Source organism: Brachypodium distachyon, chromosome 2 (genome assembly GCF_000005505.3).
Source record: "Brachypodium distachyon strain Bd21 chromosome 2, Brachypodium_distachyon_v3.0, whole genome shotgun sequence".
Classification (NCBI taxonomy): domain Eukaryota; kingdom Viridiplantae; phylum Streptophyta; class Magnoliopsida; order Poales; family Poaceae; genus Brachypodium; species Brachypodium distachyon.
The window spans coordinates 47,420,039-47,481,219 of NC_016132.3; the positions used below are offsets into that span (position 1 = coordinate 47,420,039).

The 61,181-nt window shown below is 43.5% G+C and overlaps 7 protein-coding genes, 1 long non-coding RNA gene and 1 other non-coding gene across 16 annotated transcripts; 5 read left to right on the forward strand and 4 right to left on the reverse strand.

Annotated features, from left to right (window-relative positions):
* Nucleotides 1-783: 783 nt before the first annotated feature.
* LOC100827676 (putative clathrin assembly protein At2g01600) lies at nucleotides 784-9,407 on the forward strand. 2 transcript variants are annotated; one of them, XM_014898020.2, is made up of 15 exons: nucleotides 784-1,018; nucleotides 1,191-1,260; nucleotides 1,442-1,539; nucleotides 2,716-2,854; nucleotides 4,635-4,762; nucleotides 4,909-5,001; nucleotides 5,121-5,171; nucleotides 5,722-5,787; nucleotides 5,880-5,945; nucleotides 6,060-6,140; nucleotides 6,221-6,298; nucleotides 6,857-7,030; nucleotides 7,105-7,180; nucleotides 7,264-7,391; nucleotides 8,727-9,407. In XM_014898020.2, the coding sequence occupies exons 1-15, from the start codon at nucleotides 929-931 to the stop codon at nucleotides 9,087-9,089; spliced, it is 1,701 nt and encodes a 566-aa protein (XP_014753506.1). In that variant the 5' UTR covers nucleotides 784-928; the 3' UTR covers nucleotides 9,090-9,407. The 2 variants fall into 2 exon arrangements, with proteins under 2 accessions (XP_014753506.1, XP_003569612.1); XM_003569564.4 differs by having other exon boundaries at nucleotides 785-1,018; nucleotides 6,854-7,030.
* Nucleotides 9,408-11,274: 1,867 nt separating this feature from the next.
* LOC100828194 (phosphoethanolamine N-methyltransferase 1) lies at nucleotides 11,275-16,272 on the forward strand. Of its 2 annotated transcripts, XM_003569566.4 has the most exons (12): nucleotides 11,275-11,563; nucleotides 11,722-11,855; nucleotides 13,186-13,323; nucleotides 13,415-13,552; nucleotides 13,781-13,924; nucleotides 14,224-14,334; nucleotides 14,463-14,604; nucleotides 14,699-14,979; nucleotides 15,252-15,413; nucleotides 15,498-15,551; nucleotides 15,661-15,735; nucleotides 15,846-16,272. In XM_003569566.4, the coding sequence occupies exons 1-12, from the start codon at nucleotides 11,530-11,532 to the stop codon at nucleotides 15,939-15,941; spliced, it is 1,509 nt and encodes a 502-aa protein (XP_003569614.1). In that variant the 5' UTR covers nucleotides 11,275-11,529; the 3' UTR covers nucleotides 15,942-16,272. The 2 variants fall into 2 exon arrangements, with proteins under 2 accessions (XP_003569614.1, XP_024315940.1); XM_024460172.1 differs by lacking the exons at nucleotides 11,275-11,563; nucleotides 11,722-11,855 and adding an exon at nucleotides 12,363-12,515.
* Nucleotides 16,273-17,447: 1,175 nt separating this feature from the next.
* LOC100841428 lies at nucleotides 17,448-22,845 on the forward strand. Of its 3 annotated transcripts, none has more exons than XM_003566974.4 (11): nucleotides 17,448-18,036; nucleotides 18,142-18,258; nucleotides 18,377-18,477; nucleotides 19,097-19,168; nucleotides 19,247-19,328; nucleotides 19,418-19,498; nucleotides 20,396-20,437; nucleotides 21,001-21,039; nucleotides 21,225-21,290; nucleotides 21,386-21,535; nucleotides 22,247-22,845. In XM_003566974.4, exons 1-11 carry the CDS (start codon nucleotides 17,734-17,736, stop codon nucleotides 22,421-22,423), a joined length of 1,230 nt encoding a protein of 409 aa, XP_003567022.2. In that variant the 5' UTR covers nucleotides 17,448-17,733; the 3' UTR covers nucleotides 22,424-22,845. The 3 variants fall into 3 exon arrangements, with proteins under 3 accessions (XP_003567022.2, XP_024315941.1, XP_010232180.1); XM_010233878.3 differs by having other exon boundaries at nucleotides 17,458-18,036; nucleotides 21,001-21,033; XM_024460173.1 differs by lacking the exon at nucleotides 21,001-21,039 and having other exon boundaries at nucleotides 17,449-18,036.
* A 249-nt stretch (nucleotides 22,846-23,094) lies between these two features.
* On the reverse strand, nucleotides 23,095-35,043 carry LOC100828695. The gene is made up of 19 exons (XM_003569568.4): nucleotides 34,670-35,043; nucleotides 34,543-34,585; nucleotides 34,107-34,421; nucleotides 33,696-33,825; nucleotides 33,172-33,339; nucleotides 32,484-32,713; nucleotides 32,239-32,246; nucleotides 31,849-32,148; nucleotides 25,790-25,814; nucleotides 25,585-25,700; nucleotides 25,411-25,497; nucleotides 24,869-24,985; nucleotides 24,683-24,771; nucleotides 24,498-24,549; nucleotides 24,296-24,391; nucleotides 24,163-24,207; nucleotides 23,701-23,790; nucleotides 23,555-23,626; nucleotides 23,095-23,429 (listed from the first exon to the last, which is right to left on the reverse strand). The coding sequence occupies exons 1-19, from the start codon at nucleotides 34,997-34,999 to the stop codon at nucleotides 23,301-23,303; spliced, it is 2,442 nt and encodes an 813-aa protein (XP_003569616.2). The 5' UTR covers nucleotides 35,000-35,043; the 3' UTR covers nucleotides 23,095-23,300.
* Nucleotides 35,044-38,076: 3,033 nt separating this feature from the next.
* Nucleotides 38,077-46,799, forward strand: LOC100841731 (ABC transporter B family member 9). 3 transcript variants are annotated; one of them, XM_010233882.3, is made up of 12 exons: nucleotides 38,077-38,446; nucleotides 40,774-40,828; nucleotides 41,344-41,519; nucleotides 41,621-41,842; nucleotides 41,925-42,163; nucleotides 42,611-43,136; nucleotides 43,224-43,497; nucleotides 43,609-44,230; nucleotides 44,315-44,543; nucleotides 44,697-44,805; nucleotides 44,922-44,963; nucleotides 45,036-45,136. In XM_010233882.3, exons 1-11 carry the CDS (start codon nucleotides 38,204-38,206, stop codon nucleotides 44,930-44,932), a joined length of 2,706 nt encoding a protein of 901 aa, XP_010232184.1. In that variant the 5' UTR covers nucleotides 38,077-38,203; the 3' UTR covers nucleotides 44,933-44,963; nucleotides 45,036-45,136. The 3 variants fall into 3 exon arrangements, with proteins under 3 accessions (XP_010232184.1, XP_024315935.1, XP_010232183.1); XM_010233881.3 differs by adding an exon at nucleotides 45,897-46,789 and having other exon boundaries at nucleotides 38,080-38,446; nucleotides 44,697-44,963; nucleotides 45,036-45,299; XM_024460167.1 differs by adding an exon at nucleotides 45,897-46,799 and having other exon boundaries at nucleotides 38,079-38,446; nucleotides 44,697-45,299.
* LOC104582843 lies at nucleotides 39,545-47,117 on the reverse strand. Its single transcript, XR_730880.3, has 2 exons — nucleotides 46,915-47,117; nucleotides 39,545-39,942 (listed from the first exon to the last, which is right to left on the reverse strand). It is a non-coding gene; the product is annotated as an uncharacterized LOC104582843 (long non-coding RNA).
* A 519-nt stretch (nucleotides 47,118-47,636) lies between these two features.
* Nucleotides 47,637-56,590, reverse strand: LOC100842033 (ABC transporter B family member 4). 2 transcript variants are annotated; one of them, XM_024460171.1, is made up of 11 exons: nucleotides 56,482-56,590; nucleotides 55,708-55,899; nucleotides 55,258-55,479; nucleotides 54,283-54,521; nucleotides 51,009-51,534; nucleotides 50,661-50,934; nucleotides 49,922-50,555; nucleotides 49,603-49,831; nucleotides 49,234-49,500; nucleotides 48,847-49,110; nucleotides 47,637-48,572 (listed from the first exon to the last, which is right to left on the reverse strand). In XM_024460171.1, the coding sequence occupies exons 1-11, from the start codon at nucleotides 56,494-56,496 to the stop codon at nucleotides 47,928-47,930; spliced, it is 3,507 nt and encodes a 1,168-aa protein (XP_024315939.1). In that variant the 5' UTR covers nucleotides 56,497-56,590; the 3' UTR covers nucleotides 47,637-47,927. The 2 variants fall into 2 exon arrangements, with proteins under 2 accessions (XP_024315939.1, XP_024315938.1); XM_024460170.1 differs by having other exon boundaries at nucleotides 49,603-50,555.
* On the forward strand, nucleotides 54,778-55,085 carry MIR7759 (microRNA MIR7759). Its single transcript, NR_127048.1, has one exon. It is a non-coding gene; the product is annotated as a microRNA MIR7759 (primary transcript).
* LOC112271134 (ABC transporter B family member 21-like) lies at nucleotides 56,496-57,198 on the reverse strand. The gene has a single exon (XM_024460175.1). It carries the CDS (start codon nucleotides 56,960-56,962, stop codon nucleotides 56,633-56,635), a length of 330 nt encoding a protein of 109 aa, XP_024315943.1. The 5' UTR covers nucleotides 56,963-57,198; the 3' UTR covers nucleotides 56,496-56,632.
* Between the last annotated feature and the right edge of the window lie 3,983 nt (nucleotides 57,199-61,181).

The following is a 61,181-nucleotide window of genomic DNA, read 5'->3' on the forward strand; positions in this document are numbered from 1 at the left end:
CACGAAACATGTACACTCTTCATTAGGTTTACAAGGTCATCCTCTGAATCTTAAAATCCGGAGACAAGAACTCTTTCCTATGCCTCTCTCTTAATTGTGTCGGCACCTTTCTCTTGGTTTCCACTTTGATATTAATTCATTTGTATGGATTGAGCTATCTTATAGCTTTCCACTTGAGTTAGTGTGGCTTGGTGGAACTGCACTTTTCACTATGGGTCTTGTAAACCTGAATGGAGAGTCTACAATTGAATTTGTCTTTTTTTAAAAGTTTTCAGTGTTATATCTTTTTTGTGAAAGGAAAACAATTTTTTCAATCAACAAGAGGCTAAAGGGAATTAATTTAATGTACTCCCTCCGTCTAACAAAAAATGTCTCAAGTTTGTCAAAAATTGGATGTACCTAGACAAACTCTAGACAAACTTAGAATATAAAAATGCATTCAAATTTAATCAAAATTGAGACATCATTTGTTGGGCGGAGGAAGTAAAAGATTTAAAAGACAAAGAATTTTAATTTATTTTGCGTGTGCAGAGACAAGACTTATCGGTATTTGTACATCTAGGTTGTAATCGGTGTATTTTTTTAAAAACACAAGATTTAACCGGCCAATGAAAATACAAGACTGAAAATCAACTTGGTTTCAGAAACGAAACAAAAACACAAACAAAACAAAAACGGGCTCAGAAATTTCCGCTGCCGAGGTGGCGTGAAAAGTGAAAAACGCGCCCTTGTCAGGCTAGGCGGCAGCTCAAGGAAGCCGCTATTTATTGGCCGTTTCCGTGCATCGCGAAAATTGACGCATCAACACAGGAGGAACAACAACCAGTCCAATCGAATCAGATTACCGGTGGGAAAACCAAAACAAAAGGGAGAAAAAAATAGAAATCCAGTCGAGGCGGCAGCCGACGACGAGCAACGGGGAGCGGAAATGTCGGCGCTGCCGAGCTGGCGCAGGGCGTACGGCGCGCTCAAGGACACCACCACCGTCGGCCTCGCCAACCTCAACTCCGATTTCAAGGTCCGCGTCGAGTTTCCCCCTACTGTTTCCGCCACCAGCATTTTGTCGGTGCTAAGCTGGTTCGATTCTCCCGATTTCCTAACCGCCAGAGGCGAGGACTTCAGTTGTGCTCACGCGGTTTGGATCTGTGTTTCATGCTCCATCGTGATTTATTCTGGCTTGTGGTTTTTAGGATCTGGATGTGGCTATCGTGAAGGCCACTAACCACGTGGAGTGCCCGCCCAAGGATCGCCACCTGCGCAGTACGTTGATGGTTCTCGCACCCTGAGTTCTTACATTTTTCGGTTTATTTTTTGGCTTAATCTAGTGTCTGCTGGACTGAGGCGTCGGATGGTGGAGAAGGAGGGGAGGGACATGCGTGTCGCGGTATTTTCTCATCTTCGGTTGAATTTGATGCTTGACCGGTTGGTGGTGGAATTGCAGAGATTGTGGCGGCTGCATCCATCTCCAGGCCCCGAGCGGACGTCGCCTACTGCATCCATGCGCTTGCCCGCCGCCTCACTAAGACCCGTAATTGGATCGTAAGCACTGTCTGCCTGTGAAGAATTTTTCCATTCATTTGCTGTGTTTGATGCTTTATGGGTTACTGCGATTACTTTTCTTGTGGATTTCGTACTGTTGCCACAGTAGTTGAAATCTTGTGCAGTATTCCCTATAAATGTAACCAGCAATCACAAACCAGCATGTCGAACTGCTGCCTTGTGGTAGTGTAGTTAGTGTACACTGACTTGGTCATCTAGGAAACCAGAAATATGTTTAGTTTCAGATCAATGCATCACTTGTTTGCATTTGGCATTGGGGATAGCATCCTATTATTCCTTATGGCCTACTGCATCCATGCGCCCAGGATTGCTTCTTGTGATCTGAGTGCATCAGTGTGGCCAAGGGCTGTAGTACAATTTGGTCTTTACGACTCTAAATAATACTACTATGGTTTTAAATATCAGAGAGGGAATTATTTCGAGAGAACTAGCCGATTGGTCTTAATTTGTTTCAGTTTCTTTTTTCTCTCCAAATTCAATAGACATTGTCAATTTCCCATGACAAAAAGGGTAGCAGATAATTAGATGCCAAAACTATTTGTGCCATCAGTAGCGAAAAAAGGGGATTTCCTCTAAAGAATAATGGGGATCATGTATTTGCACTGATGTCTGTGAAAATCAATCCTGGTCGCTGGAGTCTTCATTGCAGTACCATTGGCCAATGAAATTTGCTAACATGTGTGTGCGTGTGTGCATACTACATAGCATTTGTTTTGACAGCTGCATACTAGATGACTTTTTTTTGCGAATAGCATACTAGATAACTTAATTAGCTTGTACCTTCGAGTTGTCAGTTGAAACCTACAATTGCTTAAGAAATTTCCTGTCCTGGTTTCTGTATTTTCTGTGGTTAGTTTTGTTGATGTAGCATCTATTGTTCCTTAATCTGGTGATGTCGTAGTCTCATATAAGTGCTACCTTGCAATATATCGTATTTTCTAATTTAATTGGTGAATTTAAAAAATTTGGACTGAAATTTGCTAACATGGTTCCTGGTATTTTTTTTGCAACTAATTCAGCAAACATAACCTCAAAGACATTTTGAGTTCTCGATTGTTATTCCGGCGATAATTGCAAAGTTCTAATTCTTTTCAGAAGTGATTATCTATCAACTTAGGGGCAAACTAATTTAGCATGTGTTCATGCACTATGTAGGTTGCACTGAAGACACTTGTAGTGATCCATCGACTCCTCCGGGATGGTGATCCTATTTTCCGTGATGAACTTCTTAATTTTACACAAAGGGTGCAGATTTTGCAGTTATCTAACTTCAAGGATGACTCGAGTCCTATAGGTCAGTATTTCTGTTTCTCTATTTGCATGATGACAGTTAGAAGAATGGGTTTGTGTTGCCGTGAGAATAATCCTCACCAGCCTGCCTCATATTTATATTCACCTCTTGGTTAGATATGGATTACAAGAGATTTACAAGGGATAACAACAAGGTTGTTGTGTTGCCGGATAAGCTACAGTAACAACCATCCGGCAACATCTACACAAGCTAACCTAACTTAGTTAGGATCTTCATCAGTTAACATTCCCCCTCAATGTCAACCGGCGACAAGGTTGAGATTGTGCCTAAGTTGTTCCAACATCTGCTTGGTGACGGGTTTGGTAAACGCGTCTGCAACCTGATCAGCCGAGGAGACAAACCGGACTTCTAGAGCTCCCATGGCAACCTTCTCTCTGACAAAATGAAAATCCACTTCAATATGCTTTGTGCGAGCGTGGAAGACTGGATTGGCCGTGAGATAAGTTGCACCCAGGTTTTCACACCACAGAACAGGAGCTCGAGGCTGTGGCACACGCAATTCCTTCAGGAGGGACTGTACCCATACTGCTTCAGCTGTTCCATTTGCCAACGCCTTGTACTTAGCCTCAGTCGAAGAGCATCATGGCCAAACTTGGAGCAGACCTGGCACTTGAGGTTGCTCCGTCCTTTGCCGTTGCCGCGGTTGCGTGACTGCTGCTGGCCACGGTTCTGGCCCCCTCCTTGACCACCGCGTCCGCCGCGGTTGGAGTCGTGCCCACGGGTGACGGAGTTGGCGGAGGAGGGATGGATGTCGGAGGCGGCGTTCTGCTGCTCCAAGCGAAGCTCGGCGCTGAGGAAGTGAGTGTAGAAGCTCCCGAGGGTAACAGCCTCGTCTTTGGTGGTGATGGATGTCACCAGCGGCTCATACTCCGATCCAAGACCGGCCAGCATGTAGCCGAGAGTCTCCTCGTCGGAGAGGGCTTGCCAATGGACGCCATCGCATCGGCTAAGCCCTTCATCTTGGTGAAATACTCCGATGCAGTCATGTCCTTCTTCTTCAGGTTGGAGAGCTGGTGGCGCAGCTACATGACGCGGGCGCGGTTTTGAGACGCAAAGGACTCGTGCAGGGCCAGCCACAAGGATCGTGCGGTGGTGAGCTGCGTCATCTGGCCGAGGATGTCCTCGGTCATGGATGCAAGGAGGGCGATCATGACCAGCTGATCTTGCTGGTACCAGCGCAAGTAGGCCGGATTGGCGACCTCACGGGCGTTGTCGCCCTATCCCTCGAGGATGGTCGCGGCGGGCGCGGCAAGAGTGCCGTCAACATACCCGAAGAGCTGCTGTGCTCTAAGTACTGGGACGGCTTGAGTTTTCCACAGGAGGAAATTGTCACGAGTAAGGCGGATGGTGATGAGATTGGTGATGGAGGTGATTGAGACAGAAGGAGGATTGGCAATGGGGGCAGCGGGCTGGTTGATGATGGCGGCGGCGGCTTCAGCCATAGCTGCGATTGGATCTAGGCTCTGATACCAAGTTAAAAGAATGGGTTTGTGTTGCCGTGAGAATAATCCTCACCAGCCTGCCTCATATTTATATTCACCTCTTGGTTAGATAAGGATTACAAGAGATTTACAAGGGATAACAACAAGGTTGTTGTGTTGCCGGATAAGCTACAGTAACAAACATCCGGCAACATCTACACAAGCTAACCTAACTTAGTTAGGATCTTCATCAGTTAACAATGACCTCATGCCTTGTTCACTTGAACAACGTTCTTTTGTTCTGCAGCCTAAATTTCCTTTTCTAAATGGCCTTGTATCAGCTTGGGACTACTCTTCTTGGGTTCGCACATATGGTTTATTTTTGGAGGAAAGACTGCAATGCTTCAGGGTCTTGAAGTATGATGCCGAAGCTGAGCGTTTGTCCAAGCAAGGTCAGGAGGCTGAAAAGGTTTGAACATTTACATTCTCATTTGGTAATAGAAATCAGCCTTTTGGGTTATAACTAAAGTGGCAAAGTTATAATTTTTCAATTATTGTCTGTTGAGTATCTTGCTGGTGCTGCTTCAACTTGTCATCAGACTACTTTGGTTTCAGGGGCATAGTCGAACCAGAGAATTAGATTCTCAGGACTTGCTAGAGCAGCTGCCAGCACTGCAGCAGCTACTATATCGACTTACTGGATGTCGGGTGATTCTCTTTTATGCCCAGCATAAACTAGTCTGGAATTGGGATTAGTGGAAAACATGAATATCCAATTTTCTACTTTTATGGACACACCATGACATCCCTTTTCTTTTCTTATGCAGCCAGAAGGAGCTGCAAGTAGCAATTATTTGGTGCAATATGCTCTAGCTCTTGTAAGCTCAATTTTTAATGCTACCTTTTTAGCTAAGCTGAAATTAATATTTTATTTTCCAATACAGCTCTTCTTTTGTGCACCTTTTTGGCTGCATTGGCACTTAATAGTTTGTTCGGTCGGAGAATATTGTTCTACTGGTAGTGTTATAAATCAAGCAGTTATTTCCTTGTACAGACCACTTTATTTTCTGAATAAATGGTGCATTGTATGCGGTTATGTAACATGTTCTATTTCTTCGCTAAGACTTTATTGTTTGTTATTCCTGGTAACATTACTGTCAGCTAGTGATTCCTCACTGAAGCATTTTCACCCAAATTTCCAGCATCTCATCTTGTGTAGAAGGATATGATTTTGTTCCTTTTACAGAATGTAATGTACATTTCATGTTTGTACCTTACCTAATTAAATTAAATAAGAAAACGAAATGGCTCTAGTCTTACCTGAAATAACATTCTGGTCGAATAAGCAATAAAAATGGCTTCTATATTTTCTCGAAAACATCCCTAATTGGCTAATAGTTAATTTGAGTGGACCCTCGTTTCCTACAGGTTCTTAAAGAAAGCTTCAAAATTTATTGCGCGATAAATGATGGAATCATCAACCTCGTTGATAAGGTAAATTGATTTTCTAAGTGATTGCACTGTTTGTCTTGTTGTGATGAGTTATGGTCATCATTTTCATATTTGTTTGCTGAATAACTATGTAGTTTTTCGAGATGCCAAGACACGAAGCACTTAAAGCCCTTGAAATTTATAGGAGGGCTGGACAGCAGGTAACTCAACATGCTGATAGGATGGAATTTATCTTAGATTGTAGGCGATCAAGATGATAGCGATTTTCTGTGGTTATGTGGTATTCTTACTGAGCAACTTCTTTGATGCTTCAGGCTGGAATCCTATCCGACTTCTACGAAAGTTGCCGGGGACTAGAACTCGCAAGAAATTTCCAGTTTCCCACTTTGAGGGAGGTGTGGATTCGTTTTTATCAGTAAGCTCCTTTGTGTACTATCAGATAAATAACTCCACTAAACTTTGACTTTTTTTTCAGCCACCACAAACATTCCTATCAACCATGGAGGACTATGTGAAGGAGGCTCCACGTATGGTTCCAGTTAATGAGCCCCTGGTTAGTATTGGCATAAAATCACCTGCTGATATTTCTGTAGAATTCTGTATGCACCTTTACATGATTATTCTGTGAAGTAACAGCCTTGATAATGGTGTTTGTGCAATCCTTTATCTGCTATCTTGGTCTCACCGGAAATAATGTAACTTTGCTCAACACAAATTGATTTGAACAGATGATAAGTTAACAATATAAATTTCACTTCGTACTTAAACAATCTGCTACTAGAAAAATGAATGTCACTTTTTTGCATGAAACATGTAGCCTTGTTTGAAAGAAATATTTAGACTCCCAAATTTGATTCCATGTTGGCTCTAACATTTTATAGGCACCGAGAAAAATAGATCTAGCTGTCATATAAACAGGTATTTGTGAATTGAAGGCTGCATTTACCATCCAAGCACTACTGTTAGCAGGGTGAATAAGTCAGCCTGTTTACTTAAGTTTTGTAGCGGCATTATGTCACCATTATGAAATAATCACATGTTGATTTTGTGTCACTTAAGCAATCTATTGATTGCTAGAATTCATTCTTAGTAATTGTTATTTCATCAGGAGTTCCCTGAGAGGCTTCTTCTGACATACAAACCGGAAGAATTGGAAGAAGTTCCTGAGCCTGTAACTGCTCAGGAGGAAATACGGCAAACGGAAGAGCCTGCTCCAGTGCCATCTTCTACTGAAGTAGCTTCACCTCCTCCCGACACCAGGGTTGCAGATACTGGTGACTTACTGGTAAGCAGAACAAATCATTTACTAAATTTTACATTAATCCTTTTCTAACAACCTAATGCCATGTCTGCTCCTAGGGATTAAGTGATCCAAATCCTAGTGTATCAGCAATAGAGGCAAACAATGCTTTGGCCTTGGCTATTATTCCGACAGGTATTTAGTCAGTGGTCAATTCATAGTGATGTCATGAAACTGATAGCAAGTAATCCTGACGATTATCTCCATATGTACAACAGGTGCTAATACTTCAACAAGTACCACAACTACGATTCAAGATATAGGATTTGATCCATCAGGATGGGAACTTGCTCTTGTTACTGCATCAAGCAGCAACACAAATCCACTGCCTGTGGATAGTAATTTGGTTGGTGTCTTTACTCTTTCTCCACGTACATTTATCTTCCTGCTTGTTGGCTCCACTTTCTAATCTGGATCTGGAAACTCCTATGCTGCCGCCACTAATTTCTTGCAAGCTTGTCACGGTTTTGTTCTGCGTAGGGTTGTAAAAGTGTAGGCATAGCCCCTAATGGCCTAATATACTCAGTTTCTGGGATCCTGCAAGTTCGTCACAATTTTGGGCTGATAGGGTTCTAGCCATTGCTGCAAAACACACTTGGTGTCTGACATAGAATCAGCAGTGCCTCTTTTATTTGTTGCTGAAAATATGGAGCAGTGACTACCTAAATACCTATTATATCAAAATGCATTCACATGGAAGAAAAATGCAAAGTTGAAAGTATAACTCATAGATATTCCTTCATGTTTACCTAATGGCCCTCATGGAATCTCGGGCAACTCTGTAAGATTGGTGTCTCATGGTTCGAAGTTGGTTTAACTCATTCTAAGAGTGTTCAGGGTCACAACTTTGGGCACATGAGTTTCTCAACCTCTGAACCTGTGGAGGTGTAGCTAGCGTACTCATTTTATTTTGCTAGCTGAAACACTTACCTGCGACCTGGGGACTTCTAGAACCTTGCAAACGGCCTAATTTGCATCCACCATAAAAATCTAAAGGTCCAAATTCATCTCTGGAATAGGACTATAAAATGCTCTTTATCTCAAAGTCCAGGGACAAAGAGGATGTGTTTCCCTTGCAGTCTGTGGATTTTGCTTCTGATGAGTCACAGCACATGAGTTGATTATTGGCAAGCACCTCTTTTAGAACCCTTATAATTTCTGTTGGCTGCTTCACATGCCATGCCATGTTTTATTGTTAACATTCAATCCACAAGCATCTAGAAACAAAATGCCATGTCTTGTCACTGTGGTGCGTTTGGATGCTTCGAAACTACTGCTTCTTCAGTGGTGCCTCCCCGGTAGTTGGTTCTCTCGTCGAGGATATCCTTAATGAGGCTAGTTTGTGGGACAGCGCTGGAGCTCGCGCTCTTCGTGGGCTCCTGCTGCACGCTTGCCCCCCCTGATCCCGCCCCTCGGCTTGCCCCTGTATAGTTTTTGTCTCTCTTCTTCTTTTCTCTTCTTCTTTTCTTTGCTTCTTGCACCTCTCCTTCTTAATGGAAAAGAAAAACATGTCGCTCGGCTTGTTCGAGAAAAAAGGTTTTGCAGCTAGATGACCTGGAAAACATTTTGCATTGAGTATATTCTTCTCTTTTCAAAATTATAGTGTGTTCTTTAATTATCTCTATGTGTGTCCACTTTCCAGCTGATTGTCAAAGTTTGTTGCTCTTATTTCTGTGTGCAGGGCGGTGGATTCGACAAGCTCATACTGGACAGCTTGTATGACGAAGGAACCTATAGGCAGAATCAGCAACAGCAGCCATATGGTTCAGCACCTGCACATCACAATCCCTTCATGGCGAGTGATCCTTTCACGGTGTCGAATCAAGTAGCTCCCCCACCGTCAGTTCAAATGGCCCAGCAGCCCCAGCAGATGGCCATGATGATAGAAGCGAATCCCTTTGGACCACCATTGCAGCCACAGCAAACGGGCATGGCACCCCTGCCCACAGCAAACCCCTTCATGGATGCTGGCTTCGGCCCTTTCCCGACAGCGAGTGGAAATGGAATGCAAGCCAACCCGTTTGGAACCGCCCAACTTCTGTAGTTCCACACTTACACACCTTACGGCCATAGTTACATACTTGCATACGAGTTGCGTAATGCAATCTGTAGAGTTACATATTGGTGTTGAGAAGTTCCCATTTCCGCGCGTCACCAATGTTAATGCCATCTTTTCCCCTGGCCTGTCTTAGGCTTTGGCCGCTTGGCCCTTGTTTAGCTCACGCTTGTATTCAATTTGGTGTATATTGTTTTTTTCACCATTTAGGATTGCCATTGGAAACCCTCTTTTGTAAAGAAATTTGTTATTGCTGATGTAGCACCACATGCCAATAAAAAGGATAATACTCTACTTGTGAGGAAACACGGAGTTCGCACAGAGTTCTTGTTCTCCACTCTCCAGCGACCAGAGGGACTACCAGAAGTGTTTGTTTTCTGTAAACCATCCAAAAACAGTGGTGCACTTCGGAGCACATCAGAAGACGTGCCGTCGAAAAGGACATGAACCCTCCAGTATCGTCACTTCTGCAGTGACGTGGTGATATTTGGACGCTGTCGATGGAACATCGGATCGTCGTGGCAAGAATCCACTTATCTACCTGGTCTAGCTCTCAGTTTGGATCTCAAAACTTTTTTTTACTTTTGTTAACCTAACTAATCTAAATGTCAGCTTTACAACTGCCACAAGGGGGTCACTGACAGTGATAGGATGCACATATGAACTTCGTTAGTTGGGTCGCTTGGTGGCGACGGGTGAGAACGAAAATTGACAGCCAGCACAGACCACTACGTGGTGTATACTTCTCAATATGTTGCCACGTATCATTCACCCGAAAGTGTTTGGAAAACGTAAAAGATTTAAAAAAATAAACTTACAGCTCGTTTGGCAACCAAAAATTCATTTCATTTGATCAAAATGAAATGAAATCTAATTTTTAATAAGATTTCATTTGGTTGAATTTGAATTTCGGGTTGGAAATCATGTTTGTCTATCACATGGAATTGAAAAGTGAGAGACAATTCTAGAGAAATGATGGCTTTTAGAGAAGAATTGAGGCTAGTTATAATGTGATTTCATGAAATTTGAGATTGAATTCATGTGTCTAATTCCGTGCCAACAAAACAAGTTGTTTTTTGGAATTCAAAATGAATTCTACAATTCTATGTCCAAATGATGGGTGCCAAACGAGTTGTTAGCAATTTTTGTTTTCGAACTTTGACTTCATGGTGCTTTGGGACAGCACTGGCACATCTTCACGCCGTGTGTCACTCCTTTCATCTCATAGTCGAGTTGCACAGAAAGGGCTCTTCGTATGTTTCGTCGTCGATGAAGTGATAAGCTCACTAAAGAAAAAGAGTTCGCAATATTCAAGGTTGAACGTAAGTCAAAATAGAGTTTATCATTTATTTTTTAGAATACATCCAAGCGGATGTATCATATATTGAAGAAGAAGGCTGCAGAGCAATTACACCGTCAAGAGACGTGGATACAAAACGATGCATTTTCAGTGTGAACTGATGCATTTTCAGTGGATACAAAATAGAGTTTATCATGAGCTCGCCACATTTGGGTGAGTTCAGGGTGAACTGATGCATTTTCAGTTCATTATCTGATTGATGTTGAGGAAGGTACACCCTTTTCTGATCAATCATATTCATTTTCTCCACAAAGAAAAAGTACTTCACGATGTTAGAGAAATTATATATTGAAACGAAGATAATGCCTTGACGAGAAACGGAGCAGGGAGTACTCTAATCATAGCAACAGATAAAAAATATCCGGTATTTTTTCTTCTTCTAATTCACCGCAACGCAACCCAATTACCCAAGTACCCAACTTATCCTAGGCCACGCAGTCCGTGTGATTTCATCCAGTCGTTCCCGAGATCTCAACTGAGCGCTTCAAGGGTCTCCGGGAAGATGCAACCTTCACTGTAGCGTTCACCAACTCCATCAGCCATCAGCTCTGATCCAGCGTCCAGTTGGTTCAAAAAAAAAAGAAAAAAAAACCTCGATCGCCAGTCCAGAGCCCTGAGGGAGGACGCCAGGCAGCGCGCCGTACACGTATCGTCCAATCAGGCTACAGATCTCACCTCAGACAAAACGACAAAATAAACAAATCATTATAATTAAAGATTTCCGATCCAGGATCCACGCGCCGGAGCCGCAGATCTCACGGTACAACTGTTCCCCCCTTGTGATCCCCCTCCCTCCCGCCCGCCTATAAATCCCGTTCTATCATCGCCCTCTTCTACCTCCATCGCGACCACAGTTCTCACCCTCTGCAGTCATCTGTTCATCCTCCTCCACCACCTCGACGTGATCCCGTCGTGGATGCAGCCGCGTGGGAGATCGTTCAACCGCCGTTCCCGCAGCTTCTCCCGCGCCCGCCTCGCCGTCGAGGGATCTTAATCTCGCTCTCGTAACAAATCCCCCGCTTTAAAATCACACCGAACATCTCGTCGCTAACGAGCACGCGAGCAAAGATGGACGCCGCCGCCGCCGGAATCGCTGTCAATGGTAAGCAGCGGGAACTGGAGCGGCCCTGATCTGTTTCCTACTTGCCTGTCTCTGTTCTCGTTTGATTGGGGACAACGGTCGAGCACATGGCGTGCGCGGATCCCCTGTTCGCGGGAGTGGAGTGAATGATGTGTGGTGCTTTTGCCTGTGTGTTGCAGGGGGGCTGGAGAAGCTGGAGGAGGAGAGGGAGGCGCAGAAGAAATACTGGGAGGAGCACTCCAGGGACCTCACCGTCGAGGCCATGATGCTCGACTCCCACGCCGCCGATCTCGACAAGGAGGAGCGCCCCGAGGTGATAACACCATGCCATCGCTTCATTTTATTTCCTGCTGATTTGTGATAATCGTGAAGTACTTTCTGCTGATATGTGATCATTTCGTTTCTTCTGTCCACCTGCCTGGATCTGGGCGGCATGTGTTTGATTTACTGTTTGTGGCCCCCGACTCCCAAATATAATGTTGGCGATCTCTAGAAGAGCCGCGTGTTGTATAGTTGTTGATGCCTTATGATGCAGCGCATATTTTGGGAGCAATCTGGCAGACATTTTGTGGCGTTCAACAGAACTGTGCCGATTGTTGATGCTGACACTTTACCCTTTTTGTGTAACTAAGTCCTGGTTTGGCTCAACAAAACTTAGCGTCCACTTGATAATGTAGATGACGCCAAAACCTTGAACTTCTATATACTTGCATGATAGCGAATTTCCTAAACACATACTAGTGCCAATATTGGCCTCACCTCTTACTGAAAATATCTAGATACTTGTCTCCCTTTTCTCAGGCCAGACAAAATACGCTCCCACGTACTCTTTCCAACCATCAAATCCTCATACGCAAGTCACTAAAGTTGCACATCTTCAAAGAGTTCAATTTAATGTGAACCATTATTATCAGTACCATCATTTTTCTGAGATGGTGTGGTCTAGTTTGGCTTAACAGACTTCCATAGAGAGGTTAGTTGTTAAATACCGTGTCCTTAATTTGCTCAATAAATGTAGTGTTACTGAACACTGTAATTTATTTTGTACTCCCTCCGATCCATAATAAGTGACACTTATTATGGATCGGAGTGAGTAATACTTTGGAATAAATATAGTTTGACAACAAAAGTACCGACTTCAACATTTTTATGAGAATATGTTACGCAATTCTGAAATATTACCCTGGTCAGGCAATTGGGATTGTGCCTGCTTGTGACAGGCGTCACCATAATTCTCTTTCCTGGTCCTATCTGTGATAGATTCTGCATTGTGGAGTCTGGACTGTCAGGTTGCCTGATATGACATTAGTTATTTACCTTGAATAACAGGGATTCATATGAAGTTAATTTGATTTTTATAGGAAACATAAATTTCTAGTATAGTATTTCTTTCTTTGAAGAGTTCCATTTGGTTCTATAGAAAAGTCAACATTCATTTTATCCTTAATTGTAAATCATCTTGTATTTTACTTTGACAACAATATGACTTCAGGTAACATTTATGCCACATCTTGCTATATGCAGTGAGTACTAGCATAGGCTGTAGTCCCCAAGACACAATTTCTTGCAAATTAGAAGTTTATAACATGTTTGCCTGGAATTGTGGTGTTATTTTCTCATATACTTCTGCCGTTCTTTTGCAGATACTGTCTTTACTTCCTTCCTATGAAGGAAAATCAGTACTAGAGCTTGGTGCTGGAATAGGTCGCTTTACTGGAGAACTGGCTAAGACAGCTGGCCATGTTCTTGCAATGGATTTCATTGAAAGTGTGATTAAGAAGGTTTAGAATATATGTAACTACTTCTGATTTGATGATTATGTTGGGTACCTGAAATGCAATGGCCTTATTATATATATATTTTTCCTTGTAGAATGAAAGCATAAATGGTCATTACAAAAATGCATCCTTCATGTGTGCTGATGTTACATCTCCGGACCTAGTGATTGAAGATAACTCCATTGATCTCATATTTTCAAACTGGTTACTGATGTATCTTTCAGACGAGGAGGTAAGAAGATGCATTTGTGACCCTGGATATTTGTCTCAATCCTTGATTAAATAAAAAAAATCTAGGTCTGTAGTATCCTTTATTGTCCAGATTTTTAGTTAACCTTGGGTTTTGAAAAATCTGAACTCGCCACTTCCTGTGCACACAAGCTAATTTGTTATTGGCATTTGTTAAACTTGAATTTGTTTTTTATCTGTGACTATTTCTAACATTTACCCCTTGCTGTAGGTTGAGAAGCTAGTTAAAAGAATGGTAAAATGGTTAAAAGTTGGTGGCTATATCTTCTTTAGGGAATCCTGTTTCCATCAATCTGGAGACTCTAAAAGGAAAGTGAATCCGACACATTATCGTGAACCAAGATTTTATACTAAGGTGACACCACCAACTCCCCTACGTCTACCGCCCCTTCTATCATTTCATGTCAGTTTGGACACTCTGTTTTCTGCTTTATTGGAACTTCAAATGTTACCTACTTTACTGTAGTATAAACTATTGGGTCTATTATTGATACCATAGTACAAACTAGTGTCATTTGGGAAATACTTGTTTGCACCTAGATCCAGGTGCACCCCACTATTTTGTATCAATTTTATGTAGGATTGATCGCCCCACTGTTTTCTTTGCCTAGCAGCTTTTGCCCCATTATAAGCTAACATTTGATTTACAACTAGGTGTTTAAAGAGGATCATGCCATTGACCAAAGTGGGAGTTCGTCTGAACTTTCTCTACTTACTTGCAAGTGTGTTGGAGCTTATGTGAAAAACAAGAAGAATCAAAACCAGGTATTTCTCGGTTCTTGTACCATTTACATGCATATGCACTTTCCATGGGTTCTTGTACCCTTTACATACACATGCACTTTCCATGATCAAGTGGACTGAGTGATGAATGTGACTCTGCACATTTTTAGATATGTTGGCTATGGCAAAAGATTGAATCAACAGAAGATCGGGGATTTCAAAGATTTTTGGATAATGTGCAGTACAAAACCAGTGCAATATTACGCTATGAGCGTGTTTTTGGGGAAGGTTTTGTGAGCACTGGAGGAATTGGTAAGTGCACACATATCCTTCATTCATTATGAAACCTGTAATATTCTACTTTGCAATGTACCCTGACAACAGCTTATTTATCACCATTCACTAGAGACTACAAAAGAATTCGTGGATTTGCTGGATCTTAAACCTGGGCAGAAGGTGCTTGATGTTGGATGTGGAATCGGGGGTGGTGATTTTTATATGGCTGAAAATTATGATGTTCATGTTGTTGGTATTGATCTTTCCATAAACATGGTTTCATTTGCACTTGAGAATTCTATTGGGCGCAAGTGTGCAGTTGAGTTCGAAGTTGCTGATTGCACCACGAAGACATACCCAGACAAAACGTTTGATGTCATCTACAGCCGTGACACTATCCTTCACATACAAGTAGGTTTTTGTACATATTATCTATGCTCATTTGGAAGTCTAATTCCTTCGTAGTTCATTGAATTGCACTCCCAACGGTAAATAAATCATGCTAAATTTTGCATCTCCAGTTGGAGACAGAGTCTCTTGGCATTGGCAAGCCCTCACTATTGCTTTTACATATAAAACTATAAATTATTAAGGCGAAAATAGTGTTCCACCATCTACATGTCACTCTTTTATTTGATGCCAGAATAACAGTTTTATGACTAGTGATGCTTTTGCTTTTGCAGGATAAACCCTCTTTGTTTAGAAGTTTCTTCAAATGGCTAAAACCTGGGGGTAAGGTCCTAATCAGTGATTACTGTAGGAGTCCTGGGAAGCCATCTGAAGAGTTTGCAGCATACATTGAGCAGAGGGGTTACGACCTTCATGATGTACAGGCATATGGACAGGTGCTTCTTAGCCTCACCTGTATGCTAATACTGTTTCTGTTAGAAAAATGTTGATCTCCGTTAACTTCTTTTCATGATATTCAGATGCTCAAGAATGCTGGTTTCCATGATGTCATCGCTGATGACCGCACTGATCAGGTTATTCCATCACTTGGTTTGCAACTTTGCAGGCTCATATTTTGTTCCACAAAGATGTAGAAAGCAGTTTCTCGGATACTAATCAGTGGTAAATAAATTTGTATTTCAGTTCCTGACAGTTTTACAGAGGGAGCTAGGCGAAGTAGAAAAGAATAAAGATGATTTCCTGGCTGACTTCGGCCAGGTGATTCAACGTAGCCCTTGATAGACCCAAGCATGAACAGGCAGCTAAGCCTCCATTTATTCCGATGCTTCTGACAAGCATATCTAATCCTTAGTTGCTTTTTTTTCCAGGAGGACTATGACGATATTGTGAATGGATGGAACGCGAAACTTGAGAGGTGCTCTGCTGGTGAGCAGAGGTGGGGGCTGTTCATCGCCACCAAGTGAGGAGCCCAGATGCCTGGGACTTGCAAATAAAGTGGCCTCATTTTATGCGGCCTTTTCCTTGATTTTGGTATTGCGTTTGATATTTTGAACTCAGTGCGGTATTACTACCTATCCTATTTGGTCATTCGTGGATACTGGCTTTCCTTAGTTGTTTGATTATGCGTGATGTACTGATATACCACCTATGTTTGAAGTCTAAATAAGCTGAGCTCTCGGCAACCCACCTATATCTGTGATTCGTGCGGGCGCGCACCTATTCTTTTCTTATACTGTACAGTCTGTACTAAATAATTTACGACTTGCCCGGGAAAATAGCTGTTTTAGATGCCAAGCTATGTGCATTTGAGAATTCGGCTTGATTAGTTTGTTGTGGTTGAAGAGCTGCGGTCGGTTTCTCGATGTTCCCGACGTCTGGTTTGAGTTGGAAGGAGATAGTTTTCCGTAATGCAGTTGTCCAAAACATTGTCCCTCGGCCAGCGCGGCAAACCAACAAGAGGAAGCATTCCCGTCTGAAACTTGTCGGCTACCCACCGATGTTCTACCAAAGCTTCCTTCCGTTCCCTGCATATCGCATCCACGATCAATCGCATGAGGAACGTCGCATCTGTTCACACCCTTCCGTGAGACCGTGACATGCTCCTATCTCGGTCTCGCATCGCAATTCGCAAGCCAACCTGTGTCGTTCAGCCTAACAAATCTGCCCGCGGAGAAGCCCGGCCGGGGGAGCACGGACCGACGCAGTCACGCAGCCAAGAGTGGAGCTCGACGACCAACGACAGGTGCCTCAGGCAGGCAGGACGCGGGAGCGCGGCGGCGGCGCGGCAGGGGAGGCAAAACGTGTGGGGCACTGCGGCCTGCGGGGAATGACAGCAGAGACCACGTAAGTACGTAACCCAAACTCTGGATGCTGCCCTGTGTGTGGGCGTGTGCGGTAGCATCACTGATTCATTGGCATGTGCCGCGGTGCCGGCCTTGCCAGGCAAAACCTACAGTGCATCGGTTAAACAGTTGTGCTAATCTCAAGCCTGCCTGCGCGTGTCGCTCACATAGGCGTTACTACTAGACGACGGTTTCGTCGCTGCAAGTATCGCGCCTGCTACTAGTCTTGTTTACCCCGCATGGCTGCTGCATCATTTGTCGTCTTGTTTGACCTGTAAACATAGGATTTGAAGGCGAGAGCATGGTGGTAACTTTTTTTTCGACGCGGCCACACGATGCCGCTTGCGTGTGCTTTTCACAGATCATTTTTACCGTAGCATCCAGAAAGCCAGATGCCTCGCAACAATAGAAAAATGGAAAATGAGATGATCTGAAATTCCAAAGGGATTCAGCAAGTCCTAGGATTCACACGCCACCAAATCTCTGATACCAAGGAAATCCTACGAGGCTACGAGTTCCCCCCTAATTAAACATTCTCGGGCTCTCAGAAGCAAATCGCAAACCCGAAACAGCCGGGAGATCCCGGATCCCACAGGTACTACCGGACCACCGCCACGCCGCAGACCGCAGATAGCCACCAACACCTGGCCTGGCCTCTCTGCCGTCACTCCACCCGAGCCCATCCAATCCCCCGCCGCGCGCGTCCGGCACAGCCGTAACGCGCGTCACAAGACCCAAAAGATCGCACCAGAAGCTTCAACACGGAAAAACAGGCCAAAAGTAACACGGCGCCACCGCTACGCAATCACCGTCCATTCTCCGGTACCGTACTCCTCCACCCTGCCCCGACCCAGCGGCCGCGGCCACGCGAGGGAGGCCACGCTGCTCCTCTTTAATTCCCTTCCGCTTTTAAATGCCGCCGCGGCCCACGCCGGTGCCAATCCCGCGCACGCGCCCACCCCCGCTGATGGCGGCTTCGGCGAAGAGGCCGTCCGCGTCGGCGCTGGCAGCCCTTCTGGCCGCCCGCCGCGGGCGCGCGCGCCTCGTCGCGCCGCTCTGCTTCTTCTTGCTCCTCCTGTTGGTGTTCCTCCGCACCCACCCCTCCGCGGCGCCGCCCACCTCGCTGCCGCCCTCCGCGGGGCCTGGGAAGGTGGCCTTCCTCTTCCTCGCCCGCGCCGGCCTGCCGCTCGATTTCCTGTGGGACGCCTTCTTCCGCGTAAGCACCAACCCGGCAACCCGATGCCTCGGATTCGTCCCTTACGTTTGGGCTCGGGTTTTCTATTCGATTGCGTTCTGATCGTCGGGTGTTGTGTTTCGGCAGAACGGCGACGAGGGGAAGTTCTCGGTGTACGTGCACTCGTCCCCGGGCTTCGTCTTCGACCGCACCACCACCGGATCGCCCTACTTCTACGGGCGTCAACTCGCCAAGAGCGTAAAGGTTGGGCCCCTTTGCAACAGCATTGTCTATTGACCTTAGGCGTGTGGGTACCGATACGGCTGCGGTCGTGGAGTCCTGGTTCCCATTTCAGTTGGGGAATTATGGTTATGTCCTGCAGGTGGATTGGGGCGAACCAACAATGGTCGAGGCGGAGAAGATGTTGTTCGCCGCTGCGCTTGAGGATCCAGCGAACCAGCGATTCGTTTTACTCTCTGATAGGTATGTTGCATTTCCCACACACGCGTGTTATGTGTATGTGTACGGGTTGTCATCTGAGGCAATCTGTGTACTGATCTTGTTCCGTTCTTCGTGTGCATAATTTAATTTTATGGGGGTGATTCATGATGAAACCTGCAACTGTAATTGTGGACTACCGATCAGTTTAATAACTGAATGTTTAGTGATGGCAACTTACATGTGAACTCTAGTGAAACCAGTAGATCTACTCATCACGCCCTCATGTGAAGCGACTGGATTCTGGTTTCCCGCTGTGGTGCTTATACAGAGTACCACTATAGGAAGAATATCCTTTTCTTTTACTCCGGAAGTTCCAAGTGATGGCAGGAAAATTATTCCAATAGTGGAGCCGTTCTGTGATTTCTTGTTTCTCTGGTTTCACTCGTGGGTGCTTCTACAAGGGAATAATCACTTCTTGACTTATTTAATGCAATATGATGCATACATACGAGAGGTTGGCACTGATATTTTAATTTATTGCGTAGTATGCATGTCTCCGTACTGAGTTTCGGTTTGCTTCCTTTATTGGTATAATAATCATTTCTTCACTTAAAGTTCAGTTTCTATAGTAATTTTGACATTTCTTCTTTTTATGCTTCAGTTGTGGTCCTCTGTACAATTTCAGCCACACATATACTTACTTGATGGCTTCACCTAAAAGTGTTGTAGACAGGTAATGGGAAAATACTATATGTAACTTTGTAACTCTCAAACTTTGTATTTTCTTAAATTTTGTTAATTTGTCTTCCAGTTTCACCGACAAGGCAGACATGCGATATAATCCAAGCATGTCACCCGTCATTCCAAAGGATAAATGGAGGAAAGGATCCCAGGTTCTTGTGGTTTCATGTTTTTCCTTTTCTTATAGTTTTTTCGTACTTATTAAGAGCTTAACTCTTAGTTCCTCTGCCTTCTCATTCAGTGGGTAATGTTAATCAGAAAGCACGCCGAAGTTGTTGTTGGCGACAAGCATGTCTTCCAATTATTCAGAAAGCATTGTAAGGTAGTTGTTCCGGACTGGTGATGCTGATATTGGAATTTCTGCTTACCTTCATTTGCCCCTTTTGAATCCCCTTGACCTTCTTTAAGAAAAGTACTTGTTATTTGGTACTCCCTCTGATCCTAAATTCTTGACTCAAATATGCCCAAATATGGATGTATCTATTCTTAAAAAGCGTCTAGATACATGTAATATTTCGACAACAATTTAGGATCGGAGGGAGTAGCTTTTAGATGTGTCTGTTTGAGTTTATATTTGTTGCTAGATTCTTGAATGCTTTAGCTTACAACTGATTTAACAAATAGTGTAAGCAATGGCCAATATGTCTCCTTTTATTACATTTTGAAAGCCTGCTCTTTCCATACCTATATGATCATGTGTGCTAAAATGACTAAATTGGGAGAATATATCCCATGATATTGTCAAACACTTAAGGTTCAGGAATGCTCTAGCATGCCATTCTTTACATCCTTATGTAAGTGCCAGGCAAGAAACAGCATACTTTCAGTTGTAAACACTTTACTGATCTGGACATTTGCTTTTATCACATCTATCCAGACTGCATGTCTTGTTCAGTATTTGCATTTTGTCATCAACAATGCTTTTAGTGTGTACAATCCAGTTAATCAGCATCCTCATTTCGACAGTTACATGGTTTCCCATCATCATAATATTGATAAAAAATGATTATGAATCTGTTAAGTATTTACCAGACACCCATCACACGAGGTTGTGAAAATACTATGCAAATGGATTCACACTAGCTTGTGCAGAATCATATCAGTTATTCCTATTTATATATTTTTCACTAAGAGATCTCTTGTATTAATATAGCCTACTAATACTTTATACTTTTCTACACATGACAATGATTGTATTGGTTTCACCTAACAATTGCAGATGGTAGTGACCAAGGCTTTGCTTGGGCGCAGGCTTAATGCTGTAAGTCTTTATTTTAGTTCAGATTCCTATAAAGTTTACTTCACTATCTCCAGTTGTAGTTTTAGGCAAACATATTTGTCTTCAGTAGCTGTTGTTTTGTGCTTCCTAGGCAACTATTTCAGAGCTAACATCATAAAACATTAAATGCTTCAATTTTTTCCATTTATACATGAACTGCCCCAGTTTTTCTCTCTAATAGAACTTCGAAGGCATTGTCATCTTGTTCTACATAATATTAGCTATAATTGTTCCTTTTTTGTATGGTAGGTAGAAATCAACATACTACTTTGGTTTGTTGTACTACTATCCTATGAACAATTAAGTCTTTTTATATATCACAAATATTTTTCTGAAAATAATTTGGCATGTCTAAATTTTATACAAAGTGAATGCTCCCTTTGTTTCCCTGGACCATCAACCATTAAATAGGCCATTCTATTTTCATTCCCTGCTCAGCAATGATTTGCCATTCGCCCAATAATAATATTGATCCCTGAAATTGAATTATCTTTACGTGCATCTCTGATTATTATTCTTATGGTGTCACATTTTTTTCTTCTCAGAGACGATTAGGATTTGTATTTCGGCGAAAGCAGGTAGCGGTAAAGATTCAGTTGTCACATTATCTTCATGCATTCTCATGCATGTATTCAGATGGAAGTTTATATAGATTGTCAGACTTCTGTATATGATTCCATGAAAAATGATTCCATCTAGTTGTCGCTGACAAGCACATAGACTATGTTCTCTTATTTTCAATAAATCTTTTTCGTGTTGAACCTTGCAGAAAGGTGCTGACGAAAAGGAGCATGATTGTATTCCGGATGAACACTATGTGCAGACATTATTTTCCGTAAGGCTTGGTATTATATAGATTTAGAATTTTGAACTTACATAATTATTCCTCACATCAATTCAAAATGATTGCCTCATTCTTTCAAATCGTAGATCAAAGGACTTGAAAATGAACTTGAAAGAAGAACTTTAACCTATACATCATGGAACCAGTCATCTTTGGATCCAAAAGATAAGACGACTTGGCATCCGATGACATTTGAGTATGACACAGCAAGTCCTGAGCATATCAATGCTATAAAGGTAATCTCTAAATATTTTGGTTTGAGTGTCTTATCCTTCATCTCTGTGTGAAACTGTGAATGCTAAGGGACTTAAAATTAAAGAATGATTTATGTGCCCTGTCGTCCTTTTTCCTCCAAATTTGCTCGGCTAATAGCAAGTTCTAGTTCTATTCTAGAAATTCTGGTCTTTCAAGAAGCGAGTCAGTGGGATCTTCAGAACAACAATCCAGTCTCCATTTTTTCAGAACAAATAAATTTTTTGCTAAGTATGTTTGTTTGCATGGTATAGTTTGTACACAATTAGTTACTTGCAGTCTTTGTGGCGTGGAGTAGTTTTCCTTGCGTATAATTCAGTTGTAGATGGGTTACTATTTTTGAAGATACACATTGTAGACGGGTTACTATTTTTGAAGATACGCATCGTGTTCTATAGTGAAGGAACGGTTGTATGACAACAGACGGTAGTATCATTCAGTTAATATCATGTCACTCAAAGGCCTCCAGACCTGTGTAGATTGGAGCTGTGGCTGCAGCAGCAGTCTTTTCTTTGTTTGTTTGTTTTGGTTCTTTGGTTATAGCGTACCATAGGTTTTTGCTTGTTTTTGTTTCTTTGTTCAGTTGCCGTTGTATCTTCCCCACCTTCTTGGCATGCCTTTTCTAATACAAAATTACACATTTATATGTGTATTTGAGAAAAAGAACTTACAGTTTGTTGCGAATAATTTTGCAGAGTATCGACCATGTCAACTATGAGGTGGAACACAGGACTGAGTGGTGCCAATGTAATGGTACATCCGTTCCGTGTTTTTTATTTGCCAGAAAGTTCTCTTACAGCGCAGCGATGCATATATTGGAGGATGGTGCAATTGGTCTACTAAAATCTGCTCAACTATTGGTTAACTTTTAACAAAAGGAAAACAACTTCACATTTTTCGTGTGGCCGGGTACAGTTCGTAGTTTGTAGACAGTGCCAGCCTCGTTGGTTGCAGCAGCATTTGCAGCTGAAGCTACTGAACGATGAAGTAGTATCTTAGTGTATCTACAAATTAGGTTGTGTATAAATCGTTGGGGCAGAGTAGGTTATTGTAGAGAGCTTCATTGTTGAAGTTTGGTCACTGTATCAGAGATTCAGAATGCAATATCCAACTGACAGATCAGTGTCGGCTACTCCATCAAAATAATGAAGCATGCACGACTCTTCTGGTAGTGATGTTACTATCAGAGTAGGAAAGCTGTAACAGTTACTTTATCCTATATGTACACATTGAATAGCAGAAAAGAATCACAGTTTTTTATCCAACTCTTTCACATTGTTGGGATATGATAAAAGTTTTATACGGGCTGTCATAGATTCTTGAGTAAAATATCATGGATCCTTACTTTTGGACATTTGTTATCACAAAATCACAGCTTCTAACTTTTTTTATTACTTAACCACAACTATTATGCTGATCCGTTTTGCATGCTAACCGCGGTTCTGACTGGTGAGACCCACACGTCAGCTCTGCCCAGTCCGGTTCTACCCAGTTCGACTCGACCTACCGAGTAGACACCTCCTACTTCTTATACGATGGCGCATATGAAAAGAAGTTGTTACATATAAGCTCTTAGCCATTGGATACAAACAAGAAACAAATATTTTCACATGGTACCAGTCATCTTGCCTGAGACAGTCTTCTTTGTTTATGGACACATGTTCCTCAGAGGTTAAGCACAGAAGTAAACTTCCCCAAGTCCATAACCAGGGACAAAGAAGCCATAACTCTTTCTACGCAAGAATATCACTACTTTCTCCTTCTGTAGATCTTGTGCAGAAAGGATTTCAATACTGCTTGTAGTGCTTCATTTGGCTGTGTGTCAATGTCTGATATCATCTTTTCATAAATCTCCGTTTCATACTCAGAAAACACGCTCTGGATGCGAAGACAAAAAGGCATGTCATGCATACTCGCATGGTAAAAGAGTGCAATAGCTACAAAAGAAATAGGCAGGTCATGGTCAGGGTGAGTGTCTTTCTGCTTATCGAGTAAAGAGGTACCTCGAGATTGAGCTCTTTATACAGATCCTTCACTTTTGCGACACAAGCAGCATCTGATTTCCCATAATTCTCCTGTTCATAACATACAAGCAATAAGATGATGTAGTCTCACTATATTACAGAGCATTTCAGTTCATGTGCCTTACAAATAAGATGTCCTTTCGCTTCTCATCGATGCGCTCGAGTGCTTGAACAAATAGCCAAGAGCACTTGAAATCTTCGATGTCAGTTCCGATCTGTGACAGATGACTTCAGGAATCGAAATGCAAAGATTGTCTTTTGATAGTTTTAGGGCCTCTTTGATTCAAAAGGATTTTCATATGAATTTGGGAGGATTTAAATCCTTAGAATATTTTCCTATATGGGTTGTTTGATTTGTAGGATTGAATTCCATGGGAAATTTTCCTAAGGATTCCATTGCACTACATTTCATAGGAAAGTTTCCATCCAGTCCAACCTCTTTTTAATATTCCTTTGTTTTTTCTATGCTCAATCAGACAAACTTTGGTCAACCATAATCCTGTAGGATTCAAATGGACATGACATAGCAATCCTATGATTTTCCTATCCTGCGAATCAAAAAAGGCCTTTAGAGAAAATGAACTTACCTTGCCCATAACTTCTGGATCACCAAAACAGTCGAGATAATCATCCTGAAAGGAAAATCTATAGCAATTAAGACCAACTGTGGAAAAATAGATACGTATAAGAGTAAGATAAAAAGTATTGTGCATAATATACCTGAATTTGGAAATAAACACCCATTTCAACTAGGATGTGCTTCACTTTAACATAGTCACCCAAACTCCAACCAGACAATAGCAGCGCACAAGCGACCTTGTAACAGGATAAAAGAACTTCGTTGCTGGTAAATCCGAACTAATCACAAAACAATAGCCTGAGTGCTGCCAAAACATGTAAAATGGACATGTATTTTTTATACCGGCAAATAGAATGAATAGTAAGCTGTTTTGTATTCTACAATGCGTTGGTAACTGCAGAAAAATAAATAAAACATCCCCCATTAGCAGGAAAATAAAAAAAGTAAAGTACAGTGACAAATTATTAGTTCTCAGGGTATTAAGCATGCATGATATAACAAGGGAAGTTCATAGTCAGGTGGCATACACTTCCAAAGTATACTTGCTCAGATCTTCCCGCCCTTCATTTGTTGTAATTAGGTCTAACAACTCGCCTGAAGTTGTCTTAAACTCGATCTAGATGAGCAGTAAAAAAGTTATTCTCTGTAACAAAAGGGAATATAAAACGAGTCTTACTTTAATTTTGGATGTAATCACGTTCAATTTTTTTTACCTCGTTGAATAAGTCTAGAAGGTCAACATAGTAAGTTTTTCCGTAAAAATAACGCTTAAAGATCTGTGAAATTTGGCTGCGAAGGACAAGTCCATCATTTATAGCAAAGAGGCCAACCTGCATCACAAGATAAACTGTAAAAAATCGTCGATGTCAACCAACGGACCAGAACCAAATAATATCAATCTCTTCTGGTAAAACGAATAGTAATATTAACCTGTCTATTTAAAAAAGGGAAATAATCAATTCACTAGCATGATGGTATATGCTATCTAGCTAGTGACATACCTCCCCTTTGATGTTGGAATTAAGAGTCAAGAAGAGAAACATATCATATTTAACAAGTCTATTTTTTAAGAGATTAAACAAGACTATTTACTCGACTGTTTCTTTAGCTGAAGCACCAACACTAAGATTTCCTTTTTGTTTTCTTTTCGAGAAATCGGGCAGGATCACTGCCAATTCATTAAGAAGGACAACAGCAATATTTGTAACAATTAAACAGCTAAAAATGTAGAAGAGGAAAGAGTTGGTTGACAAACCTTTGGAAGTCTATACCAACAAGGCTTTCCTCGCCTAGTTCGAGAATTGTCCATAATATCATCAAGAACTAGAAAATAAGCCTGGAGCTGCACAATACTCAAAAGAACAATCCAAAAATACAGTTACACATTGTAACATGGTATCATAATACTCAAATCACGGAAGCACCGTACCCATTCAATGCCCCAGCCAAGGATACAGGCAAGGAACACTTCCTCCTCACTCGGTTCAGATCCAGCTTTCAACAATTTATAGCTCTCAATAACAGCCAAGCCACGGTTAAACTTTCCTGTACATGAGTAGATCTGAATATATGATTTGACAGCCGAAAATGGAGTGACAGGATCCATTGTCTCAAAATGCAAAATATCTGCTCACCACCAAGCACATTGTAGTCCAACATCTGATCAGAGAAAAGGTTGAAGAAATTTTTACAAGACATGTATGACTAACTGTAATTAACCAACAAGAAAATTCTCTTAAAAACCAACACACAATATGAAATATACAGAAGAGGTCACATGGCTAGAACTAGGGGCGTAATCGGTTCAGATAGTTTCCGACCAGCTTGAATAGCAATTTGGAAAGTTTTCTTGGATATCTGTCGGATAGGATGCTGGATATGTAAAGTATATTTATAATGAAATACAATTTGAATACTATTTGACCGTATTCGATAGTGCCGATATTTTCTCAAATAGTATATGCATGGATGCCTTTGTAGATAGCATAAGTAGTATGGCAACACAGCATCCAATTAGGGCCAACCCTTAACTGAAGTACTAAACTCTCAGCCAAGAACGCCACGTCCCACGTCCTCTGGCTTCGGAGATCTTTATGGCGTGCTGGCATATCTGGAGCGAAGGCAGCCCTCCCGCGCTTCCTGGTTCTCAAGCTTTGATTTTCAACCTAATTCCGCCCTCCCGCGCTTCCTGGCTCTCAAGCTTCAAACAGGACATTCTATCCCAAAGTACTAGGTTTCGAGATGGAGCGAAGGCAGCCCTTCTCCAGTGGCTTGTTTCAGTCTCCTGTAACTTTGTTTCAATTTATTGATATATTAATACACTGTTTTCGGTCAAAAAAAAAACTCTCAGCCAACAAAGCCACATCCTTTTTTTTTCTAGCAAAAAAAAAAACAAAGCCACATCCTCATCAAGTTTACATGTTGTACTAAGGTCTCCTGCGCGGCTGCACCCTCCTGCTTCCGACCTCCACATCCCCATCAGTTGTTTGTGTGCCACCTCCTTTGCCTCCTACTCCAGAATCTCCTACTCCTCTAGTCTCGTCTCTACTTGTCCCCAACAATCATCATATGGACATCAGCAGATGCACTCATATTCGGTTATTTTGTATTATCTTAACCGATCGATCCACTTCTCCATCCTTCTTAATGGTGTCCCGGGAAAACAGTTTAGTTGTCTTCGTGGGGTTCGTCAGGGGGATCCGCTTTCCCCCCTTCTGTTTGTCATTGCTGCGGATCTTCTTCAACTCATCATCAACCGCGCTTTCAACCTGAATCTTCTGGGCCTTCCTATTCCAAATGGTGATGAGCACTTCCCGATTGTTCAGTATGCGGACGACACCCTGATTGTTATGCAAGCCTCCAGCTTTCAACTCCTCTGCCTTAAGGCCCTCCTGGAGTCGTTTCATCAAGCAACGGGCTTGAGGGTGAATTACTCCAAGTCATGCCTCATTTCCATTAATGTCTACGAGCAGAAAACTCAAATTTTGGCCGGCACTCTTGGTTGCTCTGTTGGAAAATTCCCGCTCACTTACCTTGGCCTTCCGGTTGGCACTACCAGATCTAAGCTTCGGGATCTCATGCCCATCATTAATCGTATTGACAGAAGGCTTGCCTCTTGCTCCTCCTTTCTCTCCTTTGGTGGTCGTCTACAGGTTGTCAAATCGGTCTTCTCTGCTCTTCCGGCCTACACCCTTAGTATCTTCAAGGTCCAAGATGGTTTTATTGAGGCGGTGGATAAGCGCCGCAGGATTGCTCTTTGGGATAAGTCTGAAATCACCGGAAGATGTAAATCTCTTGCTGCCTGGGACAAAGTCTGTGCCCCTAGAGCCTGTGGCGGGCTTGGTGTGCTTAATCTTTCGGTCATTGAAGCTCAGATGGTCAAGTTTTTGCACAAATTCTACAACAAGACAGACACTCCTTGGGTTAAAATCTTGCCTGGTCCTCCTATTACCTGAATTCGGTGCCTCGCTCTGACAATAGCTTTGGCTCCTTCTGGTGGAGGGATCTGGTTCGCCTTGTCCCTGCCTTTAAAGAGGCTACTAAAGTGCTGTCGGGATCTGGTTCCTCCATTGCCTTCTGGTAGGATGCCTGGGAGGACAACCTTCCTCTCTGTGATAGATTTTTTTTCGAGAAAACGCAAAAGCTTTGCGTCTCGATGCATTGATAGAAAGAAGTTTATGTACACGACCACAGAGGGCCACACCCGAATTACAACGGGGCGCGCCTAACTAGAGACATCCGGTAGCAACGCCCCGAGGCTAGCAGCGCCCGCAGTCGCCCAACACCTAGCATCAGCCTTGAGCTGGTCAAAGAGGGAGGCGACGTTGGGGGTTGCATTGTCGAAGACAGCGGCGTTGCGGTGCTTCCAAATAGACCATGCCGTTAGCATGATCAGGGACGTCGTACCCTTTCGCGTGGTAGGAGGGGACGAGCGGATGGACTCCTGCCACCAAGTCACAAAAGGAACGCCGGCGGTCGGCGGGACGCAGGTGGAGTGGATCCATGAGAGTACTTCATGCCAAAGGACGCCGGAGAACGGGCAATCCACAAGAAGGTGGTTCATGGTCTCCAAGGTCTGGTCGCAAAGCAAGCAGAGTGGCACGTGGGACAAGCCATGACGTGCCCGTCGCTCAGCGGTCCAGCAACGATCTTGGCAGGCCAACCAAATGAAGAATTTCACCCATGGTGGGGCCCAAGATTTCCAGTTCAGCTTCCAGGAATCAGAGATAATCCCACCCTGAAAGAGGGCCCGATAGCAGGATTTGGAAGAGTACTGGCGGTTCGTGGCCCAGCGCCAGGAGAGGGCATCGGGCAAGTCCGATAAGAAAACGGTGCGGGCCCAACGCCAGACCTGGATGTACTGCCAAAGAGCCAGCGGCCCAAGGCCCCCCTGGATATCGCGGATCCAACGTCGATCCGTAAGGGCCTCACAGCCCGTGCGGGTTTTCCGAATGCGCCTCAGGACAAGGAGGTGGAGGTCCGGAGCCAGCTCAGAAAGAGCCCTTCCATCCACCCAACAGTCTTCCCAGAATAGGGCGGTGGCCCCATTACCGACCACCATCTTGGTGGAGGCGAAGAAGATGCTCCGCTCCGTGGGAGAGAACTGGAGGTCCAAACCATGCCAAGGTCGAAGGGGATCAGTCTTCATACGCCAGAGCCAGCGAGTGCGCAGACTGACAGCTAGCCTGGCGAGGTCAGGGATACCAAGTCCACCATAGCACAGCGGGCGGCAACACTTTCACCCAGCTGACATGGCAGTTCCCAGCCCTGGCCTCATCCGACCCGACCAGAGGACACTCCGCATGATCTTCTCAACCCTCTTTTGCACCTTACGGTAAAGACCCAACACAGTCAGCTGGTGTAGAGGCATGGCAGACAAGGCTGACTTGATCAAGGTCAGGCGTCCTGCCTTGGTCATCATACCCGCCTTCCAAGACGGGAGGCGGTCCGCAATCTTATCAACCAAGCAGTCGAAGGCCTCAGGAGACGGCTTTCGCAGTGCCAACGGAATCCCGAGATAACGGACCGGGAAGGGGGCAAGCTGGCAGCCCATCGTGGTTGCAGCCTCCACAGCCTCCTCATCAAAACAACCAATCGGAGATAGGGAGCATTTGGTAAAGTTGATGCGCAACCCCGAAGCATGCCCAAACAGGTCAAGGATGCGGCGGACCGCCATCAACTCCAAGCGATCTAGGTGGCAAAACAAGATCACATCATCGGCATAAAGGGAGACGCCAGTGGACAATTGGCGAGTTGCGAGCGGTCGGAGGATTCCCAGCTCAAAGGCCTTGGAGAGGAGCCAGTTAAGCGTGTCTATCACCAACACGAACAACATGGGTGACAACGGGTCCCCCTGTCGCAAGCCCCTCTGGTGCCAAATCGGCAGACCAGGCTCCCCATTCAGCAGGATGCGGGTGCTTGCAGTGGACAAGAGGATAGCGATCCACTCGCGGAATCTAGCCCCAAACCCCGCATGCCGCAACACCGCAACAAGGAGGGCCCAAGAGACAGAATCGAAGGCTTGGGCAATGTCCAACTTAAGCATGACCCGGGGCTCCCGATGCCGATTGAGGAACCGGGCCGTCTGCTGGACCAACATGAAGTTGTCATGGATGCACCGAGTCTTGATGAAGGCACATTGGTTGTCCCCCACCAGAGTGCCCAACCTCAGGGCCAACCTACCGGCCAAGACCTTAGCAACCAACTTGGCAAAGAAATGTATCAGGCTAATAGGCCGATACTCCTTCAATGTTGCGGCGTCCGGTTTCTTAGGAATAAGCACCAGTAAAGCCTGGTTCAAACCTTGGAAACCGCGCCCACACAACGAATGAAGTTTGCCGAAGGCAGCCAATACATCAGACTTCACCGTAGCCCAGCAAATCTGGAAAAACTCAGCAGTAAAGCCGTCAGGCCCTGGCGCCTTGCCAGACGGCATGTACCTAACCACCTCCCACACCTCCTCCTCCTCTCTGTGATAGATTCCCGCGCGCGTTCTCTTTTGCCATTGATAAGGATATTTCCCTTCAAGACTTTGCTGATGTGGATGATCACTTTGCGCTGTTCGCCCTTCCTCTTTCCACACATGCCTTCCAAGAGTTGCAGGATATCCTTCTCATCTTAGCGGAGCTTATTCTTCATCATCAGGAACATGATCTCTGGCTTTGCCGTTGGAGCTCGGGTGCCTTCTCTTCTAAGTGCTACTACGTACACCGCTTCTCTAGCCTCCAGACCACTGGGGACACAAATTGGATTTGGCGCAACAAATGCATCCCCAAGATCAAAGGCTTCATTTGGCTGCTGAATTGTGATCGACTCAACACCAGAGACATTGGACAGAAAACGCTGCAACCGGGATGGACTGCTGTCCTGCGGTCTCTGCAATGGAAATTCAAGGGAAACTAGGGATCATCTTTTTTTTCTTTGCTCCTTCAGCTCTGATTGCTGGCTCCGTATTGGCATCCAATGGGCTGGCAATACCCCCAACCTCTCCTGCCTTCATCGACTGCATCTGACCAAGGGGGCCATCGCACCAGCGATCCATCGGGAGGTCTTTATGTCTGCGGCTTGGGAGTTCTGGAAATGCAGAAATGACTTTATTTTCAATAATGTGTCTCCCTCGATTAATACCTAGTTGGCCAAACTTCGTGCCTCCCTTGTTTCTCAAAGTTGTAGGTTTAGTAGTGGAGCCAAGGAGGCTCTGCGAACCTGGCTCGTCTCCACGGCCTCTGTCCCCTGAGTAGGTGTTTCCCTCCTCTCTTCTGATTGTATCCCCCCCTTTAACTTGCTTGTAATTGTTTCCTATTTATTGTCGGAGCCTCTCCTACAGTTTTTGGTCAAAAAAACTAGCATTATTTTTGTTGTTGGGTAAAGTGCTACTTAGAACAAAACCCCAGTTATGAATAAATAATAGGGAAGGATTCAGCACTTGAGATGTTTCTGTTCACGCCACAGGTTTAAACAATTTTTTTTGAAGTTAAACCGTAAGAACTACGTTATTGCAGTTCGACAGTATATAGATATATATATTTTTTTAAAGTGAGGCACCAAAGTGCGACCTCCGAGGATCAAAATTTGGTGGGCTGCCAGCATACCTTGCTGGATGACCCAAGCTATGCTTGGTTCTCACAGGTTTAAACATTACGAACTTGCAAAGTTGTGTTTGAAAATGTCACCCTGGTCTGACATTCCATCCAATGCTTCAAAGTGCTACGACATCACAATGCCAGCTTGAATAATTTGCAAAGTTGTTTTTGATCATCAGCTTCGCAATCTTAATAAAAAGATTTGGATTGCGGAAGTTTGTCAAAATTTGGATGTATCTAGACATGACTTAGTGTACAGATGCATTCTTGAGACATCCTTTGTGTGACGGAGGAAGTAAAACATTTGGAGCTGGAGGGAAAAATATAATCTGAAACCCGCTGCGGCTGCCTCCTACCAAACCTTCCAGGCCCACAGCTTCTGGACCCATAGAGGCAGCCCAATTAAGTGGCGGGATAAAAAGATGTCCCCAGATGATGCAGAATGTATTCTCAAAAAAAAAAAAAGATGATGCAGAATGTGCTGAATGAATCACACAGATAAAAGAAATATTTTTGGTAAATTCTAGCTAAATCCAACTTGCTGCAGGTGTACAAGAAGCATAGCAGTCACGCTGTCGAGTCACTTGGATTTGAGAGAGAGTAGTACTTACACCGTCGAGCCATTGGACAGCGTCCTCGTTGAAGTTGACGGAGGTGTCCCGGAGAAGGTCGGCCTTGAGGGTCTCGTACACGCGCCGGAACGTCGCCGTGGTGTCCTCCGCCGACGCCGCTGCCATTGGTGGCGCCGTACCGTGTGTGCAGGACGACGAGACGTGTGTGGCGGCCGGCGAGCGTGCCGATCTCTGTTTATCCGTTGCTGGCACTTTTTTGTGGGATTCTGCGGTTGCAAAAACAAACAAACACCACAAAGGGACGCGCGTCGAGCGGCATGGCACGTCGGGGCGCGCGTGTCAACGTCTTTGCTTGTGGTGGCGGTGGCTGCTTTCCTTCCGCTCATTTTTTCTGATCAGCGTACGTTTTGCCCCGGTTGGGGAACTAACCAGAATACCTACCAGGTTTCACACAGGAATCAAAACCATATAAACGTGTGAATGCAACAGACTTATGAAGATCGACTCGAATACTCGATCATACGCAGGAAGAAAAATATTTCTACATTTGAAGCACTCACGATCTCCTGCTCATAGTTCGTTTGCAACCATTGTGTTGTGTAGATTGCAAGCCAGCGAAACAGCACTTGAACCTCACAGAGCAGAGTTCACGAGTTCAGCATGCTGGGCTGCTCAGGATTGCTCGTTTGCGCCGAAGTGTTGGGGATACCTCTGCGCGAGTCCGAACAGGCCGAGGGTTCCGCCCGTGTGGATCATGGCAACTTTGGTTCCTCTCTTGTCTCCGCTGCATAGATCTACGGCTTGCTCCCAGGCAGACAAGGTGTACACGGGGTCAAGCAGGATGCCCGTTTGCTGAGCGATCTGGCGGCACGTTGCGATTTCACCACTCAACACCTTGCCGAATCTGAAAGAAAAAGGGAGCACAAAAGTAGTGAAATTTGAGTGCAAAGTCTAAAGATTCTCGTGCCAAGGTCTAAAGATATGAAAACGACTGAATTGTTGTTCGCCGAAACAAATCATGTCAGGATTATCACTTAAAATTAGAGTAAAGGTACATAGATATTCTCCTCCCTGTTGATCTTAAAAAAAGGTACATAGATATTTGCAATCACAATTGAACATTAACACGAGAAACAGTCTCAAATTTACAAAATCATAAATATGTTATGTTCTGAAATGTTACTTATATTCATCAAGTGAATGGTGCTAGAATAAGATTACAGGGGATTTAAAACATGCCAGGAAACAACCCAATCTGGTGCTGTATTGAATTGACATTATTGTATACAATTTTGATGTCTTCAGAAGTTCCAGTGGCTTAGAAATGCAGTATATACTGAACTATGTTTAATTAAAGCATACCTTCTTGGCGAAAAGCGATCCACCCAATGAACTAGACCATCTGTCCATACCGTGTCACGACAGCCTTCATGGCAAAGCTCTTTAAAATCAGATATCAGGGACTTCTCATGTTCCTTATATCTTTCAAGTGTGTCCGCAAGCATGACAGCAGTTACCCTCCAATGAAGTCTGCGATGACGTCAATAACGGAAAATGTGATCTGTAGCTAAGATGCATGGAAAGAGCAATACTAAAGACATGGGGGAAATTGATGAAAATTCCAAACTGACACTTCTTATTCCCACTTCCATATAATTTATTTCCAAGTGCAAAGTGCATCTTTCTTATCCCTCTTTTCTTTCTGCGTTACATTATATCCCTAATTTGATGTGCTCTGAACATTTGAGAAGTATCACTATCAACGATGGATTGGGATGATAATCTCAAGATACGACCAGTACTTTTTTAAATTTAAGTGTATATAAATTATTATTCAATAATGCAAGTCTGTATATGGGAGTATTAGTATGAACTATTAAACGCACCCTAGACATACTGCTCCAAGAGCTAACCCCACAGCTGTTGTGCCTGTCCCAGCATCCACAACGATTTGGACTTCCTCGTCTTTTTGAAATGATGAAAAGTTAGAGAGGTGCTCCACTAGCCTCATAACACCTGAAAAAACAATTAAATCGTGTGGAAGATTAGAAATAATCTCCTTTTACGTAGGGCTGAAATAAAAGGTTCTTTCCAGACAAACAATTAACATTGCAGGACCAAAACTTGATGGTATGATTGTAAAGCTCAGGGTGCAAATGTTCAGTCCCAATCAAACATAGCTAAAATATAAAAGAAGTATGCATGAGACGTTAACCGAATTAAGTTAGCTCCATTGTCGAAAAATCATTAGTACCGATGATGATGAGTGTAAACTTGGAATACCACCCATCATTTACCTAATAGGGCTTGAACAGTACCAGCCCCTTCCTTAACAATCACTACTCTTCTTGAATCATTGTCACAGCCATTGTTTTCATCCACAGCCAAATCCTCTCTGACAATATCATCAGCCCACAACACGGTACCGCTCGTACCAGCTACTGTTTTGGCGTGCTCATAAAGCATCTCATCTCGATGTGCATATACTGAACGAGAGGCATACGTGACGTTGCCAAACATCAACGAGATCAAATTGTATCCCGTCGGGATATCTAGCTTCTCTCCCCTCAGCAGTAGGTGTGGCCTGATTCCCCACTCTGTGCAATGGACCGCTGAACACAGGAAAAGAACTTGTGAATGGTGTTATCATCTAGGCATACGAATGACAAGACTCAATTTGCAGGCATACATCATAGACACAAATTGAACAACCAAAATTAATCCATATCTCACCGACGGCTGCCGCATGGGCGCTCTGGCAGCCCCCGCATGTTACCTGCAAACGAAGCAGTGGCAGCAACACAATCAGCATAGCAAACGAGGTGTTGAGAGGAGGATAATGTGGGGATGGGTGCCGAACCACGTCGGTGGCGCCGCGGCGGCGGAGGAGCGGCAGGAGGGCGTCGAGCTTGCGGGCCTTGTTACCGTTGGCGAGGGGGTGGAGAAGGTCGTCCCGAACCACGCGGAATCTCGGGCTCCCCTGCTCGTCCCCTTTACCGCCGCTGCTCTTGGACGCGGTGGTGAGGTTGGAGAAGGCGAACTGGGGAGCAGCGGACGGTGACTGAGAGTGCGATGGGAGGACGGAGATCGTGTGGACTTGGGTGGCCGGGGAGGGAAGCATCCATTCCGTGGAGGAGAGCATGCTCGCGAGCGTCCTTCCGCCGCCGGCGAGCGCCGGCGCTGGCCGCATGATGGAGATTGGCGGCTCGATTGTGGTTGAACCGGCGACGGCTATATCGTGAATCCGCTTTCGTGTACCGTTGGCGTATTCCCAGTTGATGCGTAATTGATTTAAGGCGTGACGTGTTTGTGAAACAAGTGTGACGTTTGTAGACTAACTTATGGCCGTCAGAAAACATTATGGCAATCATCCAACAGAGGAGTGAACAGAAAGCCACTGAAAATCCAGAGATTATAGATTGACGGAAAAGGGTGTGGCTCTTGCTCTCCTGCTTGATCTGACCGCTGACAGCTGCTCTATCACCTGCTCACCCGATAATTAAAATGGGCATGATTGCTGATTCTACATTTGAGATTGACTAACGTGGTTAGCAATTCAAACAAAATGTCAACAAGTCGATCACCTTGGACCTTCTTGTTCTGATATACGCGTAAATACTGATCATTTCTCGCAAAAAAAGATACTCCGTATACCTAGCCAGCGCGGTCTGCCACAGGGTACTAACCGAGGTTGGTACTCCAGGAGGTAAAGAGACTCATCGATCTACTGCTGTTTGCCACTTTACGTTCCAAGAACAAGAAAGCACCAAACTCGACCGAGACAGAAAATCGAGAAGAAGAGACAGAGAATCCGATGGAAAGAAATAGGGAAAAAAAATGTGTACATCTGCCTGACAGTCATCTCGACCAAAAGCCGGCCACCACATCATATGAACGCGAGTACATAAATAATATCGACCAACCACCTGAAAATCCTAGCTTGGACGCTTTCCACCCTTTATGTTTTTTCTTCCATCGATGATGCTGATCGATCGATCACACTGGGTAGCGTCTTTCTTTTCTGTTCTTTCAGAACCACGCACTGATTTCGGGGGTGACATAATTAAACCAGCTTATGCAGCACTGCACCACCACTGGCACCAACGTCAGGATTCCGATCAATTAGATCGATGAGAACCAAGACATCAAATTAAGAAGTCGCCATAACGTTTATCTTCTTTCCAGAACCAAAGACCTGATGATCGAAGCATTGATTCTTAGGACACGATCTAGCTAGATCAGGTCGATCCGAAGAAAAAGCGTAGCAGAGATAGCAGCCAGCTGCAGACATCCATAAGAGACGCTCAAATCATGTTCGCCCGATCTATGATCGGGTACACGCTTCCATCGCGTCGCCGACACGTCTGCAAATGTAAAGCTAGCTGCTTCCAAGAGATTTAATCTATTACCAGCAACGCTTAGTTATGTAGCAAGCTCTATGACACCGACAACATATATATCGGGGGGGGTGAGATATCATCTCAAGAAAAAATAACAAGGCGTGAGATATATATTGCGAGGTACTGTATAGAGAAAGTGCTTCGGCTACCCGGACAGCTCCAAGGATTGCTGTCAGTCTTGTGCTCCAGGAACCAGGCCAATTCAGTCGTCAGTGGAGGGTGCCGTGCCTGGCCCTCGTTCCCTATGGACACCACCGGAGCCGGGATGGCTGAAGCTCAACTCCGATGCGAGTTTTGTTGAGCAGACGAGGGAGGCGTGGTGGGGCGGGGTTCTTAGAGACTCGCTCGGCAGTATTGTTGCGTCTGTCTGGGTCGTATTGACGGATGCAATTCAGCTCTGGAGGTTGAAGCCTGCAAGCGTGGTATGGAGGTGTTGTTTCGCAACCCTGCTGAGAAGTTGTGCCTGAAAATGAACTGTAAGGAGCTTCTGGCTGGTTTGACCTTGGATAAGGGCGACCGCTCGGCGTCTTGTTTCCTCCTACAGGAAATTAAGGGTTTACTTCGTAACTGCTACGATTTTAAGATTGGATGGATTGGTCGTGATGGAAATCGGATGGCCCATGACCTGGCTAGCTTTGCTAGAATTTCCGAAACCTCTGACTTACTTGTTGGTTCCATTCCCGGGCCTGTCCGGGAGTTAAACCCTATGCTCTGTAATCCCGTCACTATGTCTAGTTGATCGATTGTTTACCCTAAAAAAAGAGAAAGTGGGGAAGACAAAAGTAAAGGAGAACGGACTATGTGACCAACCTGCTACTGTCATTTAGCATGTGCACATATGTGTCAATTACAATTAATGTGTGTAGCTAATTAGTATAAGACCGATCTGATATTTAAGTCATCGTTACTTTGACGCACTGCGCTACGTTAGGAATGTCCTTTAACAAGAATAAAGGTGATGGATTGTCATTTTTGTTCCTTTTTTTTTTGACTCGTGAACGATTCGGGTGTTAGTTCAGCAGTCAGCAAATTTCATCATTGCTAATTGAGTGCATCTATTCCTCGTATGTTCTTTGCCCACTATCCGAACCTGGATTTTTAACACCTAGTGGGATGTCGAACTAACGTGTAAAATGCAATTCTATTTAAATGTTATACTCCTCTGATTTGGTGTTATTTGTACAAGCCCGAGATTTTTCTATTGCACATAATGTTAATAAATAAAACTCTCTAACTAAAACATGTAATGATACCTAATCTACAAAACAGTAAATAACTATACATTTGGTTAGGTACTCATAAAAGAATAACAAATCATTGAACACTTCCAAATATAAGACATCTAAATTGCATACAAAATGAATTTATTATAAAAATATAATTTCATTATACAAATCTAGCCGTGCAATCTGCACGGGTTACCTCCCGCTAGTTTATTATGAATCGAAGGGAGTAGTAAAATGCACATTTCATGCTGTGGTTCTGCGGTTCATGGCGATTGTTTTTTAGCGGAAAAGTACTTGGAAATCTAGAAGAAAAAAAACTGCTACTAAGACCTGTGAGTCCCTTTTCTTAAAGATGTTCACCATATATATATTCTTTGTTAGTAAATCGCCCCTTCGACATTCATGCCCAGTATCTGTGCTCACGATCGAACCAAAACAAGCGGGTCAAAAAGTAATCGACTTTTCAAGAAAAGAAACACGACTTCAAAATTCCACCATAAAAAGAAAACATAGTACTACTGCTGGTGCAAAAATAAATAAGTAAAGAAAACATAGTACTCACCTGCAGACAATATATGACATCATGTCATGTCAGTTTCCCCGGCCTCACATATACTCTAGATGTTATAGCACGCGGCTCCATCGTTCACCAAAAACATGCAAAGAGAGATAAATAGATAGGAAAACCAATATATACCTAGCTGCTAATTAGCTACTGCTGCTCAGAGGGAGAGGAGAAAGAGAGAAAGACTAATTGGTGACGAGGCAATGAGAGGCAGAGGAGAGGATGACGAAGAGGCGGAGAGGAAGAAGAGTCCGGGAGCGAAGAAGGTGCCGTTCCTTGGCATGTTCAGGTACGCCGGGCGCACCGACTTGGCGCTGATGGCGGTCGGCACGGCGGCGGCGATGGCCAACGGCATGTCGGAGCCGCTCATGACGATCATCTTCGCCGCCGTCATCGAGTCCTTCGGCGGCAGCGACAGCGGCACCGTCCTCCGCCGGGTCAGCAAGGTATGCATACGAAAAGTCACAATTTATGGGTTCTGCTGGTATGTATATCTTCCAAAGATCGAGCTTGGCGCCGTCAGGCAAATATTGACAATTATGCGAGTGTAGCCATGAGGTGTCCTCTAGAGTTGCACTTGTTCGTCCGGGGACCGGGCGTGATGGCTGGGCTACGTACGAAGTGGAGTACTCCGTACGTACTAACGTACATCGAGCCAAGCCAGCCACCACGCTCCGATAGATGTGGCCTGCCAACTCCCGCTTCTCACCAATCCCCGGACGAACAAGTGCAACTCCCGTCCTGACGGCCGCGAGGGACCCTCCCTGAACTCATCACGGACCTAGACAACGACACACGACACAATCACAAAACTAACAACACGGCCACCGATTGTTTTTTTGCATAGCCAGCGGAACCCGAGCAGCCGCACAACTGATTACTGATGCACTTGTAGCCAGCAGAAGGCAGGGGGCGGCCATCCACAACACCCTGCCCGCCACCAAAACCCCGCGGGCAGGCCAGCCGTAATGACCATGAGCGCGCGCGCAACGACCGCCTAGATTGTGCCCCGGAAAGCGAGCCGAACCGACCACCACAAGCCCAACTCCGGCCCCAAAACGGGCCGCTCTGGGCACCACAAGGGTGGCCATGCACGGCGGCGTGGTTCCGTGAGAACTGACTTTCTAGCAGGCTATCCAACTGGAGAACCCACTACTTGATTTCTCTCAACATGTAAGCATGCCACATCATCATATCGTTAATATGTTCACACCTATTTGGTGAGAAACTCGTATTTATTGCACATGCATGCATGATATTTTCTATCATGATATCCTCGCCATGTGAAGAATTTATCACACAATTTCATTTTATGTTTTGAGTTTTGGATACTTTTTTGTTGTTGTACTCAATTTCATTCATGCATGTATATTAACTAAAAATTTCCGCAACAACGTGCGGGGCATCATCTAGTTATACAACTTTCGCTTAAACATGTTTAACCTTAGAGCTGTGGTGAGATCCAGTGCTTGTGTTGCCTGTGTTGGTACGATGATCTCTTCTAGCGGATACAGTTCATCTATTTGACCAATGGGCGTGGCAACGATGGATGGAATGCGTATTTTTTTTTAAACGATCAGATGACCGTGTTCCACTATCGAGGATAACGGAACAACCCAGGTTCGCAGGAGTAATCCTGTTCAACACGCTTGCCGCCATCAAGGCTAACAAGCACGCACACAACAAGAGCTTAAGCTCTAAACAGAGTTTTTAAGCATAAAGACAGTAATAAGGAAAACATCCAGCACCAAAAGGTGAAAAGTCTTTTTTGCAGCAATCGTCCTCCGTTTGGTCTCCCATCACGGCTCTTCATCCTTCTTCTGCTTCCCTCGGCTCGCAGCTTGATCGTCTTCGTCTTGTATGTATTCCAGCGGCCTCTTCCTGTCCATACGAGCTTGATCCCCGTGGTGACGCAGAGCTTCTGATTGGAAAGCCGCAGCCCCTGCCAGAATGTTAGAACGGTCGACCTCCATATGTAAGCCAGCCCAATAACGTAAGAAAGCACATGCATAGCATACGATCTCAGCAGGAGAACGAATGAGTTTTTTTTCTTCAAAACAAGCCTTATTGCGAAGTTTCCAGAGAGCCCAGCATATAGCCACGACACCCACAATCTGAAGGTTCCTAGAGACCGGGAAGAACTGTGTGATCCACCAGAAGTATTGTGTAAAGCAGCCAGGTCTAGTAGGAGCACCAATACTGTGGCTAAGTATACTCCAAGTGTATTTGGCAGCACCACATCCAAAGAAGAGATGGTGAATGGTTTCTTGCTCATCGCAAAACCTGCATTTAGTATCTTCGGACTAGTTCCTCCTAACCATGTTATCTTTGGTGGCTATGGCATTATGCCATATCAGCCAAAGCCAAACTTTTATTTTTAAAGGTAGCTTAGCCTTCCAAAGATGTCTAAAGGAGCGGTCCCTCCCTCCCCAAGCTAAATTGTTATACATGGATTTAACAGAATAGCTACCAGATTTAGTATTTTTGGATGGAATGAGTATGCCAATACTAATTAGATCATGGAGGTTGAGGTGCCCGTGGATATAATGCTAGGGCCCCGAAATTAAGAACCTGATCAGTGGATTTGTGCATCGCAGTGCCAATTCGTGTCTACTCCTCATAGGCACGTGAAACGCATGTCAGGCTCTGATATAATTGGGCAAATATTTAGAGGGGGAAATATCCTATGACACGAAAAGAAAAGGAAAAAAAAATGTTTTACCTGGCAAAAGTTTAGTACACTACTATTAATTTTGACATTTGCTTTCTCCAGGTTGTTATGTACTATATCTATTTGGGAATTTGGTCGGCAGTAGCTTCATTTCTCCGTAAGTATGCCTTTCCACCTGGACTAAATGTTTAGTTTTCGGTCGATTTTTTTAGTCCTCTTGGGAGTGTTTCTAGAATGGATAGCTGAAACTCATTCTATTCAATTCTGTGTTCAAACGGCTGGCATTCATCTTACTTTCAGGAAAAAATGGCAATCACCATTGCAATCCCAACATAGTGACTGGTTGCAGTTGCATACTAGATGCAAGTAATCTAGTAATAGTCCTGTATTTTATATTGGTATGTCTCAGTGCTTCACAACTTTGATGTTTCCAAATTACCACGAATGTTCATATCCAAGTACCCCAACTTCATGAGATAGTAATAACAACCACAATAAAAAAAATGTGAAATTGCAAGACCACTTTCCAGTTTTCACTTTAATAAAAAACGGAGCAGTACAAAGCAGTTGGCAATATGCATGATTTCTGTTTAGCTGGATTCATTTAATACAGAGATGAATTTCAAGTGAGTGGCTGAAGGCCTTTAACATCAAATCTGTTGCTTGTGCCAGAGGTGTCATGTTGGACAATGGCTGGAGAAAGGCAGTCAACACGCATTCGATCTTTATACCTCGAAGCTGTTCTAAAGCAGGATGTCTCATTCTTTGATGTGGAGATGACAACTGGAGAGGCAATCTCTAGAATGTCTGCAGATACTGTGCTGGTCCAAGATGCCCTTGGGGAGAAGGTAACAAATGAACTGGACTATACAGAGCAAATACCAAACTAATTTATCTTCTGCAAATGGAACATTTTAATTTGAAGTAAATATGGCATCTTCAATTTCAGGTAGGCAAGTATGTACAGCTTTTGACAACCTTTGTTGGAGGTTTTGTCATCGGATTCATAAGAGGCTGGATGTTGGCTCTTGTTATGCTGGCATCCGTGCCTCCAAGTATTCTATCTTTTGCAACCGTCTCTCGATTACGTACTCAAATATCTGCGAGGAGGCAAGCATCATATGACGATGCGGGCAATGTTGTCGAGCAGAATATTGGAGCTATAAGAACGGTGGGTTCTAATGGTTTGAAATTATAAATAACTATTCAATGATTAGTTGCGACTGTATAATATTGATAAAATTTGAAAGCAGGTCGTCTCCTTCAATGGTGAGAAGAAAGCAATCGCACTGTATAATGCTCTCATAAAAAGGGCATACAAGGCTACTGTCTTTGAAGGGATTGTCACTGGTATTGGAGTAGGCAGCATCTATTTTGTTGTCTTCTGCAGTTACTCTCTAGCCTTTTGGTATGGTGCTAAGTTAATCATCAGCAAAGGATATACCGGAGGGCAGGTCATCAATGTTGTATTTGCCATTTTAACTGGTTCAATGTGAGTTTTCTAATCGAGTAATCGTTGACTGTAGTATTGGAGTACATGAAAATATGAGATGTCACAGTAAACTTGAGGTTAAGTCCAGCATACAAAAAAAGTCAAAGCTCTTTATTAACCTAAAAGCAAGAATATTCCTTTCATTTATCAGAATCCAAGAAACACCTAGAGCTGGAAATTTTACAAGTTACAGTCTTAACATATTACCACTATCAATATAGTTAATTAGTTATTGTTACTTTATGCAGTGAGATGATACCATGATATAGAGCTTATTCAGCGAGATTATATAGAACTTGTCTGAGCTCAACTTTTGTCCATCAAATAGCATGTACTGCTAGAATCATGCTTCAAAATTGAATCAGAACATGAAAATAATGAGGATTCTGTATTTGCTAACATTGGAAATTATGAAATTTTGACACTAAGGTTTACTATTTGTAACAGGGCTATAGGTAACGCATCACCCTCTATTTCTGCTATTGCAGAAGGGCAATCTGCAGCACACAGGTTGTTTGAAATAATCAACAGAAAACCAAAGATTGACATCACCGATACTTCTGGAATTGTATTAGATGACATCAAGGGCAATGTCGAACTCGACAATGTATTCTTTAGATACCCTGCAAGGCCTGAGCAGTTGATACTTAATGGGCTGTCCCTACAAGTACCTAGTGGTACTACAATGGCTATAGTTGGAGAGAGTGGAAGTGGTAAATCAACGGTAATTAGTATGGTAGAGCGATTCTACGACCCACAGGCTGGTGAAGTGCTGATAGATGGAATCAACATCAAGAATTTGAAACTCCAGTGGATAAGAGGAATGATCAGTCTTGTGAGCCAAGAACCATTACTTTTTATGACCTCCATCAAAGATAACATAACTTATGGTAAAGAGGATGCCACGCTTGAAGAAATCAAGAGAGCAGCTGAGCTTGCAAATGCAGCAAACTTCATCACAAAGCTGCCGAATGTACTTACAAGAAAAACTACTTATTTACAAAAGTACCTTAATCAAGTCTGCTATAATTAATGCTGCTCTGACTTCCACATAATACAGGCATATGACACAATGGTTGGTCAGAATGGTGCTCAGCTTTCTGGAGGGCAGAAGCAAAGGATTGCCATTGCAAGAGCAATCCTCAAAAATCCACGAGTCCTTTTGTTGGATGAAGCTACTAGTGCTTTAGATGTGGAGTCTGAGCGAGTAGTTCAAGAAGCGCTAAACCGGATCATGGTAGGGATAACTACACTAATTGTTGCTCACCGTCTGAGTACAGTCAGGAATGCAGATTGCATAGCAGTGATTCATCAAGGAAAGGTAGTTGAACGAGGTAAGAGATATTTCCGCATTTATTGCTTGTTTTTCTTCTTCTCTGAGTCAATTAACCAGTGTGAATTGGAGGTTATTCAATTCTTTTCCTACATAAATTCATTTCATACAGGTGCCCATGATGAGTTGACCAAAGATCCTGATGGAGTTTACTCTCAGCTTATTCGGTTACAACAGGCCCATACTGAAGAAATGCATGACATGCCACGTGTGTCAGGTTCGAGATTTAAGAGTACAAGTTTATCTTTGGAACAACCAATCAGAGATTCTCCCAGGAATAGAAGACAACACTCCGTAAAACCCATTGTACTGTCTGGACCTGATGATTTGCACGGGCATGTTGCTAGCAGACAAGAACAAGAAATTGGTGACAGTGAGTTCCCTAAGAAAGCACCAACCAGACGTCTTTATAATCTTAATAAGCCAGAAGCACCAATTCTCCTGTTAGCTGTAATAGCTGCCTTTGTGCATGGACTTCTTTTCCCATTATTCAGTATTATGATGTCTGGTGGTATAAGAACTTTATACTATCCAGCACACCAACTTCGAAAAGATTCCACCTTTTGGGCATTGATGTGCCTTTTGTTAGCAATCATTTCTCTGGTTTCAATCCAATTGGAATTTTTCTTATTTGGAGTGGCTGGTGGGAAACTTATAGAGCGCATCCGTGCTTTGTCTTTCCAAAGTATCATGCATCAAGAGGTTGCTTGGTTTGATGACCCTTCAAATTCCAGGTTTGTTACTCAACTTTTATCTTTGCAACTTTATCTTCATCTCTAACACCATGGACATAAAAAGAAATCTTTTAATTTTTTCAGTGGAGCACTTGGTGCAAGGCTGTTTATTGATGCTTTGAACATCCGGCACCTCGTAGGAGATAACTTGGCCATACTAGTGCAGTGTACAGTAACACTTATTGCTGGGTTCACCATAGCATTTGCTTCTGACTGGAAGCTTACGCTGATCATCATATGTGTGGTTCCTTTTCTGGGTTTACAGAATTATATTCAAATGAGGTTCTTGAAAGGGTTCAGTGAAGATGCTAAGGTCAAATCAGAGAACCATGTTATGAACACAATTTTTTATATTAAAGAAAAGCTAATAATTTTGTATGCTTTTCAGTTTTCACATTAGACAGCAAAATGTGGTTCTTCCAAAGTATGAGTCATAAATAATCTTTCCTACTAATGATTGCTACAGGTGATGTATGAAGATGCAAGTCAAGTTGTGGCTGAAGCAATTGGCAGCATTCGAACTGTAGCATCTTTCTGTGCAGAGAAGAGAGTAATTACAGTCTACAGCCAAAAGTGTAAGGCCTCAATGAAACAGGGAATGAGAAGTGGAATGGTTGGAGGCCTCGGTTTCAGTTTCTCAAACTTAATGCTGTATCTCACATATTCTCTTTGTTTCTATGTTGGTGCACAGTTTGTACATGAGGACAAATCGACCTTTAAAGCTGTTTTCAGAGTAAGATATACACATTCAACATTTGAGGTTATTTTATTCAATGACTTGCTAAATCGATCTGGTACTTTGCAGGTTTACTTTGCTTTGGTTTTCACAGCTTTTGGAGTTTCCCAAACAAGTGCAATGGCATCTGATTCAACAAAAGGTCGAGAATCCGCAACATCCATACTAGCTTTCATAGACAGGAGGCCCAAAATTGATTCAACAAGTGATGAAGGTATAAAGCTCGAGAAAGTCGATGGACACATAGAATTCAACCATGTGAGCTTTAAGTACCCATCCCGCCCAGATGTCCAAGTTTTCAGTGACTTTACTTTGGGTATTCCTTCTGGAAAGGTACAGTTAACTTGACACTTGTCATGATTTTTTCTCATATCAAAAGGTTAATAGTTAGTATTGCAAAAGGGGGAGAAAATTCTTATTGTACCTAAGGCTGGCATGGAGATTAGACCACACTGTTGCAAACATTCATGTATTACCATGCTATTTGTTTCACAGAGGGTTGCAGCAACCTTCAACTGTTTTATTTCAACATCAGTTACAGGAACAACATCAAGTGCTATAAATACTTTGGTCGTACAAATGCCCACCAAATAATATAAGTTTGACAAAAAGACCTAGACATATACTGCCATTTTCATCTAGCATTCTACAAAAAACATGGATAACTAAACGATGCAATGAGATGAATTTAGGAAAAAGGAAGATCAAGAAAGGCGATAAAATTCCTATGCACTAAGATTTGTCTTTGTCAGTTGTTTGGTTCCTAAGTGATATTGAATTTCTCCAGTCCCTACCTATTCAATGTCGGTATAATGGGAGCACTGGATATTCCTGAAAATGAAAATTACGAAGTACAAGAATAAATTGCTTTCCGTTTATATTGCCCTCCATACTTGTACTGAAAGGTTATAAACTGATCAATATATGCAGACTATTGCACTTGTTGGAGAGAGTGGCAGTGGCAAGTCCACAGTAATTGCTTTGCTGGAGCGATTCTATGATCCAGATCTTGGTACAATCTCGCTAGATGGAATAGAACTCAAAAACTTAACGCTGAGTTGGTTAAGAGACCAAATGGGACTGGTAAGCCAAGAGCCAGTACTCTTCAATGACACAATTCGTTCCAACATAGCATATGGAAAGCGAGGAGACGCAACTGAAGAAGAGATTATCACTGTCGCCAAGGCAGCCAATGCTCATGAGTTCATATCAAGCTTGCCTCAGGGATACAACACTACTGTAGGCGAGAAAGGAACACAACTATCTGGTGGGCAAAAACAACGGGTAGCTATTGCAAGGGCGATCTTGAAGGACCCTAGAGTGCTTCTGCTCGATGAGGCAACAAGTGCCCTGGACGCCGAATCAGAGCGTATTGTTCAAGACGCATTGGACAAGGTAATGGTCAGCAGGACCACCATTGTTGTAGCACACCGTCTCTCCACGATCAAAGGGGCAGATATGATTGCGGTCATCAAGGATGGTTCAGTTGCCGAGAAGGGGAAGCATGAATCCCTCATGGGCATCAAGCATGGAGTTTATGCATCGCTGGTCGAACTACACTCAAAGGCAGCATAAGGGGATGTTCAGATATTTATTGCCCCTTTCTTGTTTTTACAACTACAAGTTGAGAAATGCAGCAATGCTTGTGCTATTTTACATTAAAAGTCGTGTAATCTAATGTAAATTGTAAACAAATATTAAGGCTAACCGCCTTTAGTTCTGGTTTTGGTTAGGCCTAAGAAATCAGAGGTGAAGATTACCTCAGTATGTGCTTGAGTTGTTCTAGGGTATCGGAGATCTATGCATTAATAGTGCAAATAACAGATCACTCTAGTCACTGAGCAACTATCTAGAGGATAATTAAGCAATTGGTATGAACAGCAACTATCTACAACTCCACTAGCCGAAAATTAAGAATGTGGGGTATGTCAAGTGTAAACCGGCGTACCTTCGCTGCTGCGAGGTCTCCCTTCTCCCGTACCTATCGTCCTGGACCGAAAATTAACAATTAGTGTAGTCACCAGCGATCCGGTCATTCCTGCCCCAGGGAGCCGCCCCCGACCGCCGGAGACGGATTCGCCACCTGCAGTCTACCGCGGTCGCTGTCTGCCAAGCCGTCTGAAAAGCTGAATCTAAGGGCTTGGATTCTTTTCTTTTGAGAATAGGCCAATAGGGCTTCATCTTCCGTGGATTGTTTCTGTTAATGTTAATGGATGTCCATTTCGGCCCAGCCCGATAAGAACCCATCCCGGTCTAGCCCAGTAGGCAGTAGCACAAGCCAGAAGGAGAGAGATGCCGGAGATTACGGCGCGGCCGCCGGTCGACGGCGGCAGCGCGGTCGCCGACCGTGAGGTATGCGCTGGTCTAAATTTCAGACCCTCTTCAGAATTCAGATCACGCACATCTGGTGGGCGCGTTTATTAGTTTAGCTCATGTAGCACCTCCTCACTTCCCCAGAAAACTTTTATCTGTTCGTAGCCATTTGATCTTCCGTAGAGTATGCGAGAGGAGCTGCTCCTCGCCGCGGGGGAAATTGTTGTTGTGGAATCTGCAGTTTTTGAAGGAGCCATGGAGCTAGCGAAATATCGTCTCATCTCCATGTGTTCCTTCTATTGCTATTGAATATTGATGCAGATTAATACTCCATTTAAAGCAAATCTTTGTTCCTATAAGAAAAGGCTGAATCCTGTGGTGGAATCAGTCAGTGCATCGGTTAAATTACTCTCATACCTACAATCATAGGCCTTCCATGCAAACAAACTGTTACAATCTTGTTTTCATTTCTCAAATCACAACAAATGTACTCCCTCCGTCCTGAAATAAGTGACGTGGATTTGTATTGATTTTCTATACAAATCCATTTTCTATACAAATCCACGTCACTTATTTCAGGACGGAGGGAGTACTAATATTCCCAAATCGTTTTGCTAGGAACAAAGAAATGTCAAAAGAAACATAATTCTACTCAGAATTTGAGCGAAGTTCAACCAGCGAAGCATAGGCTCCATCCTTGATTCGCATCAGGGCCTCATGCTTTCCTTTTTCTGCAATTTTACCTTCCTTGAGGACTGCTATCATATCAGCCCTTTTAATTGTGGAGAGGCGGTGCGCCACCACAATGGTGGTCCTGCTGACCATGACTCTGTCCAATGCATCTTGAACGATACGCTCAGATTCTGTATCCAAGGCACTGGTTGCCTCATCAAGTAGCAGTATCTTAGGGTCCTTTATAATCGCCCTTGCAATAGCTACCCGCTGTTTCTGCCCACCAGATAGTTGCACTCCTTTCTCACCGACCAAAGTGCCATATCCTTGTGGCAAGCTTGATATGAACTCATGGGCATTTGCTGCCTTGGCAACAGCCATGATCTCTTCCTCTGTCACCTCTCCATGTTTCCCATAGGTTATGTTGGCACGGATGGTGTCATTGAAAAGCACCGGCTCCTGGCCTACCAGCCCTATCTGATCCCTTAACCAGCTAATTCTTATGCTCTTAATTTCGACTCCATCTAGTGAGATTCTACCAGAATCAGGATCATAGAAACGCTCCAGTAAAGCAATTATTGTAGACTTGCCAACTCCGCTTTCTCCAACGAGTGCTATGGTCTGTGGAAAAGGAAGACAAAGGTTACACCACAACTGTTTTTGTGCTAGGGAATTATCAGATGTGAAATAAAGCATCTGAAGGTTGCATAAGAATATATTTTTTGACTGGTGTTGCTTAAGAATATCACTGGAACTGAATAAGTCACATCCCTTTTTAAGTATGTATTCTGATTTCATGCCAAAAGGTTGCATTTATAGTTAGTTATTCCAATGAAAAGCATTTCAGTGCACCACTAATAAACAAGACTACAAAAAGTTGGAAGGTAAAATATACCTTTCTGGAAGGAATGTTCAAGGTAAAGTCACTGAATATTTGGACATCAGGGCGTGATGGGTACTTAAAACTGACATTACTGAAATCAATGTTGCCAGTAATGTTTTCCAATGTTAGGCCCTCACTGCTACTTGAATCAACTTTGGACTTCTGATCTAGGATACTGAAAACTGAAATGGCAGAATCCGTTGCCTTTGTTGCATCAGACGCCAATGCACTTGCTTGTGAAACCCCAACAGCTGCTAAAGCTAAAGCAAAAAAAACCTGAAAAACATCCAAGGAGTTTCCGAATGATTATGGAAGATTAATATGTATAGTTCCATACATAAATGGTAACTTGAAATCTTTTTTTTTCAGGCAATCTTGAAATGATTTAGGGATTCTTACTTTGAAAACATCTGAAAAAGCCATTTTCCCCTGATGTACGAACTGTGCACCAACATAGAAACATAGAGCATATGTGAGGTATAACACCAACAATGAGAAACCAAAACCAAGCCCTCCAACGATTCCACTTCGAACTCCATGTTTCCTTAAAGCTTCACATTTCTTGTTATATGTTGTAACCACTCTTTTCTCTGCACTAAAAGATACTACTGTTCTGATACTACCAACAGAATCAGTTGCAACTTGGCCTGCATCTTCATACATCTCCTGCATAATAAGATCACAATATCATTGTAAACGATTGAAGGGTCCTTAGGGTTTCTTATCCTCAAACAACAACAGGAAATAAATTTCACAGTTATGCACTACCTTAGCGTCTTCACTAAACCCCTTCAAGAACTTCACTTGAGCATAACCTTGTGCACCTACTAAAGGGATGACACAAGTGATAACCAGTGCAAGCCTCCAATCTGTCGAAAAAGCTATGACGAAGCCAGTGATTAATGTAGCTATGGATTGCAACATAATGGCCAAGTTATCTCCTACTAAGCGCCGGACATTTAATGCATCAATTGAAAGCCTTGTACCAATTGCCCCACTGTAAGTGGTAAAGCAAAATCTTAGTATTTGCGTAAATCTAAGTATGATGACAAAATATAAACTATTTATTATCATTTGAATATGATACCTGGAATTTGAGGGATTATCAAACCAAGCGATTTCTTGACGCACAATATTTTGAAAGGACAGAATTCGGACACGCTCTACAAGCTTGCCTCCAGCAATTCCAAAGAAAAAATATTCTGCTGGGATTGAAATCAGAGATGCAATCCCCAGAACAACAGATATCAATGCCCAAAAGTTAGAATCTTTTCTCAGCTTATCTGGTGATTCATAGAATGATTTTATAACACTAGACATTAGTATACCGAACAGTGGGAAAATGATTCCATGCACTGCTGCCGCTATAGAACCAAGCAGAAGAAATGGCAACTCTGGCTTGTTAAGATAAAAAAGACGTCCAATTGGTCCTTTCTTAAGGGCCTTCCGATCAGTAAGCTCGTCCTTTTTCTGTCCGCCTGTGTTTTCATCCTCATGCAATTCAACAGATAATCCTAAAGGGTTCTTGAAGGAATATCTGTTGCTATTGCCAAAAGAGTCTTTACTCATTGACTGTCGAATCGACAAACTAGTGCTTTTTGATAAGGAATTTGGCACTCCAGAATCTTGTATTTTATGCCTTTTGTCTCCACGAGTGTCTTGTAGCCTAATAAGCTGGGAGTAAGCTCCATTTGTATCCTTCACCAATGTATGATGAGTACCTGCATAGAAGGGATATGTTTGTGAGACAAAAACATTATAGGTTGCAGAATAGCAATTTTCTAGAATGTAGGGAACGAAGTACTATATATAAAAGAGATTCTAACCTTGTTCGACTATTTTCCCTTGACGAACAACTGTGATGCAGTCAACATTCTTTACAGTGCTCAAACGATGAGCAATGACTAGTGTGGTTCTTTCTATCATTATTCTATTGAGTGCGTCCTGAACTATCCTCTCAGATTCCACATCCAATGCACTTGTTGCTTCATCTAGCAAAATAATTTTTGGATCTTTAAGGATGGCCCTTGCAATTGCAATCCTTTGTTTTTGTCCTCCAGAAAGAAGAGTGCCACGCTGACCAACTAATGTATCGTAGCCCTGGTATGAAACAAAAACATTGTTAGCTTAAATTTCCAGATGCTGTGCGAAGTATTCTAATTTTACTTATATACATTTGGTAACTTGTCGATGAAGTTTGCTGCATTTGCATGTTCAGCTGCTCTCTTGATCTCTTCAAGTGTTGCATCTTCTTTGCCATATATTATGTTCTCTTTAATGGTGGTCATAAAGAGCGATGGTTCTTGGCTAACAAGACCAATCTTCCCTCTTATCCAATCAACCCTCAGATTCTTGATGTTGATTCCATCTATCATAACTTCACCAGCCTGTGGATCGTAGAATCTTTCAAGTAAGCTTATAATAGTTGACTTGCCACTTCCACTCTCTCCAACTATGGCCATTGTTGTACCACTGGCTACTTGTAATGACAATCCGTCTAATATTAACTGTCCAGGTCTAGCAGGGTAGCGAAAGTACACATCCTTTAGCTCAACATCACCCTTGATATTTTCTAAAACCATGCCACTGGTATCATCTGAATCTATATCTGGTTTCCTCTCAATTGTTCCAAACAGTCTGTATGCTGCAGATTGACCTCCCGCGATTGCAGAAACTGATGGTGTTGCGTTACCTAAAGAACTGTTATGAACAGTGGAAAGTGCCATGTTTAGCACATTATCATACCATATGCAATGGTTAGTTTATTTGTCGACATGAAGTAAAGTATTTAGTAACTACTAGTCCTGCATCTATTTACGCTCGCTGAGGAAAACATAAGATGAAGATGGAGCAATGTAAAAAGAATAAATAGCGTCCTGCAGAGGGCTTACAAGCTTTCCCGTCAAAAGGAGGCCTACAAGCTGGTTATCACATAAATTACAATATGTTAAACTTATACATGTGGCATGTAGATAATAGCGTCATCAACTTTTCTGCATATGCCCTGCAACTTGTATCTTCTAGTTGAATCTTCAGTGTTTCTTCTAATAAGGGTCCAAAAATCTACTCCCTTGGTTCCTTAAAGATTGCCATATTAGCTTTCATTAAGGCAAGGCTTTGACCACAAATTACTATGTACCACAAATTACTATGTTAAAGTGTGGTTTATATGATATGAAACCACAAGTATTATGAAGTACTTTTGATAACGAATCTAGTGATAGTAATTTCATGTCATATAAATCACACTTTAACATAGTAATTTGTGGTCAAAGCCTTGTCTTAATGAAAGCTAATATGCCATTCTTTAAGGAACGGAGGGAGTAACATTTTTCTCTGCTTTTGTCTTTTTATATTTCTATTGGAATTATCGGTGCCAGCCATCATCCATTAGTATGATTTTATTTTATAATTTGCTAAATTACATGATGATTATTTGTTCATACTTAGTTGAAAGAGGAGATGGTATATGATTGTTTACCCAAATTAGCATTTGATAGTGTTACATGTTGAAGTGTTAAGTGGATTGCTAGCCCTTTCAATTGGATCGGTCTTTTGGTTGTGTTGGCTAGTGCATGAAGCTTGACATGGTAACAGAGCTAAGGTCTCGAGTTCGAGTCCTGGCTTTCTGGTGCCCCCTCCGTCCACGTATTGGCCTCTTGAGCCATACCTCTGAGTTTACACGTGAAGAAGTGGATTACCTAGCCCTTTTCATTAGATCGGTCTTTTCGTTGCGTTGGCTAGTGCATGGAGCTTGACATTATAGACTTACATTCACTTATCATCATGTTATTATGGTATTAATTTATTACTTGGCAGATTTTTAATTCTTGTCAACTGTAAAATAGTGTTATTTGAATAGTTAAAACATAATGATTGCTATTTGGGGTTGCTTCCAAAATATGAGAAAATTGCATGGCGGGACCTTAAACTTGGCAGGCATGTTCAGTTTCATCCATTAACTCGCAAACTTAAAAAGCGGGACCTCAAATTTGTCTGGCCAGTTCATTTTAGTCCAAAATCGGCAAATTCGGGCTTAATTTGGCCACGCTGGCAGCTGACATGGACATGGCCGGCTCAAGGGGGTTTCACAAATTTAAGGGCGATGGAATCTTCCGTTTAACCCCCGTGGAAGAGTTAGGTCTTGAACCCGCGGTCCAGCCCGCGCTTGGAAGAGGCCGCAACTGTGATAGTTTTCAGAAAACCCCCTCCCTCATCCTCTGAACATCCTCTCTGCGGCCACGATATGCCCTTGTCGTCTCGGGGCCAGGACATGATAGAGTCGCCCGCCTCGCCGGTGAACCCACTTCGGCCCGGCATTGGTGGCGTCCACGGAAACGGCAACGACCAAGGGAACTGGGGAGGCGATTGAATGCTGGTGGTGACGAGAACGGCGGTGTTGACTGCTACGGCGGAGCAGCGGGTGGTGCTTCTGGAAAGAAAGGATTGGGGAAAAATTGGGGAATTGGCGCTAGGGTTGGCTGTTGATTCAGGATTTTGAGGGATTTTGCCCTATGGGCCGCGGGTTCGAGACCTCATGTTTCCATGGGGTTAAAAGGAAGATTCGATCGAACAAAAATTTGTGAAAAGGACCTCCTGAGTCAGCCATGTCCACGCCATGGCCGAATTAAGCCCGAATTCTCCAAATTGGTCTAAAATGAACTAGCCTGCCAGGTTAAGGTCCTGCTTTTCAAGTTATCAAGTTAATGGATGGAACTGAATATGACCGCCAAATTTAAGGTCCTGCCATGCAATTTCCCGTCCAAAATATCTAGCGATAACTGCTATAGCTTTCTGTGGGTTCCTTAAGACCTCCCCATGAGGCCCATGAGGTTGCGATAATTGTAGTTTACAGCCTTAGTTCAAATTTGATGGATCTTCATAGCAAGAGAGTTCTTTACAACAACAACAACAACAACAACTAAGCCTTTTGTCCCAAGCAATTTGGGGTAGGCTAGATAATCTGATCCCACGAAAGTAAGTTTATTTTCCCTTGATTATGATAGAATTTATATATTGTCATTATAGTATTTTTGGATTTTTGTAAAAAGTCCCTCAAAGCGAAGGAGGTGTCCTTAATCTTGTCAGTTATTGTAAATATATAGAAAATAAATAATAGTCTGGACCGCAACCACTGCCAATGACATTATGCCCTTATTTACCACTGAACTATAAATAAGTAGATACTCTGTATTATTTTAATATCTAAAGGTAACACCTTGAAAGAAACAACTAACATCTAGAGTTCCTTCTAGAGATTACAGAAACATATGTATTTAGATGGCATGTGTAAGACAAAACGGTTGTCTGGATTTTAAAATAATATGTATGTTTAATATTTCCATTCATTCAAATGGTCCTTCAATAAGTTGAGGGCTTAGCTACACTGAACGTCACTTATTGTTAAATCAGCAATATCTTCGCAATGTCAAGATTTCAGAAACTCACGTTGCACCAGTCAACACGGCAAATAAAACAGTGATGATCGTCCCTCCGGTATAGCCTTTGTCAATGATTAGCTTTCCACCGTACCAGAAGGCTAGGCCATAGCTGCTAAATGAGATGCAAAAGACAGAGCCCATGCCAAAACCATTGATAAGGCCTTCCTCAATAACAGTCCTGTATGCCCTTTTTATGAAATTGTTGTACATTGCCATAGCTTTCTTCTCACCATTGAAGGAAACAACCTGTTTATAAGAGATAGGTTGCTACTTATTGTTTGCTTCACCAAATAATTTTTTGGCATATATTCAACAAATAATTGATATAGTCCGAAATGACTGAAGATAATTGTTATTAATTTCAAGAGTAAAGTACACCACTAGTACATAAACTCAAAGCGAATGAACACTTTAGTCCACGAACTCACAAAATGCACACATAACGCCCTAAACTCATATTACTTATACACTATGGTCCAAAAACGGTTTGGAAAGGGTATCTGGACACATAGCAGCCACGTCGGCATAAGCGAGTACCGCGGGGTTGCTGTTGTGCATTCTCAGGGTTTTTTTTACCGCAAAAGCGCCATTCTGGTTGATATGCCTTCTGATTTCTGGGAATGGGAGTCAGAATACATGGGATATTTGAAGTCAATTTGGGGTTCCAATTTGGTTTCTGTATCCTGGAGATGAAGGGTTTATGGGAGCACAAGGAGAGAAGAACATCACTTTTGCGAAAAAAAACCCCTGAGAAAGCACCACATCAACCCGTGGCCCTGGCTTATGCCGACGTGGCTACCACATGTCCAAATTTACCCCTTTCAAACCATTTTTTGGACCTAAGTCTATCACTAATATGAGTTTAGGGTGTTATGTGTGCATTTTGTGAGTTTGTGGATTAAAATGTTCATTCACTCCGAGTTTATGGACTAGTGGTGTACTTTTAGTCTAATTTCAAATAACTGGTATAACTTGAACTCACTGTTCTTATAGATCCAATTGTCTGCTCAACAATGTCCCCAGCATCACTATATGATGTTAGTCTCTTGCTAGAAGTCCTGGTTAGCAGCTGCGCAGACACTGCACCGGCAATAGCAACTAGTGGTAGCGACGTTAGCATGACAAGAGTCAGAAGCCAGCCTTTTGTAAAAGCTATTATAAAACCACCAATGAAACCAGATGAGAGTTGTACAAGCTTTCCTGCCTGAAAATGAGAATGCTTGAATGTCAGTACCACTGCACCAGCAGCGCAAGGTGGGCATTACTGCCTAGAATGTATGAAGTACACTTAGCTAACACAAAAACTTATGGAGTATTTTCTAAAATGATAATACTGATGCATGCCATTAACTTGTTCCTGCAAATCTGTGCAGCCTTGGAATGTGACAAAAATGTTGTGTTCATTTGTTTAGTACTCTCATGAAAGTATTACCTTTTCACCAAGAGCATCTTGAATTATGACTGTATCGCTAGACATTCTAGAAACTGCTTCACCAGTTGTCATTTCTGTGTCGAAGAAAGCAATATCTTGTCTCAGAACTGATTTCAGGTAAAGAGAACGAATGCGTGCTGACTGCCTTTCTCCTGCCATCGTCCAGCATGACACCTCTGGAACAAATAAAGGGTGAGCCTTTTTTACTAGCAATTCTGCCATCAGTATGCAAGTTAACCAAGTATATTACTAGATCATTGGGAAATGCAGTTGGTAGTTCTCATGAGATGAATGCATGATCATTAATAATGATTGGTTTGTTCTGATCACTGTATCTGTATGTTTACCATTCACATGCGAATAAAATTTTGTTTTCCTTTTTACGTTTTCTCTGTTTCAGGCCGGCAGCCCAGCACCACCCATGGTGGCTGTGTAGCTTTTGTGAAATTTGGGCCCTTTCTTCTAATACAAATACAAGTGATTCATGTTTTGATGTGTGTTAATACAAAAGGGTACCATTTCATGCTTTGGAATCTAACGAAGAAATAGGTAAAACAATTTGAGAGAACTGCTTCGAGTATTGCAGTGCCAGTGCATCATTGCTCAATGCTCATTTCATATCCTCTCTCGCAAGTTTATAGAATACCCTATAAATAACTTGGTTAACTATCTTCTGTAGTTTAGTTCAGTTACAAATGTTATATCCCGACTGAATGTATAACCAATTTTCCATGCATGCATGTTATTGCTTGCCATCTAATGTTTCATTGACAGAATGACAGGTAACATGTACTTACTGTTTGAAGAATAGAATGGAAAGTATACTTACGAAGAAAGCAGGCAACTGCTGTTCCGATGCCCAGATATATGAGGCTCAGGACAACCTGTAGAAAGAACATTCTCTGTTATAACGGATACTTACTCTTCAAGTGAAGTGATCACTGTGATCTGAGCAGTCGCTTACCTTGGTTACACTGCGGAGGATGGTGCTGCTCGTGCTCTCGCCGAAGGAGTTGATGACGTTCCCGAAGAGGACCGATATGAGTGGCTCCGACACGCCGTTGCCCATCGCCCCCACCGTGCCGACCACCATCAGCAGCACGTCGAGGCGGTCGGCGTACCTGAACATGCTGAGCAACGGCACCTTCTTCCGGGCCGCATCCTTCTCCGGCCGTCCATCCTTTCCTTGCTGATCGCCTCGGTGGCGTGCTTCTCCACTACTAGTGTCAGTACCGGCTGCTGCTGTGGTGTCCATCTCCTGGCAGCTTTGCTGATGTGCTGGACGAGCCGCCGTGTCGTTGTATAGTTTCTTTCTGTTCCTGGCAACGGTGGAGGCGCTATATGTACTCACTTTGACGTCACCGGAGAGCGTTTTGACTGTTGGGCCTGGGTGCTCGGAAGCTGGAAGCGACCAGGAAAGTTTGCAATGGGAAAAGCAAATGGACTAAGCGCACGGATTATGTTAATTATGACATGTGATTACGAGAAGACTCGAGAAACTATCAATGCTCCAAGGAGTAAATGGCATACTTAAGATACGCCTTGGAGCATTGATAGTTTCTCCTTTGCATTGTCGATTTATCGTTCATGGACTGTGGATAAATTGACTAGCAGACTAGAGACGAGCGTTTCCGGCGGAGACTACTCGGCGGGTCACGCACGCGGAGGCAGCTAGCCGGGCACCGTGTTTCCACGTCAAGCACTAATTTACACTGTGAAACGTTAATGTTCTGTGCACTGGTTGTCTTAGTCGTACTTTCACGGTGCCTTTTCCCGTCCAAGAAGTTGGGGTAGCCAACCCGCAGGGGCAGAGAGAAAATTCGTTTGACGGACCCATATGGCCATATCCACCATGTGAGCCGAATAGCGTACGGCAGGGGTTCCATGGGCGCACAAGAGTTCGTTTGTTGACTTTGGTTCTTCGTCCGGTCATCATTCAACGGTTCTTCCATCAGCATCTTGCTTCTTCTTTTTAAGAATCGTCCGTAATTTGCTAATTTATTTAAGCTCCACATAACCACATTAAAATGTTCACAGAAATCTTCTCCATGGTATCGATCTTCGCAACACAAAGTACCGCTAAGGCTTAGCAAAGATATTGCAATCAGACCTCTACCTTTCAAGGTTTTAGAAAGTCTCTTGAGTCTTCTATCCGAAAAGATGGTAAGTCATGAACGTTGAACTTACTTTGGCCGAATGTGATCATCTAAAAGCACAGACCGTCGGACCACAAAATTTTCGTCAGAACACCAGAAAACTCAAAAGGCACAAAAGATCAAGCCAATAAAAGCACCGAGAGACACAGTAGCAAAAACCCATAAGTCCCTATGAGACACGAACCCAAAAAACGCAAGATCATCTCATTGGTTCCGTGAAACTGCTCGATAAGCACAGCCTAAGAAGAGAAGAGTCATAGTTTCTTGAAAACCGATCAGCATCTTGCCTCATGAGAGAACCTTGCTGAAAACTGTCCAACATCTTTTTTTTAGAATAATCTGTAACTTTATTCAAACTTGAAAGCCGTTACAGGTACATAGTTTCGGATCATAGACGCAAGATATTACTCCATCTGTCCCATATTAAGTGATTTTGTATTACATGTATCTAGACGTTTTTTAGGCATAGATACATCCATATTTGGACAATTTTGAGTCACTTAATTTGAGTACAAAGTAACCCCTATGACTAAGAATTACAATGAAATATCTCAAAAACATATTCTTCATGGTATCAATCTTTGCAACACGAAATATTATTCAGACTTCAGCAAAAGAACCGCAATTAGAGTGGAGCGACAACATCGTCACTCACACTCCTGCACGAAGTTGATTACCGTTAAAGGTTTCAAAAAGCCCCTTGAGTCGTCCATCTAAAAAGATGGGAAGCTTTGAGCGTTGAACGTACTTGGACCGAGAATGATCCCCTAAAGGTACAGGTTGTCGAACCACATGATCTTTGCCAGAACGCCAGAGAAGGACTTCAAAGCTAAAAAAATTCAAATCAACAATAACACCATAATACGCTAACAGAAACTCATCAAATCCATATGAATAGATCTATGAGAACACAAACTCAAAATCCGCAAGATTGGACACGTCGAATCCGCGATGAGTAAAACTCTCTTGCCCCATGGCACTACCCAATAAGGCACCACTGCAGTAGAGAAAGAACAATGCATCCTCCACCATAGCGCTGCCGATGAAGATTACAAAACTCATAATGCTAAAAACTTCTGAAAACGTGAGGACCCGAGGTTCCCCATCTTGCAGCGGCAAGATGGCGGCAGGATGCGAAGGAACGGACGAATCAGCGCGACGAAGCTGTGATTTAGTTTGGAACCCTAATTTTCTCCGTATCAGGCGGCGGCGGCGGCGAAAACCGATCAGCATCTTGATCCACAAGAGTACCGGGTTTTTTTTAGAGAAGTCACCACTTTATTTAACTAGAAATGCGAGTAGGGATACAAAAGACATCTGGCGCAATAAGAAGCCAGGTGTGGCGACCAACTGGAAGAGAGGCCGAAGCCCTAGCTAGACCATGAGCATCTAGGTTTGAAGTTCTTCGCTCGAGAACAAAACTAACCGACTGAAAGCAAGACGAAGTCTGCTTGATCTCCTTCAGCACCGGGGCAAAACGTCCCCGATGATCTTCATGCATGGCTTTGATCACTTCGAGACAATCGGACGCGACACGCAGCCTCGTCACTTGGAGATCTTCGGCAAGCGCCAGCGCTTCACGGCAAGCAAGCGCTTCCAACGTGCGTGGATCGGAAATACCCGGGATCACCAGAGCAGACGAGCCCCGGAGAAACCCCGTTTCATCTCTGCAGACAGCAGCAACGGATCCCCCATTACCAAGCTTTGATAGTGCCGCATCGACATTGATCTTGGCATGTCCCGAAGGTGGCGGAAACCAGCGCTTGGGCTGTTCCCTCGAGCGAGGGGCACCGGCAACAGTAGTCCTCAGAGAGGACGACTCCAGGTCGCGGAGAAAGGCTTCGATGAAGGCATGAGTCGACAAGGGGCTCTGAAAGCTCCCCTCGTGTATCACTCTTCGGCAAGCAAACCAGATGGCCCAAAGAGTAACAAAGCAGCGAGTAAACTCATCATGTTTCAGGGAGGACATCATGGCAAATATCCACTGCTTTGCCTCGGGTTCCGTCGTGCGTTCCATATGCTCCGTCAAGTTATCCGGTGCTAAAGCCCAAACACATCTGCTCATGGTGCATTCAAGTAACGAGTGGCGCCATGAGTCCTCTTCTCCGCATATCGCACAGGCACTTGTGGGGCCCATATTGTGTCTATGCCGAACATCGCCGGTAGGGATCGACGTTTTTGCGAGGCGCCAGAGAAAGACCCTCAACTTTGAAGGAACCGGCACCTTCCAGAGCACCGTCCAATTCTTTTCTTCGTCGGACTGGTCTGAGCCTGTAGCCTTTTCCCATCAAGCCACGCCTCTCTCCTCCTCTTTGTATTGACCAGCATTCTGTACGCAGATCGGACCGAGAACACGCCTAACCGCTCAAAGTGCTAGGCCCAAAAATCCTCCATCTGCCTTGTACAAACAGGGATAGCCGTAATCATCTCCACATCCATCGGCAAAAAATGCTCCTCGAGTAAGGGCAAATTCCAGCATGTTGAAGTAGAGTCGATAAAATCTGCCACCCTCATTGGTGGATCTTGGCTGCGGCAAGCGATCGGCCGCAGGGCGGAATCCCGAGGAAGCCAATTATCATTCCAAGCATGGCTAAGCTCTCCGGTGCCGATGCACTTGATAAACCCTTGCTTCAGAACGTCCCATCCATCCACAATTGATCTCGAGATTTGCGATGGATGTGTGCCCAGCTGGGCATCCAAAAAATCCTCCTGCGGGAAATACACCGCCTTAAGGATCCGGGCGCTCGGAGCTTCTGGATTCTGCAAGATCCGCCAAGCTTGTCGGGCAAGAAGAGCCAAATTAAATAATTCGATGTCGCGGAAGCCCATTCCCCCGGCAAACTTTGGGGATGTCATCTCCTCCCAAGAAATCCAGCAAGTCTTTCTCTTCCCGTCCCTGCTACCCCACCAAAAATTCCGTAGCAGGCCATTTATATGTTGGCAAAGACCTCGTGGAAGCCTAAAGCATGCCATAGAATACGTCGGAATCGCTTGAGCTACCGACTTGATCAGAATCTCCTTGCCACCCGCCGATAGAGTGTGTTCCATCCAGCCTTGAACGCGCTTCCAGACTCGGTCTTTGAGGTATTTAAACGCCCCGGCGGTAGACCGGCCTACATCCGAAGGCATCCCTAGATATTTCTCATTCAGAGATTCGTTCTGAATATTCAACAGATCCTTCATATTCTGCCGAGTCGCCTGAGGACACTTCTTGCTGAAGAAAATTGAGCACTTGTCCAGATTGATACGTTGTCCCGAGGCTTGGCAGTAGGTGTGGAGACACGGTGAGACATCCTGTGCACCCTCTCCACATGCTTT

Excerpts from the sequence above, each read along its gene's own strand:
- LOC100827676 (XM_003569564.4), top strand. The coding sequence starts at position 929 with ATGTCGGCGCTGCCGAGCTGGCGCAGGGCGTACGGCGCGCTCAAGGAC. Across the intron at positions 5,172-5,721 it reads TGCAATATGCTCTAGCTCTT|GTTCTTAAAGAAAGCTTCAA; the intron begins GTAAGCTCAATT and ends CGTTTCCTACAG. Across the intron at positions 6,141-6,220 it reads AGTTTCCCACTTTGAGGGAG|CCACCACAAACATTCCTATC; the intron begins GTGTGGATTCGT and ends CTTTTTTTTCAG.
- LOC100828194 (XM_003569566.4), top strand. The coding sequence starts at position 11,530 with ATGGACGCCGCCGCCGCCGGAATCGCTGTCAATG. Across the intron at positions 13,925-14,223 it reads AACCAAGATTTTATACTAAG|GTGTTTAAAGAGGATCATGC; the intron begins GTGACACCACCA and ends ATTTACAACTAG. Across the intron at positions 14,605-14,698 it reads TGTGAGCACTGGAGGAATTG|AGACTACAAAAGAATTCGTG; the intron begins GTAAGTGCACAC and ends ACCATTCACTAG.
- LOC100841428 (XM_003566974.4), top strand. The coding sequence starts at position 17,734 with ATGCCGCCGCGGCCCACGCCGGTGCCAATCCCGCGCACGCGCCCACCC. Across the intron at positions 19,499-20,395 it reads TATTCAGAAAGCATTGTAAG|ATGGTAGTGACCAAGGCTTT; the intron begins GTAGTTGTTCCG and ends TAACAATTGCAG. Across the intron at positions 20,438-21,000 it reads TTGGGCGCAGGCTTAATGCT|AGACGATTAGGATTTGTATT; the intron begins GTAAGTCTTTAT and ends TTTTCTTCTCAG.
- LOC100828695 (XM_003569568.4), bottom strand. The coding sequence starts at position 34,999 with ATGCGGCCAGCGCCGGCGCTCGCCGGCGGCGGAAGGACGCTCGCGAGC. Across the intron at positions 34,422-34,542 it reads CGCCCATGCGGCAGCCGTCG|CGGTCCATTGCACAGAGTGG; the intron begins GTGAGATATGGA and ends TCCTGTGTTCAG. Across the intron at positions 25,701-25,789 it reads GGACTACAATGTGCTTGGTG|GAAAGTTTAACCGTGGCTTG; the intron begins GTGAGCAGATAT and ends ACTCATGTACAG.
- LOC100841731 (XM_024460167.1), top strand. The coding sequence starts at position 38,204 with ATGAGAGGCAGAGGAGAGGATGACGAAGAGGCGGAGAGGAAGAAGAGT. Across the intron at positions 41,520-41,620 it reads AAGATGCCCTTGGGGAGAAG|GTAGGCAAGTATGTACAGCT; the intron begins GTAACAAATGAA and ends CTTCAATTTCAG. Across the intron at positions 45,300-45,896 it reads TGGGTATTCCTTCTGGAAAG|ACTATTGCACTTGTTGGAGA; the intron begins GTACAGTTAACT and ends CAATATATGCAG.
- LOC100842033 (XM_024460170.1), bottom strand. Across the intron at positions 54,522-55,257 it reads CAATTGGATCTATAAGAACA|GTTGTTTCCTTCAATGGTGA; the intron begins GTGAGTTCAAGT and ends TCTTATAAACAG. Across the intron at positions 49,111-49,233 it reads CTTTTTCAGATGTTTTCAAA|GTTTTTTTTGCTTTAGCTTT; the intron begins GTAAGAATCCCT and ends GATGTTTTTCAG.
- LOC112271134 (XM_024460175.1), bottom strand. The coding sequence starts at position 56,962 with ATGGACACCACAGCAGCAGCCGGTACTGACACTAGTAGTGGAGAAGCA.